Source organism: Monodelphis domestica, chromosome 1 (genome assembly GCF_027887165.1).
Source record: "Monodelphis domestica isolate mMonDom1 chromosome 1, mMonDom1.pri, whole genome shotgun sequence".
Classification (NCBI taxonomy): Eukaryota; Metazoa; Chordata; class Mammalia; order Didelphimorphia; family Didelphidae; genus Monodelphis; species Monodelphis domestica.
Window position 1 is genome coordinate 36,810,982 of NC_077227.1, and position 72,089 is coordinate 36,883,070.

The 72,089-nt window shown below is 37.1% G+C and overlaps 1 protein-coding gene across 1 annotated transcript; it reads right to left on the minus strand.

Annotated features, from left to right (window-relative positions):
* Positions 1-11,882: 11,882 nt before the first annotated feature.
* On the minus strand, positions 11,883-43,753 carry LOC100026637 (cytochrome P450 2C19-like). Its single transcript, XM_001377142.4, has 9 exons — positions 43,534-43,753; positions 34,166-34,328; positions 33,741-33,890; positions 33,231-33,391; positions 29,986-30,162; positions 15,855-15,996; positions 14,206-14,393; positions 12,805-12,946; positions 11,883-12,375 (listed from the first exon to the last, which is right to left on the minus strand). The coding sequence occupies exons 1-9, from the start codon at positions 43,711-43,713 to the stop codon at positions 12,188-12,190; spliced, it is 1,491 nt and encodes a 496-aa protein (XP_001377179.2). The 5' UTR covers positions 43,714-43,753; the 3' UTR covers positions 11,883-12,187.
* Between the last annotated feature and the right edge of the window lie 28,336 nt (positions 43,754-72,089).

Here is a 72,089-nt window from a genome sequence, read left to right on the forward strand (position 1 = left end):
TTGAGCACACAGTAGATACTTAAGAAATCATCTTTTAATCTATTGTTTCAACAGCCTCCACGTTCAACCCCTAGCCTCCAGTATTTATCCTCTGCTGTGAATAATTTACAGAATTGTAAACATTATAAGTGAACTTAATCCTGGAGTTACTTAAAGGCTTGTTAATGATGGGCAAGGGGAGCTTGGAGGAGGAAGGGCATTGAAAGGTAGTAGCCTAGATAAGATGACCCTTACTCTCCCTCACTCACTCCTGGATAACACTATCAAGGGGTACTTCTTGGGAAATTGGGGTTCCCCTGTTGTGTGAGAGTGATGGGAAGATGGAGGAAGGTCTCCCCTTTCAGATGAGAGTAGAGGTACCCCAGATTTCCCTGGAACGATGATGTTACAGAGTCTTTGATAGCAGGAGAGAGGTCTTTGTTAGCACTCTGTTGTGGCAGATCTGGCCAAGTCCTGGACATTGTCCTAAAAGTTTTCTCAATGAATCCTCACACAAACCCAGGTAAGTAGGTGATATGGTTATACTCAGGTTCCAGATGAGGAAATGGAGAAAAATGGAGGTTAAATGATATGAAGATAATAGCAAAAAGATCCTTCTGCCTCTTACACCTGCTACCACTCTGAATCTGGTCAAGTCACTTCCTTATTCTTCATTTTCTTCTCTGAATACAAATAGTGTTGGACTAGAACACCTGGTTATCCAACAGTGACCTTGTGATTCCTCCCACCCCCCACCAAATCATCCCCACCCAGTTTAAGAATGGAGGCTTGTCAAATCCAACCAATTATTCTAGTCACTATTCCTTTCATTTTCTCAATCCCAGTGCAGATCCTCATCACTTCTCACATGGACAATGATGATTCTATCTTAGCTGCTCTCCATGTACCTAGGCTCTCAATTCATTCTTCAGAAACCTGACATTAATTAACATGCATAAAATGCAAGACTTACCAGGTTATTCACTTTTTAAAGAAGCTTCAGTGGCTACACAGTCCTAAAAAACAAAATTCAAATTCCTGTAGCATTTTTATTTATTTTATCAGCCAACATCCTTTTATTTTTTTAACATTATTTTATTTGGTCATTTCCAAACATTATTCATTGGAGACAAAGATCATTTTCTTCCCCCTCCCTCCCACTTCTCCCATAGCTGACACGTGATTCCACTGGGTATCACATGTGTTCTTGATTTGAACCCATTTCCATGCTGTTGGTATTTGCACCAGAGTGTTCATTTAGAGTCTCTCCTCAGACATATCCCCTCAACCCCTGTAGTCAAGCAATTGCTTTTCCTCGGTGTTTTTACTCCCACAGTTTGTCCTCTGCTTATGGATAGTGTTTGTTCTCATAGATCCCTGCAGATTGTTCAGGGACATTGTATTGACACTAATGGAGAAGCCCATTACGTTCGATTGTACCACAATGTATCAGTCTCTGTGTATAATGTTTTCCTGGTTCTGCTCCTCTCACTCTGCATCACTTCCTGGAGGTTGTTCCAGTCCCCATGGAATTCCTCCACCTTATTATTCCTTTGAGCACAATAGTATTCCACCAACAACATATACTACAAATTGTTCAGCCATTCTCCAATTGAAGGGCATCCCCACATTTTCCAGTTTTTGGCCACCACAAAGAGCACAGAGACTGGCCCACCCAAGACTGGCCCAGGTTGCTTTCAAGGTGCACCCTTCAGAATAGCACCTTTGCCATCCCTGAGGTTCCTGCTGCTGCTGTGGGCTCAGCGCTCTGGGTTGGGGGGGAGGGGTCCTTGGACCTTCCTTCTGCCTTCCCCTTAGACCCGAGTGTTCTAGGATTCTGGCTTTTCGGGGGCGTACCTTTTGATTTGAGTCCAGAAGGAGGGTTCCCCTGCTCTGTCCTGTTGTTAAGTTTGAATTTCAGTCACCTAGGAGCATTCAGTTTGTGATCAGTAAGGAAGAGTTTTCAGAGGTCTGAACTTTTGCTGCTTCTAAGCACAGGGAACACTTTGACCGGAAGGCCCCTGTAGCATTTTTAAACCCTTTACATTCTGCTCCATCCTCTCCTCCTAGGCTAGTTACACATCCTCCTTCACATTTCCATGCTCCAGACAAATTGAGTTATTTGTTGTTTACTGTACACAATGCTCCATCTTTTGCCTCTTTGCTTTTATATATACTCTATCCCCCATGTCTAGACTGATCTCCTTGCCCTTCCACATTTACCTGCTACTTTCTTCAAGGAGCCTTTTCTGAATCCCCCAGTTGTCACTGTACTGACAAAATGTCACTTTTTCTGCTACAGTATTCTCCTGGTTCTGCTCACTTTACTTTACACCAGTTCATATAAGTCTTCCCAGGTTTTTCTGAACTCATCCTGTTCATTTCTTATTGCACAATAGTATTCCATCACAAACATATACCAGAGCTTATTAAATCATTCCCCAATTGATGGACAACTCCTCAGTTTCCAATTCTTTAACACTAGAAAAACAGCTGCTAAACATATTTTTGTTCTGATGGATTGTTTTCCCTAATCTCTGGTCTCTTTGAGATATAGACCCAGTAATGGTATTATATAGTTTTATGGCACTTTGGGCATGGTTCCATATTGCCCTTTGGAATAATTGTATCAGTTCACAGTTCCAAATAATATTAATTAATATTCCAATTTTCCTACATCCTCTCCAACATTTATAAATTTTCTTTATGTTTATATTAGCCAATATATGAGGTAGAGTTATTTTAATTTGCATTTCTCTAATCCATAATGATTCACTTAGTGAAGTGTATTATTTTTTCATATGACCCTTGATAATTTTTCTATCTTTTGGCCGTTTATCAATTGGAGAATGCATTGTATTTTTATAAATTTTGTTTGGTTTTCCATATATTTGATAAATGAAGCCTTTATCAGACATACTTGGTATACAATTTTTAAATAATTTTGTTTCCTTTGTGGGAAGAAAATTTCCCTCCCCATTTTGTTGCTTTCTTTGACATCATCAATCGGTGACCGAGAGGTTGTTTACTATCAAGATGTGCAGGTATAGACAAGCCCTCAGAGAAAGGAAGTTAAAACCAATGGGATGGGAAACTGATTCCATAGGCACTGCCCCTCCCCCACCTGCACAGTACCAGGCAAATTAAGGAACTATGATTGGTTCCTGAGATGTGATGTGGGATAACTAGTGGGTGGAGAAAACTGCTTATAGGGTGAGACTAGGAGTCTGTTTGCTCTCTTTTGGCTGGAGCTTGGAACCTGAAGGAACCCCTGTCAGTTGTGAATTTTATTCCATCGAACAGCAAATAGGGTAGTAAGCTGAGCTACTTTCTACCTCTTTCCCACATTTCCCTCTCTTTACTATCACTACTTTGATATAATAAAGCTACTAAAGCTCCTAGTAGCCTCGTGATTAGATTTTAATTCTTATACCTTCTAATTGTGGTTGCATTGGTTTTCTTTGAATAGAAATTTTTAAATTTAATATAATCAAAATTATCCATTTAATTTTATTCTGTTTAGTCATAAATTCTTTCCTTTTACATTAGTCTGACTAGTAAACTTTTCCATGTTCCCTTATTTTGTTTATGGTATTGCCTGGTATTCTTATGGTATTGTCTGGTTTATGGTATTGCCTGATTTATGGTATTGCCTAGAATATGGTATTCTAGATCAAATATCCATGTTGACATTATCTTGGTGTATGGTGTAAGATATTACTCTATGCCTAGTTTCTACAATATTGTTTTCTAATATTCCCAGCAGTTTTTCTAGATACATTCATTTCTTCTCCCAATGGCTTGGATCTTTATTTTTTTGAACCATAAGTTATTATAGTCATTATCTATTATGCATTGATTAATTAGTCTATTCCACTGAATCACTATTCTCCTTCTTAGTCAGTACCCAATGACTTTGATAATCCCCATGTTAGAGTACAGTTTGAAATTAGGTTTTGAAATTCCATCATATTTTTCCCATTGATTCCCTTGATATTCTTGACATTTTGTTTTTCCAGAAGCCTTCTAATATTATTTCTAGTTCTAGGAAGTAGTGATTTGGCTAGTTTGATTGGTATGTCACTGAAAAAGTAAATTTATTTAGGTATGTCAATGTGGAATCTAAGAGAACCCCACTTTGTAGTAGCATTATATCTGAAAACTCCAAGTTTTAGGGTTGTAAACTGGAGACCCCAAGTTTGTCTCTATTCCTATACACATCAAGGAAGTTTCAGACTTAGGTATTTCAGATTAAATAATACATCTTAAGGTATTTAATGGTCCTAGTTAGGTGGAGTTAGAAGATCTAAATCAAATGCTAAATATCCTTTTTTCTTAGAAGTTTTTCCTATTGTATCAAAGTACTATCCCAGGTGGCCCAGGCCTTGTCCAGATTTTTCCCTTCATTATCCATTGTAAAGTAGATGCTGTGTTAATTAAAATGTTTGGGAGCAAAGGAATATATATATATATATATCAATTATGACCTCTGAAATATGTTTTCTACTGTGTCTTGGTTTTATATAAATATAAGATGGTCCCCAGGGAATATATTCCCAATTTATGAATATGCCCAAGCCAACTGGGTTTTATAGAGAAATTTAATTTATAATACACTGATTAATCAATAGAAAAAGAGAGAAGTAAGATAGGAATAAGAATGAATAAATCAGTGAGTTGGTTTTATCACTCACCCAAGATCTCTCTAGGTAAGGCTTCTCATGCCAACCTCAGGCTCCACCTTCAAGAGAGCCTCCTTTCAAGAAATGTTTCCAGAGAATTCTCCTCCTTCAGAGCCAGCCTTCTCTCCTGGTCCTCCCACAGAGCAACCTCCTCAGTCCTCCTTCAGAGCCACCTCGCTCAGAGCAAAACCTCCTCCTCTCCTCCTCTGTCCTCAGACCCTGCTATCTTTAAGGAAACCATCTAAGTCCCCTCCCCTCAGTTCTCACATCTACCAATGTCCATGTCTCCCCTGTGCCAATGGTGGCTCTAGCTTAACCCAGGACCGCCCAGAGGTCTGCCCCCCTTTGCACATGTCTGTTGAAGGTCATATTCTCAAATAATTAAATTTTGATCTATGCTGCAGCCCTTCCTAAATCCTGTTAGGCTGAGTAGGGTGGAGATTGTAAGTTCCAAGACCTGGTTCTGTCATTCCAAGTATCTCTATTGTATCAATTCTAAAATCAATCATGACTCAAAGAACTTCCTGTTCTATGCTTAAGCATAGGTCAAAGCCCTTTCCATTGTTCAGCAAAAGGTTTCTGTCCTAAAGCAGTCCCAAGTAGGGAGGAGAAGGATCCTCCCATGCCAAGGGGGTTCACATTCCAATAGAGTTCTTACTATCAGTAGGAAATTTTTTCCAAGTATGAAACTTTCCAATGGTGAAATTTCCAACATTCACAAGTCTAAGAAATTTCAAGGTTTACAATGCCCTAGCCTCTGGCTATGGTTCCTTTCCCAACCCTTTCAGTGTAGTTTGAACACCCCCATTTCTCTGTATCCATGGTAATATAAATCAATCATATTTCCCTGTCCCTGGTTCCCCAAAGGGTATATAAGCTCCCCAATGTCTTTTGTTCCTTGGAGCTGCCATACAGTGCAATGTCACTCCCAGGGATCCTGTTCCCATAGTCCCAGGGTGTAGACCCTGTAAAATCTTTTGTCACTGTGCCCTGGATGCAGCCAAACATTGGACCTATCCCTTTCCTGATTAAAGACCTTGTTTTTCTGACTACTTTAGTAGTTCTGTGTTAATTCCAAGTTAACAAGTAGGATTATCATTTTTATTATATTGGCTTGGCCTGCTTTAAGCATTTCCATTTGACTTTGTTGTTTTTGTTTCTTAATTTGTTTGTTATTTAATATATTATTAAATCATCAATAATTTATATTATTAGAATAGAATAGAAAACAATAATATAATAAACAATGATGCAATAATACAATATAATAATTATTATTAATAATAAAATGAATTCTTAAATATTAATTATTTAAAATTTAATAACCATCACCACCACCAAAAAACATTTAAATAAGCAAATGTATAAAAAATGTTATATACCACAGAATCCACATGGTTCAATATTTGTTTAAAATATGCAAATGACATAGCTGTGATAATATAAACAACCTCTCTTTTTGAGTTCCCTTTGATATTGTTTTAATTTCAAACTTTTTCCTTTTAATTTTGTGACTGTGGAAGGGAACTAGGCCAAGGAACCCGGGGCAGATAAGCACCCTTCCTAGGCCCTGTGTAGATAAGCGCCCCCTCTAAACCAACGTGATAACCACATTGATAACCACCTTGACCCCTCCACCCTGTGTGATAACCACCTTGACCCCTCCACCCTGTGTGATAACCACCTTGACCCCTCCACCCTGTGTGATAACCATATTGACCCCTGGTAAGCTCCATGGGTATATAAGCCTGCCTTAAAATTGCTTCGGGGAGGACCTGCCTTGGGCTCCTCCCCACGCGTGTGAAGTGAGTTACAATAAACCACCTCTCTGTGCCGATTGCAGCGTCTGTTCTGTTCCTTGGCCCCTAAACGGACCCTAACATATGGGGGCTCCTCCCGAGGGAGTCCAGGAACCACAGACGGAGAGCAGGAGACCTACGCCGAGCAGGTAAGCCTCTGGGACCCCTATTGGCTTTTTTGAAACCGAAACTGTGGGGTTATGGTTGAGTGTGTGAGTGAATGAGAGAGCGTGGCATACTTTATGGCAGGAGGGAAACCCCGTGAAACGATACAGGCAAAGGGTGGCACATTGTGCTCCAGGTCGGGGTTTATACGGCACACCTGTCCTAAGCGTCACGGGTCCATCCCGTTCCGGGGTGAGGGCTTGCCCGCGACTCGGTTGAACTCCATACCTGTTTCTGAGTGTGGACTTGGCGGTACCGCGGTTCTGTCTCCCCAGCAGGGGCCCAGCCGGGAAACCGAGGAAGCGAATGCCATCCCATTCACCCCTCCCCGCCACCCCTCTCCCAACCCTACCCACTAGTTTCGGTTTCTACCAAATCTAGGTTCGAGTCCTTTCGCAGTGTCCTGAGTTCGAGTCTCAGCTCGACACTACGATAAACGGGGTGTTGGACACGGGAAGAGGCGCCCTTCCCTCCCCAACGCATACCCCACAAAATCCTGCAGGTACTGGCCCCAGGTTCGAGTCCTGAGGCCACAGTCTTTCAGTGGGTTACAGTCCCGCTACGGGCCCCAGGTTCGAGTCCTGAGGCCACAGCCTTTCAGTGGGTTAAAAGTCCCACTTGCTATTAGGTGGGCTAGGGTCCCACTTGCTGTTAGGTGGGTTTTAGTCCCACCCGTGGGTTTGAGTCCCGCGCCGGCGCATCGACTGAGGGACACCTCACTCGGCCGCCGGCACATGGGAAGGCCCAAATTTAACCTTAATTTGTTTGGGCTATCCCCCCCCCCCCCCCCCCCCCCCCCCCCCCCCCCGTCGCAGGCACACCAACTCGGCTGACGGTCCCCTTGAATTCCTTTTCACCACGCGTGGCCTTATATCTCTTACCTTATCTGTCTTCTCATCTTTCTTACTACTTTCACTAAACAAGAATAGGACCTGGTCCTCCTGCATTTTGGGGATTTTAAAAAGAGGGCGGCAGGCATGGGATTAGAAGTCACTCACCCTAGACCAACGAGCCCCCGCCACCGCTGGGGGCAAACAGCCGGACCCCTCGGCACCCCTCCCCCCATCCTCCCACACCTCCGCTGCTAGTACAATGCTGGTCCCCGCCCTGGATCTCCGGAGGTTAAGAAACACCTGAGGAGTGGTCTGAGGGGGAGGGGAAGAAAAAAAGAAAATTTGACCTAGCAAAACCCTCACTAGGGGCGATTGAGAACTTGAGAACTCTCAGTCTGAAACAGACAGTTGCTAGAGCATAGTGGATTTCGAAAGGAGCAAGCTAATCTTCACAGGCAGATTCCTGGGATGCATTTGAAAGGCTTATCAGGAAGTAATTGCTTTGACTTAAAGCTGGGCACTTAAAGGGAAAAAAACTTTTTCTAATAAAACTGCAGGTCTCAGCAAAATTAATGAATCAAGGTAATAATCCTGAATTAGGTTAAATTCGGAACAGCCTAGGTTGGAAAAAGATATTGCCCTTCTGTAACCAAAGGCAGAAGATTAAAAACAAACAAACAAAAGGCAAGCCTCTGCACTCATTTAGCATTTGAAAAAGGTCCTAGGAACTCTTTTGTTTGAGGTCCAGCCAGGTAAAGGCAGGCTTTACCTGGGTGATTGCAAATGATAAGAAGCACAGTGAGATGAGATCTGGGAATTTGAATCGTTTTAATTTAGGTTGGATACAGGCAAAAATATAAAGGAATGTCTGCTTATATTTTTGATAAAGGAAGTAAAAAAAAAGGAGAATTAAAAATCTTTCTCTGACTTTTGTTATATGCCACAGAATATCAGGACTAGAAATGTTTTATCTGTAGAGAAATATTGGTATAAAGCACGAGGTAATTAAAGTGCTAACAGAAAAATTTAAGGTTTGGGCTTAAATCTGAAGCAGCTTGAATTTTTTTCTCTACCGGCCATGTGGCTTGAGTCACGTGGAAGATAGCATCAGAGCAACTGCGGTTGCAAGTTTTATCACTAATGCTGTAATTGGCTAGAAGAAAAATTTAATACTGAGATATAATAAGCATGAATTGGAATATGATTTAAAGGAATTTATAAGGCTTTCTAATTTTAACTATGGAGGAATTATTAACAATTTTCTAAGCAGGTGATATTGCTTATCAATGCAACCTGTTGTGGGTTAATTTCACCTCTGATGCAGACAGGCAGATAGAAAGATCAGTTTGGGATTTTTAAGATTGATCACTGAATCAGTTTATGCTGAGGTTCACTCTTGATTGGTATATCTAAGTTATACAATCAGGGTGGGTTTTTCATCTCTGTATCAGAATATGATTATGCACCAGAGTATTTGTATTTGTTAATGCTGTGATGTTGCTACACTATTCATTTGTGTGTCAAACAAACAGGGGGAGATGTAGCAGCCCACGCCTAGCTATGGGCGAGGGGAACAGTTGGTATGTGCAGATTGCCTTGGTATTGCTCATGGCTGCGAAGGCCTCTGACCTTTGACCCCAGCCATGATAATCACCCAACAACCACCGACCCCAGGGACTCCAAGCCGCTGGAAAAAAAAAAAGTGTGGAATGAAAGGGAACTAGGCCAAGGAACCCGGGGCAGATAAGCACCCTTCCTAGGCCCTGTGTAGATAAGCGCCCCCTCTAAACCAACGTGATAACCACATTGATAACCACCTTGACCCCTCCACCCTGTGTGATAACCACCTTGACCCCTCCACCCTGTGTGATAACCACCTTGACCCCTCCACCTTGTGTGATAACCACCTTGACCCCTCCACCCTGTGTGATAACCATATTGACCCCTGGTAAGCTCCATGGGTATATAAGCCTGCCTTAAAATTGCTTCGGGGAGGACCTGCCTTGGGCTCCTCCCTACGCGTGTGAAGTGAGTTACAATAAACCACCTCTCTGTGCCAATTGCAGCGTCTGTTCTGTTCCTTGGCCCCTAAACGGACCCTAACAACTGTTATTTGTGTTTGTGTGTGTGTCTGTGTGTGTGTGTGTGTGTGTGTGTGTGTGTGTAAATATAGTACATTTTACTCTTATTCTCTTTTCTTCTCATTCTGACTTTATTTGTGTGGAAAATGTTTTTTAATGGTGTTCTCATTGTTGCTGGGTATGTTTCGATAAATATATGCAGAGGTATTTTATGATATCTATTATTTTCAACTGAATTTCCTTTTTTGTCTCTTCCTGTTGGATGTGTTGATAGTAAATAGTAATGCTGATGAATTATGTGGGTTATATTGTATTCTGCAACTTTGCTAAAGGTGTTCATTGTTTCTTTTAGTTTTTTTGGTTGATTCTCTAGGTTCTCTGATCACATCATCATTTCATCTGCAAAGATTGATAGTTTCATTTCCTCATTGCCTAGTCTAATTTCTTTTTCTGATCTTATTGCTATAGCTATCATTTCTAAAACAATATTAAATTGTAGAGGCAATAATAGACATCTTTGATTCACCACTGATCTGATTGGGAAAGGTTCTCCTTTCCTCCCTATTACATATAACTCTTACTAGTGGTTTTAGATAGATGCCATTTATCATTTTAAGGAAAGTTCAATTTCTTCCATTGTTTTCTAACTTTCTTTTAAAGGAATGGGTATTGTATTTTGTAGATAGCTTTTTCTGCATCTATTGAGATTATCCTATGGTCCCTGTTGCTTTTGTTATTGATATAGTCAATTATGCTGGGAGTTTTCCTAATATTGAACCATTCTGCATTCCTGGAATAAAAATCACCTTATCATTGTTCATGTTTATTGTCATATCATTCTGTAATTATGTTTATCCTTGTCATATAGTGCTGTAATTTCCTTACTAGTGTTTTATTTTAAAATTTTACATTCATATTCATTAAAAAGATTAGTCTGTATTCTTCTTTCTCTGTTTCAACTCTTCCTGGTTTAAGTACCAGCACCATATTTGTGTCATAAATGGAATTTGGAAGGATTTCTTCTTCCCCTGTTTTTCCAAATGCTATTGGTAATAGTACAGTTAATTATTCTTTAAGCATTTGGTAGTCCTTCTGACCCCAGGACCTTTTCGTTAGGGAATTCTGTGATGATTTGTTCAATTTCTTTTTCTGTGATGAGGTTGTTCAAGTATTCTATTGGTAAGATGGGCAGATTATTTTTATAAATATTCATCTTTTTTCACTTAGAGTCTCAGATTTATTGCCATATATTTGGACAAAATAATTCCCAATATTTGCTTTAATTTCTTCTTCATTGGTTATGATTTTACCTTTTCCATTTTTGGTTCTCTTCCCTTTCTTTTTTAAAATCAAGTTTACAAATGATTTATCTATTTAATTAAATTTTCTTTAAACCACCTTCTTATGTTATTTATTGGTTCAATGTTCTTACTTTCAATTATTTTTTTAGGAAGCCTAATTTGGTGTTTGTTTAACTGAGGATTTATACTTCGATAGTTTTCTGTTTATTTTTTTTTAATTTGCATGCCACATTCATCTATTTACTCTCCCTCTATTTTGAGGTATGCATTTAGAGATATAAATTTCCTCCTAAGTACTGCTTTAGCTATATTCAATAAATTTTGGCATGTTGTCTCCTCATTGTCAGTCTCTTTAATGAAATTATGGATTATTTCTTTGTTTTGACCTTTGACCCATTCTTTCTTTAGGTTAAGATTCTTAAGTTTCCATATAATTTTAGTCTTTTTGCCACCCTTTCTTGAATGAAATTTTTATTGCATTATGGTCTGAAAAGGGTGCAGTTGATATTTCTGCTTATAACTGAAAAAGTGAATAAAAAAGAATTTTTAAAGAAAATTTCAAGAAAATAAATGAAAATAATGGGGAGAGGAGGTCAGCCATATCAAATCTCAAACTATATTATAAAATAGTAATTATTAAAACAATCTGATACTGGGTAGGATACAGAGTAGTGGATCAATGGAATAGACTAGGTAATCAATTCACAGTAGTTAATAACCATAGTAATCTAGTATTCAATAAGCCCAAAGATCCAAGATATTAGGGACGGAACTTACTATTTGGCAAAAAGTTATGATCATTAAAGGCATTACTTAGTTTCTGGGATTCCAAAGTCAGAACTCCTTCCCTTTATCATGCTTCCTTGGAAGTGATGAATCTTGGGAAGATGATATATGTAATCACAGCCATATACTTGCACACCAGAACTTACTAGCAACATAGTCATGTTTATTGTTTCCCACATTTAAAAGAGAGGTGACACAATGCAAAGTAATATCTTCCTTGAGGGTATTTGAAGAAAAAAGTACAAAATAACACAGATTTGGGGTGGGAGAGAATATTTAATCTTTCTCAGCACTCTAACACTGGGATTGGGAGGTATGAATTAGAGGGTGAATACAAACATAGGCATGAGGGAAGGGTTACAAATGAATTTCCATAATGCTGATCTTATTGAATGGCACATCAGGTACTCTATTAGGCTACATGGTCTCTGGAAACCAAGACTCAATTTAATCCATAGACTGGAGTTTTTCTTTCCCTTAAAAGGATCCCAGTCAAAAAACATGAGAGTATCATGTCCAGAGGAGGACATCAGTTGGCTAAATTACCAAATAAAGTTTGTCTTATGCTTTGTGAGGAAGAAAGCATAGTTGGTAATATGGTGGAACACTGGTGAAACCAACATGATTGTTCTTCATGCTAATTTCATTTGGATCTCCAACTGGTTTGAGTGTAAAGTTCTGCAGAATGGTGGTCAAGAACAAAAACAACTCCATCCTTGCTAATCCCTCTCCAAGACAAGCCCGTTTTCCTGAAAAGAAATAATATTGTGCTTAGAAATCTTTGTGGAATATCCAGTGTTAATGAAAGTAAAACAGATTTATTGGACCAAAATACTGGTGGGGAAAGGAGTAAAAGAGAAACACATAGATGAGCAGAAATGAATTCCTTCTTTACACCATGCTTCCTGTGAGCCTTTGAGCAGAAGATCTTGCAATGGAACCATAGTTCCATTAAAATGGGAGGACAGGTGAATCAAGTAAGTATTTCCGATGATCTTTTGGGGGGATCTGAGAAGTCATGATGTAGGAATACTAATAAGGAATGTGTCATGTGCTGCACTGGGTTAGTGCAGCATCAGAAAAACTTCCATGAGGAGGCTTTGCCAGAGGAAGGTGGGAAAGGGGAAAGGAATCTCCCTTTAGAGTGGAGACAGAGGTCAGGAGGACTTCTTTTTTACCAGCAGAAAAGGGCATGAAGCAGTCACTTTTCTTGAAACTTCCATTTTTATCCAGGAAATGCTGAGGGTCAAATTTGTCAGGGTTGGAGAATTCTTTACTGTCACACAAGACTGGCGAAAGTAATGGGAAGATGTTTGTGCCCTAGAGGGAAGACATTCCAGGGGAGAGTCAGTCAATAACATTATACTAATTGTAAGAATCCTCAGTGGTACCCTATTGTCTCTAGTACAAAATACACACTCCCTTGTGTGTGATATATATTGACATGCCTAGCCCTTAAGAGTCTGGTTAAATTCTAGTTTAGTTTGCCTGATTGAAGTCTCCATTATTGGATCCCATCAATCAACTAGCCAAGTGTTGTTCCCCATTCATGAATTTCCCTCTAGAGTCTCCATGCCTAGAAAGCACCCCTTACTCGAATTAGTTTTTTAGAATCTTGAGCTTCCTTCCTCTTCTTGACTAAGTTTCCAAGCTCTTTCAGCTCTCTCTCCATTCAATTCGTTGGTCTATCTTTCATGTCTACTCCTGTTGCCTGGGTGACACTGGGCAGAATATAAGACTTATAAGTGCCACAAGCAATGCTCAAAGCCTCTAAGTACAGACCATTATTCTGAAATAGTTTCCTCAATTGAAAGCCACTCTGATAGTCAACTCACAACCCAAGTTTTAAGGAAAGAAACAATTCTTTTGGGTAGACTTTTCTAGATGTAAGTTGTGCTCCCTCCAGAAGAATCCAAAGTCTTTGGTGGTCATACATCGTCCTGTTCTTGCCTTGTGTGAACAACTCTTGGCCCATCAATTTTCATCTAGGAGATTCTTAATGATTTGAATTGAACAATAGACTACATGTTATATACTCAATGTGAATCACTAGGTTGGATGCTCCCTTCCCCTCCTTTCTTTGGGGGAGAGCAGCTCTTCTGAGACTTCAATTCAGTTAAAAAGAATTCAATCAACATTTATTAAGTGACCCTGAAAAGAAGTATTTCAGAATCTACACCCTCAGCTTATTATCTCAGCCTCAACAGTTTTAGTTAAAGGACCTTGGACAAGTCATTTGACCTGAAATTCAGTGTCTCCATCTGCACAATGGGTCAGATAATAGTATTTAGAGGATCCAATCCAGGAAGAGGAAATTATATAAACAAAAAAATTGCTTCTGTAATCTCACTCTATTAGTTTTTCTGTACATTTTCTTTCCAAGTGCTGCTGTGATGAATGAGAAGTGGGGAAAAAAAGATAAGTGTACATTTTCTTCTCATTCTTTATTCATCCATCACACCCAAGTTAGCCATATATAACAAAAGACTACTTCAAGGGAAACTTCCAGTGAGATCTAAAATGAGATCACTGGACCAAGTGATAGCTAAGATCCCTTCCCAAACCAGATGACAGCTGACCTTGGGGATGGTATATTGTTGCAATTGGATGTCCTGGTTCACTGCATGGGGCAGGTTGAGAGGTACGAGGTCAATGAATCTTTGCACTTCATGCACAACAGCATCCATATAGGGCATATCTTGCCTGTCCTTTATGGAAGGAATTCGGTTGTGTCCAATCACACGATTAATTTCTTCATGAATTTTTGCTGCAGGAACAAAGATAGGGATGGCCACTTAGGTTCCTCATCTTTTGGGAATACCCAACAGAATGTATATGTAGTATCTGTCTGATGATACACCCTAAGACTGTTTTCAGGTTGGTTCATTGTCCTCCTTCTACTCAGTCAAGGATGTAAAGATTTTTGCAGAAGAAATAGTTTAATTTTCCCAAGACAGTGAATGAGTCAGTAAGACTTGTGTTTACTTTTCTTTTATAAACACTATGTAAAATTTAATCAAATCATTTAGTCTGTTTTAGCCTCAGTTTCCTCATCTGAAAAAATGAGGAACATTAGACACTAGGTAAGGTCCCGTATACTTCTAAATCTATTATATGATTTGTAAAATGGAGGGAATAACTGACCCCCGACCCCCACCAACCTTAAATGAAATGACATATGCCCAGTGAATGACTGTCCTTACATTCTTTATATTGATGGCCACTCATTACCAAAGAGACTAGACAGTTTCATTTGAATGTAAATGTGCTGCTGCTGAAATCTGTACTTTGATTCAAATTATTTAACAGGTAACTTTCTCATCTCCCCTCTCTAAATCCCAATTGGCTGAGGCAAATACTTCAGCATTAGAAATGACCCATTTTCATTGAGATCCATCCATATCTGAATGAGAGTCCTATTCCCCATGTACTTAAAGAAGGTACTGAAGGATGACAAAGATCATCCAGCCTTTGCTTGAAAACCTCCAGTAAGGGAGAACCCAATATCTCAGGGCAAAAGCATTAGCTTTGAGACAGCTCTAATAGTCAGCAAGTCTTTCCTTACATGAAGCCTTGCTCTGTCAATTTGCTACTTCTATCCATCAATCTAGTCTACCTGTCTATCATATTCTGCCTCCTGGTAGCCATCAGAACCAGCTTTGCTCTTAGGTAAGCCCCTGGAGGTGAGAGTGTTTCACTTGGATTTTTGTACTCCGGGTGTATAGCTGAGGATACATAGTAGGAGCTTTGCATGTTCATTAAACTGAATTGAATTCCACATACAAGATCTTCACAAACTTGAATAACTATCAGGTCTTGCCCAAGTCTTTTGCTGTTGATCTGTTTGGAAGTCATATCAGTCTAGAACCATGTTGGTGAATCTATAGCAAGTATGCCAGAGGGAGCTGCTTTCCTTACATGAAGCCTTGCTTTGTCAATTTGCAACTTCTATCCGTCCATCTAGTCTACCTGTCTATCATGTTCTGCCTCCTGGTTCCTCACTCCCCCTTCCCCACTGCTCAGCAGCCCAATGGGAGGGTTTCCTCCCTCCCCTCTCTGGGGTAAGATGGCAGTTCCATGGGGCCGGAGGGTGCAGGTTGGGCACTCGTTCTCTAAAAGGTTCACTATCACTGATCTAGAAGGTAGGAATGTGGAGCCAACACTTGAGCAATGTATGGGGCTAGCACAGCAAGTGTACTCTGCAAGCATGGCAATCCTTTCACTTTACCTTGGACCTCAGGATGTTTAAGAATGAGGAGGAGGCCATATCTTAGAGTGCTGCTAGTTGTCTCTGTTCCTGCAGCAAATAAGTCTACTCCAGTCATTATAAGATTCTCCACATCAAATTCAGACTGGGGATTGTTTTTCTCCTAAAGCAAGCAGAGGCATAAAATAAATAAAGCCATTAACAATAGCAGGAACAGTTATAAGTAATAGAAAGAAGTACATAAAGTTTCTCCTAGGAGCCATCTTCTTCCTTCCCTACCTCAATAAACTAGAGACTAATAGGTTCAAATCTGGCCTCAGACACTTCTCAGCTGTGTGACCCTGTGACAGTCACTTGACCCCCATTGCCTAGCCCTTACCACTCTTCTGCCTTGGAACCAACACACAGTATTGATTCTGAGACAGAAGGTAAGAGTTTAAAAGAAAAGAAAAGAAACTAGAGACTTCCCAATGCACTTAGGCTTCCATTACCCAACCACAGGCTTAGCTATCCCAGGCAGTCTTCTCTCCTTCAAGGAACATGCCATAATGGATACAGGACTGGATTTGGAATCAGGAAGATTTAGATTTAAATTTAGCCTTAGTCAAAGGGTGGTCATGCATCCCTGGGCCAGTCACTTAATCTCTCTATCTTGCTTTCTCATATATAACGAGAGAATTGGATCCTTTCAAGATTTCAATTTATTATATCTATGGGATGGATACAATATCTATGGTATGGAAGGGACCTGATCAAGTAACTTGCATAAAATCTTAACGATCTGGTGTGGAACTATGAAATCACTCCTCATGTTTTACATTTTTACCTTAAAAGAGGACAATATCTAAGTAAAAAACAGAGACACACACTCAAGAAGGAATTTCAGGTGCTCAGAATGGAGTATTGAGAGGAATGTTTTAGGCAGGAGAAAACAAAATTTCAAATTTTGTAGCGGAAATTACATTCAGTGAGCCCACCTGTGACTGATCAGAAATTCCCTTTCCAAAACCTCCCATATGAAATCATCTAGCTTCATTGTGAAGACTTCCCCAGATGGAAAACACTGCTTAATGAAGAATTCTTATTTCAGTCTTGGACATTTTCCCCTCACGTAGAAACAAAATGTGTCTTTATAATTTCAAACCACTCTTATGAGTTCTGTCTTCTGGGAATGGCAGAGCAAAGTTATTCTATCCTTTTCTGTGCATCCAGCCTCTAAAATTAGGACAGTTGAGCTACCTTTCAACTCACAAATTCTGTGACATATGAAAGCTAATAGAATAGAACTCGGAAGAACTAATTGTAGAAATCACCTGACAAAACCCACTTTCCAGCAAGAGAAATTAAAACCTAGAAAGGATGTGATTTTTTCAATATCATACAAGAGGAAATTGAAAGTGGTGGTTGGTGAAATAGCCCAAATGATAGACCTCATCCCATGTAACTTGGAATTGTTAAGAAATCTCCATTTTTATAGAATGGAAATGAAGCTACCTGTGGTTAAAAAAGCTGAGAGATAAGTGTAGGATTCCAGGCATATACATCTGGAAAATATGGTTGATGTATTGATATTGTATTATACTTGGTCAGAGCAGTTAATGAGACAGCTCAAAGGCCAGAAGAATCTCTGGGCCTGAGCCACAAAAGGCTTAGCTCTAACCTGGTCAAACAGCATTCATTTGAAAGGCGCATGGTCAGACCTCTGGAGGTCAGTGAATGTTGGGCTTCACCATGCTTCCTTTGTTCTCGGCATTCTTAACATTCTGGGGAGAATCCAGGCTTCTTTGTCTTTCTCAGGCTAAAGTCATCCATGCCTAGAACTTGTAGTAATTTACATTTAAACCAATGGCAATTCAATGTGTGTTGTTACATATGCATTACCTACCTCCCACTCATTACCTTAATAAAAGACAGGAACAGCACGGCTCCTCCCCCTCTCTCCCTCTGACTCTGGCTTTCTGCCATCTGGATAGCTCCTTCTCTGGAGCCCCACTATATTCTCTAAAGACCTTACCCTTTGTTTCCTCCCTCTTGGAAGCTTCCCACCTGTAACTCTGATACCTATTCTCATGCTTGCATTCTATTCCTATATAGAATTCTCCATTCCACGCATTCTTGGTTATTCATATCTTCCTTCACTGAATACCCTACAAGGGAAGATATTAAAGGAACAAGCCCGTTCCTTCCATTACAATTAATCTGTGTTTCTCAATTTATTAACCCTTTCTCCTGACTTCTTTCTCTTCCTCAAGTTACCACCCAGTAGAAATTCCTCTTTGTAAGAGTTGCTGGTTGGCCATTGCAATAAGAGTTAAGTAGAAGCTCATCTACTCAAATCAACTGTCAATAAAACTCATAAAGAAAATGAGTAAATAATCTAGACCAGAATATAATACAATGAATACAGACTCTCTCATTAAGAACAGCCATTCTAATGTCTGTAATAAAAGAAAAAACAAAGCAGTAAGATTGTAGGACTCCCAGAAACAAAAATAGAATGTCCAAGTCAGCTGTGTGGTTCAATGATAGAGTTCTGGACTTGGAGTCAGGAAGACATGCATTAACATCTAGATTCAAATATTTTATTGCTCTGGGATCTTGTGCAAATCACTTCACTTCTGTCTGTCTGAGTTTTCTCAACTTTAAAATGGAGATAATAAAGTGCCTATTTACTAGGGTTGTTGAAAAGTAGAAGAGAGATAATATTCATGAAGTCCTTTGAAAACTTTGAAGCATGATATAAAAAGCTAGCTATTATTATTAAAGTATTTCACAAAGAAAAATAAAAGTATTAATAAAAGAAATAAGGATGAAAATGCACTGAAATTATAGGTCTCAAAAATGAAGAGTAAATATGCAATTAAAACACATATTGAATAATGTATCAAAGTTGTAGATGTTCTTTTAAGATGAAACTAATAGATTAAGTATTAGAAAATAGTGGAATTTTGCCTCAAATTGTAGTGATAGCCATATTGGAAGAACACACGAGTTCTCTACAAGCCAAAATCATCTTGAAGATAGGACATAAAGTACCAATTTGAGGATTTATGTAAGTTAGAAATATAGAGTTAATTTTAATACCTGCATACAATACCTTAATAAATAAAAGAAAAATGTATGTTTTAAAAACCATGGAAAAATACAAACTCATGAAATTCACAGGCCCTCAACTAGAAAGAAGTATCAAGTTAATCACATCATGAATTGTTCTGGTCCAACATCAGACTTTCAATACTTGGCAAATATTTTGGGAAATGAAAGCAAAGCCCCTGCCCTATCAAGCGCAAGAATTCAAATAGATCAGGATTTGAACTCTATGAGAAATCTTACAAATGGCAGGAGCTAAGCATGGAAGAGTATTAGAACTGTTAAGAGAATTGAGGAAAGAGAACATTCAAGATCAAGGGACTAAACTGTATAAAGGCAAAGAGGCAAAAGATGGAATGCTGTGTCCAGGAAACAAGAAGTAGGCTAATTTGGTCAGAGTGATGGAAGACGGAATTGTGTAACCAACCCAGAAAGAAAGGCTGAAGCCAGATTGTAAAGGACCTTAAAGCCCAAACAGATGAATGTTTGTTTGTTTTATAAGCAGTGTGAAGCCCTCAAGCTTCCTGATCATGGGAGTGGTCTTGGGAGTTTGCATATTAAGTGTGCTAATTTTGCATATTTGTAATGAATGGATTGAGAGTCTTGATGCTTGGAGGGATGTGAAGAGAGAAATTTCATTGTCCAGGAGAGAGATGATGATGACCAGAGCAAGGGTGACGGTTGAGTAAATTGAGAGAAGAAGGAAGTAAGGATTACTGTACTGATGGAGTTGAGGAAAAAATTTTTTTTGCTCTTTCTTCCCCATAAACACCATTTGGATGGTAGAGGTACAATTATTCTCATTGTGCCAATTAATTACTAATCATTTTTGGTCAATTCAACAAATACTAAATGACGTACCTTATCAGTGTAGGATAATATATTAGATGTTCAGAGAGATACAAATTTCCAAAAAGATACAATTCCTACCCATGTGGAGTTTATATTCTAGAAGAATGGGGCAACCAGAGATACATCACTCTCAAGTAAATGATACATGACTAGTGTATCAGGAGGATACATATAATATCCTATGGGAGATCCCAAAGAATAAAATCATTGATCATTGTTTGTGGCTGTTATTTGTGTGTGTGTGTGTGTGTGTGTGTGTGTGTGTGTGTGTGTGTGTGTAAATATAGTACATTTTATTCTTATTCTCTTTTCTTCTCATTCTGTGTAAAAAGTGTTTTTGTTTTTTTTTTTTACTGGTGTTCATATTGTTGCTGGGTATGTTTTGGTAAATATGTCCATAGACATTTTATATTTTTCTATTATTATTTTCAACTGAATTCCTTTTTTGTTCTCACTGTTGGTTTCTTTGGTAGTAAATGGTAATGCTGATGATTCATGTGGATTATTTTGTATTCTGCAACTTTGTTAAAGTTGTTCATTGTTTCTTTTAGTTTTTTGGTTGATTCTCATATCATCATCTCATCTGTAAAGAATGATAGTTTCATTTCCTCATTTCCTCATTGTCTAATTTCTTTTTCTGCCCTTATTGCTATAGCTATCATTTCTTTACAATATTAAATTGTAGTGGTAATAATAGACATCTTTGATTCACCACTGATCTGATTGGGAAAGGTTCTCCTTTCCTCCCCATTACATATAACTCTTACTGGTGGTTTAGATTGATGAAATTGCTCAGTACTCCTAAAATTTTTTCCTTCTGAGAAAAGTTTTTTTCCATTGGGTTAGACTGTAAAGGAAAAAAGGAAGGAAACATCTACAATGCACTAAGCCCTGAGCTAAACACCTTCCAAATATTAACTCATTTAATCTTTACAATGACCCTAGGAGGTGGCTGCTTTACAGTTGATGAAATGGAGGCAGACGGCATTTAAGTGACTTCCTTTGGGTTATCCCATTATAAAGTGACAGATTCCAGAATTGAATGCACATCTTTCAGACCTTAGTCTCAACACTCTACCAACTCCCTCACCATGAAGCCTCTATCAGTCTGAGTGGAACTATGTAGGACTGGAAGAAAGTCACAGAATAATTTGCAAGTTGAACTGATGTCCATTTTCACAAATTTGTTCATTTTAATTATCGGGGGCATACAAATGATATTATAAGGGCTTTATTTATTTTCCAAATTGGTTTGTGGATTTCTGTAAGTCTTGAATATCTTTTATATTTCTATGGTACAAAATAAAGTTGTTTTCTAGAATTAATTTATTTTCAGTGCTTTCATGGGAAGTAGCTAGTATTTATAAAAATAGATACAATTTATATTTATATTTATGTTTAGCAAAAAGGCTTTACATACTTATTTTCTCCTTGACAGAATTGTGGGACATAAATATAATTATCCCCATTTTACATATGAGGAAATTGAGGCAGATGGTGGTGATAGGTCTTGCCCAGTATTGCACAGCTAGGAAGTATCTTAAGTTGACTTTCAACCAAATCTTCCTGACTCCAAGTTCTGCTCTGCATCATGTTTCTATATTTTGCTTTGCATGTTATCTATCACTCCCATTAGATTTTAAGCTCCTTCACATGTGTAAACCTCACAATTTCTTAGACTTATAAATGTTGGAAATTTCACCATTGGGAAATTTCATACTTGGAAAATTTCCTATTGATAGTGGGTCTTGGCTATTGGAATGTGAACCCCATTGGCATGAGAGTTTCCCCCTCCTACCTTATTAAGATTACTTTAGGACAGAAACCTTTTGCTGAACAATGGAAAGGACTTTGACCTATGCTTAAGCATAGAACAGGAATTTCTTTGAGTCATGATTGATTTTAGAATTGATACAATGGAGATACTTGGAATCAATCTCCACCCTACTCAGTCCTAACAGGATTGAGGAAGGGCTGCAGCATAGATCAAGATTTAATTATTTGAAAATATGACCTTCAACAGACATGTGCAAAGCCAGAGACCTCTGGGCGGTCCTGGGTTAAGCTAGAGCCTCCATTGGCACAGGGAAATTGATGGACAGGTGATTGGTAGATGTGAGAACTGAGGGGAGGGAACTTGGATGGTTTCCTTAAGGATAGGGGGGTCTGAAGACGGGGGTTGGGTGGTTTTAGGAGTTGGTCGGAGTGGTGGCAGTGTGCTCTGAGAAGCTTGCTCTGAAGGAAGCTGAAGGTGGGGGCTCTGAGACTGTTTCTCCATTTTGGTCACGTGAGTAATAGGGACTGATCTCCTTTCTTTGCCCCAGCTATCTAAGGGCTTGGGCCTTTTGACCCAGCCTAAACAGAAGGGGTATTTAAGCCCTATTCCCTTCTCTCCCCTTTCTCTCTACCTCTATCTCTCTATCTCTAATTCCTTTTTTTCCTCCTGTTTGTAATTAAAACTCCATAAAAGGTTGACGGCTGACTTGAGTTTTCATTAAGGAATTACATAGCTGAATTCCTTGGCGACCTTCAATTAATATATATCAGTCTTTTAAAAGTTATTTCCTTGTCACATTGTGGCTGACCACACGGGAGTCTAAAGAATACTCTCCATAAACTTCTGAAATTCCTTGCCTTTTTACTATACGTCTCACCACTTAGTCCCTTTTCAAAAAAAAAAAAAAAACTTGGCTTAAAGACACAGCTGCTAGAACACGTGAGTATAAAAAACTTTTTTTCTCTTCTCTTTTCTCCTTAAGTTAAATTGGAATCAGCAGTTTTTTCTTTTTCTTCCCTTTAATCTTAAGGGACAGCTGGGTAGCTCAGCGGATTGAGAGCCAGGCCTAGAGACAGAAGGTCCTGGGTTCAAATCGGACCTCAGATACTTAGTATCTGTTTTAAATCTCAGCAACAGGACTCTAAAGTCCTGGCTGGAGGAGCTGTTTCTAAATATCCTTTTCCTTAAGGAACAACTTCCTGGATTAGAAAAAAAAAACAACCTTGTGGAAAGTTTGTGACTTTGCCCTGCTCCCCACGTGTTTTGTGAAATTACAAAATATATATTAAAAAAATGAGTACTACATTCTTTGACAATTATATGGCAGCTGAAGAAGTAGGGGCATTGAGGAATGCAGGATACCTCCAAATTTTTATATTAATAGGTACTGACATTTTTGTACTCCTCAATACTATATTTAGAGATGATAAAATAAAAAAAATTGAGGATAAAATAAAAAAAATGAGGATAAAATAAAACAAAATGAGGATAAAATAGAAAATATTGAGGATAAAATAGAAAATGTTGAGGATAAAATAGAAAAAATGAGGATAAAATAGAAAATATTGAGGATAAAATAGAAAATATTGAGGATAAAATAGAAAATATTGAGGATAAAATAGAAAATATTGAGGATAAAATAGAAAAAATTGAGGATAAAATAGGAAATATTGAGAATAAAATAGGAAATATTGAGGATAAAATGGGAAATATGGAGGATAAAATAGGAAAAATTGAGGATAAAATGCAAGCCTAATTACAAGATCTAAAAAGTTTCTTACAGGATCAATTGGCAAACAACCACTCTACCAGAAACAGACCTGTTTCTGAACCTTTGAATGAGGAAATTTCCTTCCCTGAAATAGAGATGGAAAACAGCTTCCCTATAGCCCAGTTAACAGACTGCTTCTCTCGTGAAGTGCAAATCTTGACTGAATTTAATCCCCAAAACCCTTCCCCTGCAATCCCAGTTTCTCATGTTCCCTCTCTTTCAGAAAACCAAATTCCAACGCAAAGGAGATCTTGTCCTCCTAGAGAAACCTGTCCTTGTCAAACTGACCCACAGGCACAAAATTCAACTAGAGACCTGTTTCCTCTAAGAGAAGTACCTGAAATAGGATGGAATGGGGATGTGGTGACTTTAAGATATAGGATACCGTTTACTCCCCAAGAAATAAATGAATTTACACGAAATATCCCCACATATGAACAAGATCCTTTTCTAGTAACAAAAAAGATGGGAGACATATTTTTTCAGTATAATCCGTCTTACAAGGACGTTGAGAACTTACTACAGGCTTTTTTAAGTGAATATGAAAAAAATAAAAGAATTGCTCATGTCAACAAAACCCGGGGGCGTAATGCAGTACATTGGCCATCTCAGGATCCCGAATGGGACTATAACAATCCTGAGGATTATCTACAACTATACCGTTGTAGAGAGGCCATCCTCACGGCAATGAAGGAATGTGCAGACAGTACAGATAAGTGGATGGAACTGGAAAAAATTAAGCAAAAGGATGAAGAAACACCCTCCAGATTTATGGATAGAATTATCGAGTTTGGGGACAGATACTTAGATTGGGACTTAACTAAAGAGAGTAGTTTAAGACAAGTTAGAAGAATCTTTGTAAATAATTCTTGCAAAGCAATTAAGAATTATTTTAGAACACAATGCCCAAGATGGTCAGATATGGACCTTGAAGAATTGCGAAAAACAGCTATATATGTTTTAAAGGGAAACAAGGAAAAGGAGGAAGAAAATAATGATGACATGGAGGAAATGAAGAAAAAAATGAGATATTTAATAGATAGGATGACTAAATTAGAAAGTGGGCATGATAATGAACCAACGACAATTGCCCCTCTCCAGAAATCCAATTATCAATCCATTACTTGCCACTTCTGTGAGAAGAAGGGCCACAAAATGATGGAATGTAGAACCTTTCTTAAGATGTTTGGAAGGAATACACAGTTTAATAATAGTTTTAGAAATAATAACTATAGAAATGATGATAATGGTTATAGAAACCAGAATTCTAGAAATTATAATAATGACTATGGAAATAACTATAATGAATATAGAAATAAGAACTTTAGAAACCAGAATTATAGAAATAGGAATTGGGAAATTAATGACAATGCTCAAATTGAAGAAAATTATAATGATAATGACCAACAATAATATATGAGAAATGGCGCTCGTCCAAAAAATACTCGAGGTACTAATGACCCTCAGAGAGGTGCCCTTCAGGGGGGTGCCCAAGGAATATCCCAAACACAATGATGGTGCCCGGGGGGGGGGGGCTGGGGCACAGGAATCAGAGGATACAACCTTTGATTTCCCGGACCCTGATGTCCTACTACCCACTGTCTCTATCCACTGCCCTCCCCATACTAATGAACTCCATGTTACCTTAAAGGTGGGTAACACCTATTATGATTGTCTATTAGACACCGGAGCTTCCTGGTCTGTATTAAAGAGAAAACCTGATTTACAATGTTATTCTATTGGCTCAGAGAATGTAATGGGAGTATCAGGAATAACCCAAAGAGTTAAAAGACTTCCTCCTAGAATGGTGTCTGTAGGACCCCTAGAGGTACAACACTCCTTCCTTTTGATGCCTGACTCCCCTTTAAATTTGCTGGGGAGGGACCTTCTATGCAAACTCAGAGCCACAATAACCTGCTCCCCAGGTGGCTCATTATCATTAGAAGTACCAGAGGATTCTTTAAATTTACTCCCTGTACTTCTCTCGGAAAACCAGGAGGCAAAAGAGCCTTCCATTTTTGAAATACCTAAAGATATACCGGAGACTCTTTGGGCCACATCTTCTTCTGATGTAGGCTTACTTAAATCTGCTGTTCCTGTGCAGATAAAAACTAAATCTAGCCCACCTCCTTCTATCCCTCAGTATCCCCTCTCAAAGGAGGCAATTGAGGGTATTACACCAGTTATTAACTCATTAATAGAACAGGGAATAATAATCCCTTGCAAATCTGAATACAACACGCCCATCCTGCCAATTAAAAAACCAAAAAAAGGGCCCGATGGCAAGCACATCTATAGATTCGTACAGGATCTAAGGGTAGTGAATAATCACGTTATAAAGAGACACTCCGTAGTTTCTAACATACATACTATTATTTCATCTATTCCTAGCACAGCTACATACTTTACAGTAGTAGACTTGTGTTCAGCTTTCTTTTCCATACCAATACATGAAAACTCCAGGCATATTTTTGCTTTCACCTGGAAGGGATCACAATATATCTGGTGTCGGCTGCCACAGGATTATGTCGAAAGTCCGAGCTTATTTGAGCAAATTTTGAGCCAAGACACAGACAATATAACATTTAAAAATAGCAAATTAATCAAATATGTAGATGATCTACTCTTGGCTTCAACAGATGCAAAAACATGTCAAGAAGATAGCAAACACCTTCTTTTGGAATTGCACAAAAGAGGACATAAAATCTCTAAGGATAAAGTTCAATGGTGTCTCCAAAAAGTAGAATATTTGGGATTCATCTTGACTGTGGGTGCTCGTTATATTTCTCCAAAACGAATTGAGAACATTAAAAAATTGAGTGCTCCTACCACTAAGAAACAGCTGAGAGCAATTTTAGGAGCAACAGGGTTTTGTAGACAATGGATTCCTTGCTATGGGGAAATCACTAAACCCCTTATAGCATTAACAAAGGATTCGGTTCCTGAACCCCTCAAATTAGAGCCTGAACACTTGTCAGCTCTATCAGATCTAAAAAAGGCTATAATGTCTGCCCCTGCTCTAGGCATCCCAGATTACAACAAGCCATTTACTTTATATGGATAGCCCCTGGTATAACTACTGTAGCCTCTAAAGTATGTTCAGCCTGCCCTATTTGCCAGGCATATAACCAACATGCATATCGTGGAAAAGCCTTTGGGGGACATCCTCTGGCTTACACACCTTTTGAACATCTACAGATAGATTTCATAACAATGCCAAAGGCTGGACGTTATAAATTTTGTCTAGTAATTGTAGATCAACTAACCAGATGGCCGGAAGCATTTCCTACGACCCGAGCCACAGCAGATTTTGTTGCAAAGATACTTTTAAAAGAAATTATTCCTCGTTTTGGCCTACCAGCACATATTGACTCCGATAGAGGGAGTCATTTTACCGATTCTGTCTTAAATCAAATATATTCTTGCTTGGGGATAACTCCAAAATTCCATGTTCCATATCACCCCCAGAGCTCAGGCCAAGTGGAGAGGATGAATAAAGAACTTAAGACTATGATTGGCAAATTATGCACTGAGACCCATTTAAAATGGCCTGAAATTCTCCCTGTGGCCCTATTTTATCTTAGAAGCAGGCCTAGAGGAGACTTACATATTTCACCATTTGAGATGCTTTTTGGACATCCGCCTATACAGGCTAAGCCTTTCTCCTCGGCTTATACATCGCTATTAGGGGGAGATATTACTATTGCTTCCTATATACAGGAGTTACAGCACAAACTACGTGAACTTCATGAATCCGGAGCTGCAGTACAAGCTGGATCACTAGACTTTTCTCTGCATGACCTGAACCCAGGATTTAAAGTTTATATCAAGAATTTCAAGCGAACTGGAGCAACTCAACCTTCATGGGAAGGACCATTCCAAATATTATTAACTACTCCAACATCTATAAAGATTGGAGAAAGAGACTCTTGGATTCACTGCTCACATGTGAAGAAAGCATCTTCTGCTGAGACTGATTGACTCTATCCTATCATATGAATTGTGACTCTATCTTATCATAAGAATTGGAGATAATAATCCATAGACAAATGGATGCTGTTTTTTTTCAAGAATATATTGAATTACTGATTTTTTTCTTATTTCTTTTCTTTTTTTATCAGAATATTTGATTTTTTTCTCATTTTTTGTACTGAAGGTACACATAATTAATATTAATATTATTTTTCCCTGCAGTAATACAAGTTAATATATATACTCTTGCTATAATATCAATATATGCCTAAAAGCTTTAAACTATGGGAACCTGCCATTTATTGATAAAATATTATAGGACTGTGATTAATGTTTGTGTCTGATTCCAGGAAAAGGGATAAAAACAAGGAGCACAGACTAAACCTGAATAGTGCCAATAGAGCACACAAGAAATATTAAAGTGAGACTCAAGGTTGCGATGCTTAACTTATGTTTAAGTCGTAGGACTTCCTTGTATCTACACTCTTTTCGAAGTACTCAAACAAGTACAAAGCTTGACTATCATGCTGGCTCCCTATATCCCTGAGGAAAAAATCGGACAAGGGAATGACATTTCCCCATCAAAATAGAATTCTAATTCTTTTCTTCTTATATTATGGCAACTTCCTGTAGTCTTGGCTACAAATGGCTAAGTGAAATATTACTGCATTCTGTCCTACATACTTGTGGGATAGAAATTACTTTAAACTGGACCTATACAAGGTATATTTTGAATTTTTCTTATGTTTTTGATTATTTTTCTATTCTTTTGATAATCGACACATACACCCCCATAACTGAACATTGCATTCTGAGCTAAACTTGATATTTTTTTTAAATACTTACTTCAGGGGGGATTGTATTTTAATTTAAAATTTAAGAATTTTTTCATTTTTGAATTTTTTTTGTTTGAGATTTTATTTTTATAAAAATCCAAGACTTTTGTTTAAGATTTTACTGTTATAAAAAATTCAAAGATTTTGATTTTGTTCGAGAAAAGATCTTCAAGAAAGAAGCTTGAAACTTTTATATCCAGAGAATGAACTGTTGTAGAAAGATGCCGAAAACCTACACTTCATCAAGAAGATCAAGAATAAACTTTGGATGTGATTGATTGGGCTGAACTTTTGATTGAACATTTATTGTAACTGTACATATTTATACCAAAAGGGACTGCCCCTAATTTGGCTTTCTGTCAATGCGCCTAGCAAAACATTGGTTTTGCTTTCTTTTCTTTTCTATTTCCTCTCTCACTATTCTAATTTCTCTTAGAAAATTGAATATTGTGTATATCTTTAGTTAGAAGTGAATTTAGAACTACAAATTGATTATGTTAAATGATCAATGGGGAGACTAGTCTCCCAATGATCATCAGGGGGGATTGTAAACCTCACAATTTCTTAGACTTATAAATGTTGGAAATTTCACCATTGGGAAATTTCATACTTGGAAAATTTCCTATTGATAGTGGGTCTTGGCTATTGGAATGTGAACCCCATTGGCATGAGAGTTTCCCCCTCCTACCTTATTAAGATTACTTTAGGACAGAAACCTTTTGCTGAACAATGGAAAGGACTTTGACCTATGCTTAAGCATAGAACAGGAATTTCTTTGAGTCATGATTGATTTTAGAATTGATACAATGGAGATACTTGGAATCAATCTCCACCCTACTCAGTCCTAACAGGATTGAGGAAGGGCTGCAGCATAGATCAAGATTTAATTATTTGAAAATATGACCTTCAACAGACATGTGCAAAGCCAGAGACCTCTGGGCGGTCCTGGGTTAAGCTAGAGCCTCCATTGGCACAGGGAAATTGATGGACAGGTGATTGGTAGATGTGAGAACTGAGGGGAGGGAACTTGGATGGTTTCCTTAAGGATAGGGGGGTCTGAAGACGGGGGTTGGGTGGTTTTAGGAGTTGGTCGGAGTGGTGGCAGTGTGCTCTGAGAAGCTTGCTCTGAAGGAAGCTGAAGGTGGGGGCTCTGAGACTGTTTCTCCATTTTGGTCACGTGAGTAATAGGGACTGATCTCCTTTCTTTGCCCCAGCTATCTAAGGGCTTGGGCCTTTTGACCCAGCCTAAACAGAAGGGGTATTTAAGCCCTATTCCCTTCTCTCCCCTTTCTCTCTACCTCTATCTCTCTATCTCTAATTCCTTTTTTCCTCCTGTTTGTAATTAAAACTCCATAAAAGGTTGACGGCTGACTTGAGTTTTCATTTAGGAATTACATAGCTGAATTCCTTGGCGACCTTCAATTAATATATATCAGTCTTTTAAAAGTTATTTCCTTGTCACACATGGGACTAGCCTTTCATCTCTTTTTTGTATCTCAAGCACTTAGCAAAAGCACTTGGGCCTTGGTAGGCACTTGGTAAATGTTATTAATTGATTCTGATGCTCATTTTCAAATACCGCATTCTCCTGCAAAGAGGAAAGTCTAGATCAGCAGCTGATCACACTGAGCCACAGAATTCTTCTGAATTCATTTCTAATACAGGGTTCAGTTAAGGAGCAGTGGGAGGTCAAACATGGCTCAGTTTTTAGAGAGATGTTGGCATCCTTGGGGGATAGGGATGTCTTGAGGTTTCCTCTGGTGTCCCTTCTTGTGGTTTGAAGAGACAGGGCTGAAAAACCTTTGGAATATCAGCCTGGCTTCACTGGCAACATGCTTCCCCCATGTATCCTACCTTCTGCATTTTGGAGAGGTAGCAGTCAATGTAGTCTTGAGGGTTGTTAGGGTCCAGTATCTCTTGATGCTCCTTCACTCTTTCCAAAATGAAGCGTTTTAGTTCCCGAATATTTTTAAAAAATTGGTTATGCTTTCCAGGGAGATGCACTCTGAATGCTGGTAAAAAGTTGTAGAGCTAACTCCCCGAGAAAAAGAAAACACAAAGACACGCGAGTTAGTGCCACAGAGAGACAATTTGTAATCTCTACTTTATGAACTATTCTGTTCTATTCAAAGTCATTGTATTTTTAATATTCATTTAAATTTTTCATTAATAAAAATATTTTCTCTCATCTTCACTCCATACTGGGAAAAAAGAAAAACAAAAGCATGAAATAAATCTGTATAGTCAAGGGAAACAAAATGGCACCTTGCTAATAGCCAGAAATATATGTATTATATATCTTGAGCCCATCTCTTCTGTGCCAGGAGATGGACATCAGAATTTGTTATGTTACCTCAGGAGTTCTTTAGCCTTCCATGGTGTTTATCTTTCTGGTGTCTTTATTATTATACAAATTATTTCTGCTCACTGTACTTGACATCTATTTTTAAAATCTCGTAGATCTGAAAATGTCCTTTTCATCATTTCTCACAATATAGTAGAAATTCCATAAACTTTATATACCATAATTTGTTCAACTATGATCCAGATAATTAGTATTCCATAATTTTTAGTGCTCTGAAGTCACAAAAAGTTGCTTTCCACTTTTTCAGATATAACTTTCAACTTTTTATAAAAATTTTGGAGCATAGAAGAAATAGTTGTACTTCTGGTTCAAAGCATATACAAGGGGCAGCTGTGTGACTCAGTGGATTGAGAGTCCGACCCATAGATGGGAGGTCTTGGGTTCAAATCTGGTCTCAGATACTTCCCAGTAACGTGACCCTGGGCAAGTCACTTAACCCCCATTGCCTAGCCCTTACCACTCTTTTGCCTTGGATCCAATATACAATATTGTCTCCAAGATGAATGGTAAGGGTTTAAATAAAACCATATACATAATTTACTAAATTAGAGAGATCCAAATTATTTTCTAGGGTGCCTAGGTGAATTCACAGCTACACTAAGAGTGTCTGAATGTTCTAGTTTTCCCACAGTTCCTCCAACCTGTGATATTTTGAAAAATAAAAATCAAGGCTTATCCACATTTTAAAGAAAGTCTTTGGGGTGACAATTTTTATGACAACATCTATAGTGCCAATAAATTGGTGGAATGTTTTTAAGGCATCCATTCAGGGAAGACAATGATGATTATGAAAGATGGGTATTTTCCTAAAGTAATTAGCAGACAAAACAATCAGTAATAATTAGAGAAAGGAAGCTTCATTGAAATTCAGGGAACAAGAATTCTATTCCTCTGACCAAAATGAGCTTGTAGCAGAGAGAAACCTGGCTAGAAGGCAATGCTTCTTTCTTCTCCAGACATGAGACTTTGGGAGAGCATGGTGCTGACACGTTCTAAAGGGGTGGCAATTAGGTTAAGTTGAAGGTAATTAATTAGAAACTTCTGGGGAAAAAATCACTGAAAATCAAGGAAGGTCAACTCTTGAAGTGAGAGGAAGAGAAAGGTTCTTTAGAGCAGCAAGGGTAAAAAAACTAGAAACTTCTCCAACTTGTTCTTTCTAACTTAATTTTCTTTTGTTTTTTAATGAACAACATTGTCTCTCCTTTCTCCTTGGGTTGAATTTTTTAAAACTCTTGTAAAAAAAGGAATATTCCAGCAAAAAGTCCCATGTTGCTTATTTCCATAAATAGCAGTATATGTCAAATATACTTACCAGATCAAATTGCTTACCATATCTAGGAGGAGGGAGGCAAAGGGGGAAGGAGATAATTTGGATTATATAATTTCAGAAAACTTATATGGAAAATTTTTATTATATGTAATTGGTAAAATAAAATATCTTTATTAAAATGGATGTGGAAAGGCTTCTATGGGAGACTAAAGTAAGTATTTTGTGTGTGTTTGAGGAGAGAATATTCTAAAAGCATACCAGATAATGAGCTTTCTTATTATGCTAATTAATTACTATTTCTCAAGTATTTCTCATTATATTTGAATTATTTTCATTGTGCTAATCAATTCAACAAATACTAAATAAGTACCTTATCGATGTACAATAATATATTAGATGTTCAGAGATACAACTTTCCTAAAAGATACAATTTCTACCCATGTGGATTTTATATTGTAGAAGAAGAATGGGGCAACCAGAGATACATAATTCTCAAGTAAATAATACATGACTGGTGCATCAGGAGGAAGCATATAATAATCTATGGGAGATCCAAAGAATAAAAACATTGTTAATCACAGGGAACAAGGGAGGCTTCATGAAGTAGGTGGCATTAGAGTGGGATTTTAAAGGGTGGGCAGAAATTCAACAGCTGAAGAGGGAACCTGATGGACATTCAAGGAATATTGGACAGGAGAAACAAATCCCTTAAATGAAAGAAGCACAGGAGTAGACTGTAGGACTGAGAATGATCCAGTGTGGCTCTGACATGAAGTACATGAAGTATGTAGACCAAACAGATAAGAATCAAGAGTTAAGGTGATGCCATAATTGGAGAGTCAAGAATAATAGATAAATTGGAAACTCTTTGCTCCATCTTGAGAAAGCCTACATTATGCCCCTCTGAAGGCAAAGTACTTAATTTCTCCAGGTGGCATTGATAGTAATCAGATGAAATTGAGGGAGTGTTGAGTGGAGAACAGGATTCTCTGACCAATTCAAAACTCAATAGGGAAACTAAGGCCATCATTTCATGAATTTACCACCACATACTCTCCTTACCAACAAGCGGAGGCTTTGGCTAACCATGCTGTGAAATACACCAAATTGGTCAAAGAACTGAAAGAGTTCCAAGATACCTATATGTTTTTAAGATTACTTTATAGCTCTGCTGTGGAAATAAGTTTATCTGTTCTTCTTCAGATAATGATTAAGTGAAAAGATCATTGGATTTGAAGTCAGAACAGCTGGATCAGCATGCATGCCCTGTTACCTACTTGGTAAACTCCAGCAAATCATGCCAGCTCTCTTTATCTTAGTTTCCTCCTCTAAGCAGTAATAATAATAGTAGTTGCATTCATAATAGCTAGTATTTATATAACATTATATGAGTGTATGATATACTGATCCTGTTGCTGAAATTCATCAAACAGTCACAAAAGAAGAAGACATCTCTGATCTTACCTGTATCCATGGTTTGGTAAACAGTTGAAAGTTTTCATTTAATAAGCTCATCAGATATAAAAATTTCTCATCTTTGTACTTGAATCGTTCACGGAAAAGTATAGAGCAGATCACATTGCATGGAGCACAGCCAAGGATGAAGGTGGGATCATTAGGCTGACCTAATGTTGAAAAAAATTGCCAAAAGTAGAAAAAAACAGCCTTATCAGCAATGTTTCCAATCATGTAGAAACTGGTGCCTCTTCCATTCATACCTGGATTTGGTGTTTAATTCCTCTCAGATTATTTTCCTGGATAGTTTCTTTTATGTAGTAGAGGGAGGCTAGATAGATAAGATGTAATATCTGAATAAGAAAAGCAAGAAGGGAGCTCTATAGCTAAACAGAATGGTTAACTAGTCAATGGACTAAGGCAGAGACTTTGAATGACCCCAAAGCAATTAGTATGTAGGACTAGAATGTGTGAGTAGTGAGAACCCACAGACTCAGAAGACAAGAACTGAAAGCCAACCTTTTGTCTTCCTGAGTTCCTCCACCAGGCATTGGGCTTCCTCCTGAACTCTCTCTTCAATGCTTCTCTTCCCCATCCCAAAGTTCCTTAATGTCATCAAAGAAAATCTCCTGAGTTGTTTCCACCTTTCTCCACGACTGAAAATAACTCCTAGACAATGGAGAAGATGTGGGTCATTCTAAAAATCAAGGCAAGAGGTGGACACTGTGCATGGTAGCTAAGGAGTTTCTAGTTTAACTCATTTCAGACAAAATTCAATGCAACATGGTAGGTATCAGATCTCTACCACTTGAAGACCTTGTGCTATGTTTTGAAATAGAATATTAAAAATAAAAGCCATTAACTGCTCTATGGATGTAGACTTGATGTGATATATTCTACCATACCTTTTTTGTTTTTCAGTGACTTGAATAAACTAAGCTTACCTTGTCCTTTGATTGCATCTTCAAATATCGGTACATTTCCTCTCTCCATAAAAATATCTCCTTTATCAATTAGAGCTTCCTTCACAATGTTATATCCATGTAGCACCACAACACGCTGCATTCCAAAATAAATAGTATATATGGAGCCGTATTTTTTAGCCAGCTATGTAAAGAATGCCAAGAAACAGAGAGGTTAGTGTGAAACTTCAAAAGGTGGAAATCTATCCCAACAACTATATCACAGTATGCCATATGTCTGTGTATATGTATGTAGCTATTCACACATAAAATCAAATGTTAATGAATTCACCAAATACAAAATAATGAGGTATGAGATAAGGTAGTAGTATTTTCATTCTCTTTAGTTTTACTCCTTTGAAATCCTTATCATTGCATTTTTCTAATGTAGAATTTCCTTGTGTGTTCCATTGGTAACTATTTAAGAACTAGAGATGTTGGGTATATGACCTATGGGAGATTTATAGGAAGACATGGGGGGAAAAACCACCTGGGGTATAGATGTGATTATGATCTCCTTTCAAAAGTCCACTCTTGTTGCCTCTCCTTCTCAAATTTCTTAAATTTTTGCAGTGGTTCTGTCATCAATATTAAACTCAAACTGATCTCTCCAAATTTACTAATGGTCTCTAAATTGCCAAAGTGGATGGCCATTTCCCAATCCACATTCTCCTAGACCTTTTCACTGTTGACTACCCTCTTCTATCTGGGTTCTCTAATCCTTCTCTCTCTGTCTTTGTCTATTTTCTTCCTACTTGTCTAATTAGTCTATGTCCTTTACTAGATCATAATACAAAATAAACGACAAATTCATGGATATTCCCTGGTTCTGTCATGGACCATTTTCTCTTCTCTCTCTACATTCTTGCTCTTGATAACTACATCATCACTATGAAGATAAATCCTAGATGTAGACATCTTGACCTATTATCTCTCTTGAATATCCTTAGACTTCCCATACATCATAAGTATAAAGTGGAATTCAGTATCTTTTCTCTAAATTCAATATTTTTTTCAAATTTTCTAGTTCCTGGCTAAGGTGCCACTATAGAAGCAAAGATCATACCATTTACTACACTGATCAACAGATTTTAGTGGCTTTCTATTACCTCTGAGATAAAATATAAACTTATCTCACATTTCAAATCCTTCACAACTCACTTGGGATGAATAATTTCAGAATCCTTATTGCTCTTGACTTATTCCATGACTCAGAAGAATTAGTCTTCTTACTCCTTTTCAAAAACACTAATTTCCATTGCCTTGCTTTTGCAATACCTATGCCCAAGATGTACTCCTTCCTCGCAGCTTTCTAGTAGAAATCTTAAATTTCACAAAGCTTAATTCATGTGCCACTTTCTATATGATATCTTTTCTGACACTTTCACCAGCTACTAGTACCTTCCTCTCTAAATAGATTATTTATTTTGAACATATTTTTATGACAAACTCTCTCATTTCCCCAGGAGCTTATTTCACCACGGTATACCCAAAAAGAAAGAGAGAAGGGTAATAGCTCCTAGGGGAATTCAAAAAGGTCTCCTGCTAAATCTGGGCTTTGAGCTGAGTCTTGAACAAAATTAGGAAAAATAAAAATTAGAGATGAAGGAATAAAGCATTTTAGGCATGGGGGGGGGGGGAATTCTAGTGCAAAGATTCAGAGATAGGAGATTGAGTTTCATAGACACAAGTCTTGTGAGGTTCAAATGAGTTAATGATATACAGCAATTTGTAAATTTTAGAGCCCTATGTGAATGCCAGCTATTATTATTATTATTACTACTAGTCTTCAGGTACCAAATCTACACTATGTTGATAAATAACATCATTCTCTGAGCTTTGTACAATACTCCTGCTTGAACTCAAACAATTCTTATAGAGTAATAGAGAGGTTCAGGCAAATGTTGAACACTGGGCCTTTTGGGGGGAAAGTATATTGTAAAAATGTTTATGTTTTAGTTTCATTTTTAACAATTTATCTTTTGTTTTCTTAGCCTAAACAGTCAATAAAATAATAAACCCCATCTCAGTTGGTAGCATTTACTGATTTCTAAGGTGTACATTGTCCTTTTGAAAAACCTAACAATCAGCTTCAGGAAGAAGTTAGAGCTCCCTATAGCAAATCTATCCAAATGTGATATTGATGGAAATATATAACAAAACTGGATTAGTAGGGGACTTCAAATTTCCCTTCTCAGAAGTAGATGAATCTAACCATAAAATAAAAAATAAAGACTTGAAGGAGATAAATAAAATATTAGATAAGCCAGATAGAATAGATATCTGCAGAGAACTGAGTGGGAAAAAAAGGAATACACCCTTTTTCTAGTGCTGCATTCTATCTTTATGAAAATTGACCATATATTAAAACAAAAATTTTTATAATTAAATAGAGAAAAGCTTAAATATTAAATACTTCTTTTCCACACTATAATGCAATAAAACATATTTAATAAGGGACCATGGAAATGTAGAATCAAAATTAACTGGGTACTAAATAACTTAATGTTTAAGAATTTGTTTTCTGAAAAAGATAATTTATAGTGACAATAAGTAATTTTATTAAAGAAAATTCTAATAATGAGACAACATATCAAAATCTATGAGATACAGCAAAAGCAATAACTACAGGAAATTTATATCTCTAAATGCATATAAAATAAATAATGAACAGATTAATGAATTGGGTGTGGTATTAAAAAACAGAAAAAACAAATTAAATATCCCAATTAGATACTAAATTATGAATCCTAAAAATTAAAGGTGTGGTTAACAAAATTGAATATAGGAAAAGCACTGAATTAATAAATAAAAGTAAGAGCTGTTTTTATGGAAAAAAAGGAAATATAGATAAACCATTGGTTAATATGATGTTTAAAACAGAGAATAAAACCAAATAATTAGCATCAAAAATAAAATGGTATAGTTGCCACTATTGAAGATAAAATCAAAACAGTGATTAGGAGTTATTTTTGCATAATTTTAGGTAAAATTTTTAATAATTTAAGTGAAATGGAAGAGTAGTTACAAAAATATAAATTGCCTAGATTAATAGATGTGAAGATTGTATTTAGCCATCGCCAGATTGTAACAATGAAGATACTTAACTCTTTCTTTATTGTGAAGATAAAATTGTAATCTCCAGATTGTAACAATGAAGGTAATTAGCTCTTCCTTTATAGTGAAACTAGAATTGTAAGATACAATTTATTTTTAGATTTTAACTACAAAAAGGTGTTAAGTAACTATAAAAGGTGAATTAACCACAGAAAGGTGTTAAGTAACTACAAAAGATGAACTTACCAAAAGAGGTGTTAAGTAACCCAAAAAGATATAATCTTACCAGAGAAGGTGAGAACTCAAGAGTGGGCAGTCCTAGAAAAAATCTAACCAAAGAAGGTGGGAACTAAAGAATTGGAAATCCTGGAGAAAAGCATCTGCTATGATTGGTAGATGTGAAATTTAGGGGAGGCGATACAAGAGAAAAAGATCTTTAAAAAGAGGGCCAAAAGGCAGAAGGAAAGCATTCAGACATTGTGATCATTTGGATTCATTTGGATTCAAATTTGGATCATTCATTCAGATTCAGACATTTGGACATTCAGTCATTCGGGCACTGACTTGGGGGAGTGACTGGAAGACAGACCCTTGAGGAGCAATCTGAACACAGACACTCAGACTTCTTTTAGACTGTCACCATTGGTGAGTGAAAAGCTGACTTAGTGATCCCACCTTTCTGGAAGTCTGAAGTTAAGGCCAATCTTCTTGAGACTCTCTTCCACTGGCTGGGGCTTAGAGATTCTAACTGTTATCAGAAGAAGCCAGAGTCTCTCTCTCTCTCTCTCTCTCTCTCTCTCTCTCTCTCTCTCTCTCTCTCTCTCTCTCTCTCTCTCTCTCTCTCTCTCTCTCCCTGTTTCTCTCTGTCATTCTTTAATATCTTCCTTCTATTATAGATATTATAAATAAAATTACCATAAATCCCATTTACTTTAGTAATTTCTTTTTGGGATTTAGAAATTAAATCCCTGGTGACCACCTAATAACATATTTGAGTCCAACCATAATTAACTTTAACACAGAGGAAGAAAAAGAATACATATATAAACTGATTTTGGTAAAAAGAAATTGAACAGGCCATAAGTTAGCCTCCTAAGAAATAAATATTAGGACCAAATGGATTTTCAAGCAAATTTTAACCAAACATGTAAAAATCCAATATTAAATAATTTCTTTAGAAGAATTTGTAAAGAATGAGTCTTATCAAATATTTTTTATGAAACAAATATGCTTCTGATGCCTAAACTAGGATGAGCAACAATAGAAAAAGAAAATTAAAGAACCATTTCACTAATGAATAGAGGTGAAAATTTTAAAATAAAATATTAGCCTGGAGACTATAGCAATGTATCACAAATATTATACATTAAGACCAAACAGGAATTATAGCAAATATGGCAGAATGGTTTTATATAAGGAAAATAACATAATAGATTAAATTGACAACAAAAGTAACAAACATTATATAATTACATTAACATATGCAGAAAAAACTTGTGACAAAATGTAATTCATTCTTGTTTAAAGACTTGAAAACATAAGGATAAAAGGATTTCCTAAGTATAAAAGTATATATTTTAAGCCATCAGCAAACATCTATAATAAGAATAAATTAGGGGGGCAGCTGGGTAGCTCATGGGGGCACCTGGGTAGCTCAGTAGATTGAGAGCCAGGCCTAGAGATGGGAGGTCCTGGGTTCAAATCTGACCTCAGCCACTTCCCAGCTGTGTGACCCTGGGCAAGTTACTTGACCCCCATTGCCTAGCCCTTACCACTCTTCTGCCTTGGAGCCAATACACAGTATTGACTCCAAGATGGAAGGTAAGGGTTTTAAAAAAAAGAATAAATTAGTAGCCTTCCCTATAACATCAGTAGTGAAACAAGGAATCCCATCACCTCCAGTATGATTTAATATTGTGTTAGAAATTATAGCAATAGAAATAAGAGAAGAAAAAGAAATGGAAGGAATAAGAATGGGCAAAGAGATAGTAATGTATTGCTTTTCAATGATAATACGATAGTATTTATGGAAAATTATAGAGATTCAACTAGAAATTAGCTGAAAATATTTTTAAATTAATTTAAATTTAAACTTTTTAAAATTTAATGAATAAAAGGTAAAATAAATTAAATTTTAAAAAGATTTTAGCAAAGGAACAGGATATAAAATAAACCCATATAAATATTTAGTGTGTATATCTCAACAAAGTCCTGTAAGAAGAGATAATAAGATATAATCCATTTAAAATAATCATAGAATAAAATATCTAAGAATGTCTCCTAAAACAAACTCAGAAATTTCAGGAACATAATTATAAAACACTTTAAAATATAATCAACTTTAAATTTTTGGAGAAATAATAATTATTGATAAGTTGGCAGAATGAATATAATTTAAATGACAATCTATTCATACTTTGCAACTTGGTCTATATCTGAAAGAGATTAAGGAAAGAGAAAGGACAGAGACAGAGAGAGATATGTAAATATCTATAGATACAGGTATGTGCCAGGAGCCATCAAAGACACACTGTTGATCACACATGGAAACTTGGGTTTGGAAAGTGACCCCCAGGAAGGATGGAAACTTCCACTCAGCCCCACTCTGTGTGACTTCTCTCACTAACACCACTTATTATTGGAATTGTTCCCCAGGAAAAAAAAAATAGATGAAAACAACATGCCTGCAAGGTTAATACAAATGTTCCACTCTATCCTCCCAGAATATTACCAAAAGATCATACTTACAGAATTAAAGATTCCTATGTACCCATATAAGTGGGAAACCCCCCTTTCCTAGGTTTAAAACCTCTAACACAACTGCATTTTGATTCTCCACCCCCACTACAAACCAGGAATGAGAGGTATATTAATTACCTCTCAGGCAGAGACTGGTACATTATACTTCACTGGTTTATTGTGCAAACTGAAGCCTAGATACCTTAGTGAAACATTAGAAAAATGAAAGCCTGATATTAAAAAAATAACTAAAACTGGGTTATGTTTTTCCTACCCTTTGACCCAGTACTTAGCAGCAGTGTTTTGTTGATTATCTCCCAAGGAATCCTGATTGATTGTATCAGTTCATTAAAGTAATAAATAATCACTCTTAGCCTAACCACATGTCTAGCACCTCATGGTTTATGGGGAACTGACCTCTAGTTACACTGCCCATGAAGAGAAAATATTTATATTTAGTAAAGCTTCTTGTCTGTTGTCAGAATGTATAGCAACATAGTATGTAGGATAATCATAGAATGTTAATTAAACAATTTGTTTAAAGTTAATGTATGACTTATCCAGTTATCTATAAGGAAAAATGTATATAGAAAAATGAATCTTGGTGCCAAGTACCTGTGTAACCAGAGGGTATAAAAATAAACGTTCAGCCAGTAAAGGCGGAGCAGTTTTTCTGTGAAGACTGTGCTGCAGGTTGAAAACTAAAGCTGCTTCCCATTCATTATGCCCAGGCCAACATACCCAGCCAAAGGACCCCTGATGCTGGGGAGAGGGTAGGTCCCACCTGCGGCAGGTATGGGCATGTTATCTTATTAAACTGGGATCCTCTTGAGGCCAGGGATCATCATGTTTTTCTTTTTTATCCTTAAAGACCTAACAGAATGCTCGACACAGGTTGTTGTTGTTGTTCAGTTTCAGTTGTGTTGGACTCTTTGTGATCCCATTTGGTATTTTCTTGGGGAAAATATGAGTGAGAAGTGGTTTGCCATTTCCTTTCTCAACTCATATTAGAGGAGAAAATGGAGGCAAACAGAGTTAGAGATTGGCCCAGGATCATACAGCTACCAAGTATCTGAGACTGGATTTAAGCTTAGGTCTTCTTGACTCTAGGCCTCACTCTCTATTGCACCATATCACCTACCTGGCACATGCTACATGCTAAATGACATTTTATGAATTGATTAAGTAACTGACTAATTAATTGATTGGAGAAAAAGTTCTTGCATATTCTGTCTAGATGAAAAGGCCCTAATGAAATAACCTCTTCATTACAGACTATCTGCTGCTGAAGGACAAGTCTAGCCAATATCAGTATATTTGCATATTTCTAAACCATTTACATATTGAAAACTGGGCTACCATTTTTTTCCTTTCGTTTTAAAGATTATCAATAAAATTTTTGATCCCCTAACCCATTCCTCCCTTAAACTCTATAAGGTTAATTGCACTATTTTAGGTAGTGGGATGATTTTGGGGAAAACATATCATGTTATTACAGGATTGTATATAATTATGTGGGTGTAACAATGTCCTGTAAGCAATAAAGAAAAGGATGGTCTCAGAGAAATATGGGAAGACTTGTGTGAATTCTTGGAGATTGAAGTGAGTAAATAAAAAAATCCATATAATAAAAATGATATTACAAAAACCAATAGCTTTGAAAAACTTAAGCACTATAATGCCCATATTGTGAAGCCAGTATTGCTGGGAATTCAGGATGGAACATGCTACCCACATCCTGCTAGAAATACTATGGACTCAGGGATCAGATGGAGACATATTCTTAGACATGGTGTATGAATTGAGAATTTGTTTTGCTTGCTACATATCTGTAATAAGGATCTTATTTTTTATGGGACCTTAAGGCATAAGGGGAAAATAATGTATTTCTATTGTTGAAATAAAAGGATATTAAATAATTAAGTAAAACTAGCTCTTCTCATACTACTTACTTACTTCTCCTGAACATAACCTCTCTATTAGTCTCCTTTTTCGCAGCAATTCCCAGGATATATCATTCTTCTTGGTAGGGAAAACAATAATAAAATAATAAATGAACAGCTCTCCCTCCTATCTGTTGTGGACATTATTGCCCAAACATCTAAACAAAAAAAAATATCCTTTCCCTTAGTCAATTTTGCTTTCCCTTCAATAGAACTTTCAAAAACAACTCTGTTGTTCTCATCTTCACTAAATTAAACCTCAGATCATTCTGTGGTTAGCACTTAACATGTCTGCAAGACAACTCATTTGTTTCTGCACACACCAAAACTACATCTAAACTTGTCCATTTCTCTTCCCCAAGAAGTGGGCTACTTTTGAAGAACTTCCATTCATCCTGATTTAAACCACAGATTCATTCTTGACTTTTCATTCTTGTTTATTACAAATATTCAGTAAGCCATTGGCAAGTCTGTATATCTCCCACATCTATTCCCTCTGCACCCTTCTCATGTTCACTGACCCAGTTAAGACTCTCATGCTCCCTGACTTTGACTATTTTTATGGGTCAGTGAGACAGGCACATAAACTGACTAATTCTGTGAGTTATCCTAAAGGAAGGAGAAAGTGAAATGCAAGAGGCATGTCAAACCACTGCAAAACCACTTGGAAACTGGTAGAGACAGCCCAGAACTGTTACTCAAGAGTGTTTGGGAATAGCCCATTTATATCAATGGCTCCTGCATCCAGCACAAACCAATCATCATTTAAATGAGGTGAGATCACTGCTGAGAAGCATCCTACCTTTTTCACCACTTACTAATACCAATTACTAAACACCTGAGCCTGTCAGACAGGTAAGCCCAAGATTCCTAGGAGAGACAAAGATCTGTAGACCACCGTTTCTTCTTCCATAAGAGCCACCCTCAAAATTAGCCCTGGAAGCAATCACCTGGCAGTTGCTTCTATCCATCCTGCAGTCACAGACAAAGAAGATTAGAAAAGAAAAGTCCCACCACCAAAGTCCCGGGCACTCCCCAGTGATTCAGTGTCAGAAAAAGATATGATTTTTTTTTTTAGAGTCAGAAAATAACATTAAATGTGTTGTATTATATTTTGATTTGTTAATGTGTCTCAATGAGCACAAGGTCTTTCCCACTGGCATGCATCTGAAAACTCTTACTCTGTTATCCCCAAAATATTGAGCACATAGTAGGCACATAGTAAGTTATTTTTAATCTATTTTTCAATAATCTCCAGGTTCTAATATTTCTCCTCTGCTGTGAATAATCCATACCACTAACAATTTAATATTCCTATAAAACAGTTCTGACAATGCCATTCTTCTTCTCAAAAGCCTGCAGGAGCTCCCTAGTGCCTCCTTAACTTGGTAATTAAATGCCTCCATAGATGGCTGCCACCCAAAGGTCTTTGACAAGATATTCAGTGTAAGTTTGACATTGCTAATGCTAATCAAATATAAAGCCACACCATCCATTATGTAGGAATCTAAATCAACATGAGACCTGATTTAATTATTCATGTGAAGTCTTTGTGTTTCAACCCCATAATACAAGCAGCTTGGATCCAAACTTCAAATCCATCCCCTTTACCTTGGACATTGTTGCAGCCATGTTCTTGAAATCAAATTGCAGGAGGTTTCCAAAAATGGGAAGAGGAGTGGGACCTGGTGGGAGCTTCCCCTTTTTGGTCCCATGGTTCCATAAAGATAAGAAGATCAGAAAAAGGACACAAGTCAGGAGGACAGTTGTGGTGAGTCCCCAAGGCTCCATTGCCAGAGAGATGGTCCTACAACTTTCAGAGGTAATGGGCAGCTCAGTCTCTTATATTCAGTCATAGAGAACATGGGGTGGGATTTCTCAGCCAATAAGAGGATAGTCCTTGTAGATAAACAAGATTTCTTTTATATTAACCCAGATTCGTTTAGTAATCAAAAGGTTATTAAGGGAATGTCCATGTATTTGTTACTTTGGAATCTGTCCCAGACTACCTTGACACCAAAATGGGACTGTAAAAGTATGTTGTCCAGCTTATCTTGTTGGGGAGGAGGGGTCATAGGCTGATGACAATCAAATTTCTGTTGGCTTTTAGATGTATGTTGAACTACGAAGAGAAAAAAAAGGTCCAAATTCATCCTGAGAGAAGGGGGTTATTGTGTTCACTTTGTCAGATCCTGCAGGTTTAACTTTTTAGTAAACAGATTAGGTGTGATCTCCTTGCCCCCTGAGCTACACTGGGCTTAACTGACTTCTTTAACATCGTTCTTCTTTCTCCAGCTTGAAGAAGATTCTTCTTGTGAGAGAAGGTGGCCACATAATATGCACTGATATGATCTGACTTCTTATTCTTCTCTTTGAGTAATGACCCCATCTGACCTTGGGGCGATGCCCACCATCTATGCCTTCTTTGTTCTTCTTGCTTTCCTCATTTTGGGTATCAAAATTTTTGTATCCCTTTGCATCTTCTGAGCTTTAGTCTTCTTAACCTTTCATGTTGGTGCCTTTTCTTATACCAGACCTTGGTTAAACACATCTTCCAATGAGGTGTTGATATTTCCTTTGATATGGTCCAATGCTATGATACAATATGATTCCATGGATATATTTCCTCCTCTACTATAAGTCACTACTGACTCCATGGCAAAGCATGAACCCATCTCTCTCACAGACCTCCATGGATTACCTGCCCCATTGTAGCCTGGAGGACAACCATAAATCTCAGATTGAGACTATGACCAAAGGCACTTTTATTCTTCCTGGTTTTCTCCCTTGGACAGAGATGGAACCCATTTCTTTGATTTATACTGACCTCTGCTTTCATGTTAGGTGCAAGACTCTGAGCATCCTTTCAGAATATATGCTTTGTCCCATGTTTGACTTGCCCACAGACCCTTAAAGTTTCAAAAGTAACATAATGTACTCTCAACTATCAACACAAAGAGAGAATTTCAAGAATTGTTGATCCTGACAAAGATACTTGAGCACGATGTCATCTAGTCACCATTCTCTCATTGTCAACTCTTGTATTCAGAATTCCACTCCTTGGTAAAGTTTGTTTAAAGATGCTATTCTACCAAAGTCTATTGCTCTTTTGGAACAAAGGAGATTCTGAGAGTTTCAGAAACAAAGTTAAAAGATAAGGAAATAAAATTGTTGCCCAGGGGTGTGTTAGAACCAACTCAATACAGATCAAAAGAGCTAATTGTTAAATTTCTAAGTGTGTTCCATTTACAGTTTAAATACCCAACATATTGCAAATCAAGTTTGATTTATTCTTCTATTTCTAGACTTAAGTGATGATGGTGAAAATATTAATAATGCAGATCCAACTGAAACCTGTGACAGGTTTAGTCAGCCACTAAATAGTTACCAGAACCTCATGCTATTTTGGCCCTGTGGAGGAGTCTTAGAAGCACTCAACAAGAGCTTTGCAGCTTGCAAATGTATGAATGTCTCCATTGATATTGTCACTGAAACCATGATGTATATAATAATAATAATAGGGAAGGAAGAAGAAGGTGGAGGAGGAGGAGAAAGAAGAAGAAGAAGAAGAAGAAGAAGAAGAAGAAGAAGAAGAAGAAGAAGAAGAAGAAGAAGAAGAAGAAGAAGAAGAAGAAGAAGAAGTAAGAAGAAGAAGAAGAAGAAGAAGAAGAAGAAGAAGAAGAAGAAGAAGAAGAAGTAAGAAGAAGAAGAAGAAGAAGAAGAAGAAGAAGAAGAAGAAGAAAGAAGAAGAAGAAGAAGAAGAAGAAGAAGAAGAAGAAGAAGAAGAAGAAGAAGAAGAAGAAGAAGAAGAAGAAGAAGAAGAAGAAGAAGAAGAAGAAGAAGAAGAAGAAGAAGAAGAAGAAGAAGAAGAAGAAGAAGAAGAAGAAGAAGAAGAAGAAGAAGAAGAAAAGGAAGGAAGGAATAGATAACATTTATAAAGCATGTTCTATGTCCCAGGAATTGTGCTAGAAACTTTGTAATTATTTTCTCACTTAATTCTTACAATAACATAAGTATGTAGGTGATATTGTTATTCCCATTTTACAGATGAGAAAACTGAGACAAATGGATGTTAAATAGTCTGATAATAATAGCAGAAATATCATCCTGCCTCTACCACCAGCTACCATTCTGAATTTGGTCAAGCTGCTTCCTAATCTTCAGTTTCCTTCCCTCAGTACTGACAATGTTGGACCAGAACCCTAGTTATCAAAAAGTTATCCTGTGACCCCCTCCCACCTAATCATCCCCACCCAGTTTAAAGGTCATCAGATTTGAGCACAGATATCTGAAGAGATTTACACCAGGCTTTACACTCAATGAGTGTCAGGCAGAACCTGCCTGAACCTGCACTCTCCCAAACTGAGATGAACTTTGTTTATGAGACACATGAACCTTGGTGACTACCTGTGGACTCTATTGAACTTCCATTGAACTTCTGAACAGGTTAAATTTTCTTATATGCATTTCAGCAGCAACTTTGTCAAAGATCATGACAATGACCTTTGCCTCTTGGGATTAGCTGAGACCCAGTATATTCGGCTCCAGCCCTTCAACTTCACTCTATTTGTGCCACTCATTTTAAGTGTGTTTTTTTGTAAAGAGCACATTTTCAGGTAATGTTTTTTTTTAAAAACCATTTTGCTCTCCATTTTCTTCCTATGTGTGAATGTATCCCTTTTACTCTTATTATCCTAGTAATAGCTGTGCATGTCCATCAACTCTGTTCCTCCTCACTTTGTTCCCCTCTTCCTTTCTTTTCTCTGTATTCCTCCTCAGATGTCCAATTGCCTTCAACTTCTCCAATTCACCTCCCTTCCCCAAAATCCTCCCTTATGCTTTCTCCTTGCCATCCTAATTCAAAATTAGCCCATCTTTGCAAAAGCTTTTCCCTTGTCCCTTCACTCTTTCCTTTTACTTCTTATTCTATACACCTTAACAAAAATTTCTTCCTTGTCCTTCTAACCATGCCCCCCCCACTTCTTCTTATTTTCTTCTTCTTCTTCTTCTTCAACCCTTACCTTCCATCTTGGAATCAATACTGTGCATTAGTTCCAAGGCAGAAGAGTGGTAAGGGCTAGGCAATGCAGGTCAAGTAACTTCCCCAGGGTCACATAGCTGGGAAGTGTCTGAGGCCAGATTTGAACCTGGGACCTCTCGTCTCTAGGTCTGGTTGTCAATCCACTGAGCTACCCAGCTGCCCCTATCTTCCTACTTCTTGATATGAGTTTAATTCTAAAAATTCATCTCTATATTGTTGTAAGAATCTCTCCCTTATCCACTTATTTTACCTTATCTATAGATATGTACTTTCCTCTTGGTATACCTCCCTTCCCTCTCTTTTCTTATCCCCTTACCCTCCTTTATCTTAACCCACCTTTCCTTCTTTTATTCCCTCAGTTACCCAAGGGGACTCTTCATCCCTCCTTTATTTCATCTCCCTTCCCTCCTATTTCTTAGGAAAAAATTTCCCAATTGTGTATGTTGCTCTCTCTTTATCCCAGGTCTGATAAGAGTAGGGTTCTATTACCACAAACCCTCCATGTTCTCCTTTTTTCTCTGTGGCAGTTTCTCTATTCAGTCCTCCCCTATATGAGATAGCCATTCCATTCCATCTACTCCTGGTCTACTCCTCTACTGTTTCAGCTCATTCCATTCCATTCACATTGACTTCAATTCTTCCATCCACCCATGATCCTTCAAAATACCCAGAGATTGAGGTCATTCCCAGGGACCACAGATAATATCTTTCCATATAGGAATCAAACAATTGACCTTTGGAGTGGATTGTAATTAGTCTTCCATTACTTTTATATGTTCCTTTTTCCTTTTTTTTTTACCAAATACATGCAATAAAAAATTTCTAAACAATTTTCTGAAGTTATACGATCAAACATATCCCCCTCCCACTCTATCCTCTCCCATCCCAGAGCTGGAAAGCAATTCAATCTGAGTTATATAGGTATTATCATGCAAAACATTTCCACATTATTCAATTTTGTAAGTGAATAATTATATAAAATAAAACATCAAACCCAAATAAAAAAGTGAAAAATCATATGCTTTCATCTACATTCTGCCTCCAACAGTTCTTTCTCTGGAGGGGATATTTGTCACAACTCTTTCAGATTTGTCTTGGATGATTTTATTGCTGAGAGTAGCAAAGTCTTTCACAGTTGATCATTGCACATGATAATGCTGTTACTGAGTACAATACTCCCCAACCCAAAAGAAAGAGAGAAAAATAACTGGCAAACACACATGCAATATAGCCCTCTTACCCAAACCTTCTCCTTGATGGATTTGACTTCTCAGGACCCCTGAACTCATTAAAAATAATTTCTGCTATCCATATTAGTCACTCTTTTGTGACAAGGAGAAAGTCAGAAAAAAAGCAAGAGAAATTCAGAATCCTGGGTAGGTGCCAAATTGTTATAATTAAAATTCTCTGGAGATTGCAAATTACTTTATAATTATTTATTAGTCAAAGTCAAAGAGAGATAGTCTCAAAACCATTTGGCTCTGCCTAACTAATTTGAGTTTACTACTAATCAAAAGTGACCACCAGGAAGAATCAATCTCCAGTCCAAGAGAGCCCAGAATCAGACAGCCAAAAAGAGGTTTTCTCACTTCTCTCTTAAAAAGCCATTGGCATCACTCCTGGGTTTCTCTGGTTGGATATATTTGATCTCAGTCTGGGTCACACCTCAGTCTTCTGGATGACAGGAGTCACTTGGGATAAGGAGGCAGTCTATCTGGAGCACCAGGAAGTCATGAGGTCTCTGGATTCTTCTCATAGTATGTATGCACCCTGAGAAAGGATGAGGCTGATAGCAACCAAAATGTGTTTTCAAAGAGAATAGGAGGTATAATTCATACTAAATTTATACAATTTCCTCCATAAATTTTTCCATTACAATCATATACCTTGTTTAGCTATTCCTCAATTAGTGGACTTCTTTTCACTTCCCAGTTCTTTACCACAACAAAAAGAGCCGCTATAAATATTTAGAAATATAGATTGGAAAAAAAGGGGGGAGGGAACTTAGCAGACCCTAAAAAAAAAGAAAGGAATAAAAAGGGAGGGGTCAGAAAGGGAAGCATATTAAGGGAGGGGATTAGGGCAATTGATTAAAAGTAAACCACTGGTTTAAAAGGATATAGCAACAGAAGAAAGGACAGAACTAGGAGAGGATATCAAAATGCTTGGGGATACACAAGTGATAATCATAACTTTGAACGTGAATGGGATGAACTCACCCATAAAACAAAAACAAATAGGAGAGTGGATTAGAATCCAAAATCCTACCATATGTTGTCTACAAGAAACACACCTGAGGTGGGTAGGTACTCACAAGGTTAGAATTAAAGGTTGGAGCAAAACCTATTTGGCCTCAACTGATAGAAAGAAGGCAGGAGTTGTAATCATGATATCTGACAAAGCCAAAGTAAAAATAGATCTGATTAAAAGGGATAAGGAAGGTAAATACATCCTGATAAAAGGGAGTATAGACAATGAGGAAATATCAGTAATCAACATGTTTGCACCACATGGTATAGCATCTAGATTTCTAAAGGAGAAACTAGTGGAATTGAAAGAGGAAATAGATAGTAAAACTATACTAGTGGCAGACCTGAACCTACCACTATCAAATTTAGATAAATGAAATAAAAAATAAATAAAAAAGAGGTAAAAGAGGTGAATGAAATCTTAGAAAAAAATAGAATTACTAGATATATGGAGAATAATTAATAGGGACAAAAAGAAATACACCTTCTTTTCAGCAGCATGTCGTATATTCACAAAGATTGACTATGCACTAGGTCATAAAAACATGGAAAACAAATGCATAAAAGCAGAAATAATAAATGCAACCTTTTCAGATCATAACGCAATAAAAATAATGATCAATCAGTAAGTGTACATAGAGAACCAAATCAAAAATTAATTGGAAATTGAATAATATGATTCTCCAAAACTGGCTAGTTAGATAATGAATCATAGAAACAATAATTTCATTGAAGAAAATAACAATGATGAGACATCCTTTTAAAATCAATAGGATGCAGCCAAAGCAGTACTCAGGGGAAAATTTATATTCTTCAGATCACATATTAACAAATTAGGGAATTGGACAATGAATTGGACATGCAAATCAAAAAACTTGAAAGCTAACAAATTAAAAATCCTCAGAAGAAAACTAAATTAGGGATCCTAAAATTAAGGGAGAAATTAATAAAATTGAAAGTGAAAGAACTATTGAACTAATAAATGATACTAGAAACTGGTTTTTTGAAAAAACAAACAAAATAGACAAAGTACTCATCAATCTAATAATAAAAAAGGAAAGAAACCAAATTAACAGTATCATAGATGAAAAGGTAGACCTCACCTCCAATGAAGAAGAAATTAATTCAATCATTAAAAACAATTTTGCCCAATTATATGGCAATAAATATGCCAATCTAGGTGGTCTGGATGAATATTTACAAAAAAATATAAATTGCCTAGATTAACAGAAGAAGAAATAGAATTCTTAAATAACCCCATATCAGAAAAAGAAAATGAACAAGTCATCAAAGAACTCCCTAAGAAAAAATCTCTAGGGCCTGATGAATTCACAAGTGAATTTTACCAAACATTCAAAGAACACCTAATCCCAATACTATACAAACTCAAAAAGAAAGTTCTACCAAATTCCTTTTATGACACAAATATGATACTGATTCCCCAACTAGGCAGGTCAAGAACAGAAATAAAACTATAGACCAATGTCCTTAATCAACATAGGTGCAAAAATCTATAGACCAATCTCTTTAATGAACATAGTTGCAAAAATCTTAAATAGGATACTAGCAAAAAGACTCCAGCAAGTCATCATGAGGGTTATTCACTATGATCAGGTGGGATTTATACCAGGAATGAAAGGATGGTTCAGTATTAGGAAAACCATCCACATAATTGGTCATATCAACAAGCAAATCAACACAAATCACATGATTATCTCAATAGATGCAGAAAAAGCCATTGACAAAATGCAACACTCATTCCTATTGAACACACTATAAAATATAGGAATAGAGGGGTCTTTCCTAAAAAAATAAATAGTATTTATCTAAAACCATCAGCCAATATCATCTTCAATGGGGATAAGCTAGATACATTCCCAATAAGATCAGGAGTGAAACAAGGATGCCCATTATCACCTCTATTATTTAATATTGTACTAGAAAAACTAGCAACAGCAATTAGAGAAGAAAAAGAAATTGAAAGTATTAAAATTGGCAATGAGGAGACTAAGCTATCACTCTTTGCAGATGATATGATGGTCTACTTAACGAATCCTAGAGAATCAACTAAAAAGCTAGTGGAAATAATCAACAACTTTAGCAAAGTTGCAGGATACAAAATAAACCCACATAAGTCATCAGCATTTCTATATATCTCAATGACATCTCAGCAGCAAGAATTAGAAAGAGAAATTCCATTTAAAATCACCCTAGACAATATAAAATACTTAGGAATCTATCTGCCAAGACAAACAGAGGAACTATATGAACACAATTACAAAACACTTTCCACAATTAAACCTAGACTTAAACAATTGGAAAAACATTAACTGCTCATGGATAGTACTAGCTAACATAATAAAAATGACCATCCTACCCAAACTTTTTTACTTATTTAGTGTCATACCCATCAAACTACCAAAAAACTTTTTTACTGAATTAAAAAAAAAAAAACATAACAAAGTTCATTTGGAAGAACAAAAGATCGAGGATATCCAGGGAAATAATGAAAAAAAATGTGAAGGAAGGTGGCCTTGCATTACCAGATCTCAAACTATACTATAAAGCAGTGGTCATCAAAACAATTTGGTACTGGCTAAGAGACAGAAAGGAGGATCAGTGGAATAGACTTGGGGTAAGTGACCTCAGCAAGACAGTCTATGACAAGCCCAAAGACCCCAGCTTTTGGGACAGAGATCCAGTATTTGATAAAAACTTCTGGGAAAATTGGAAGACAATATGGAAGAGATTAGGTTTGGATCAACACCTCACACCCTACACCAAGGTAAACTCAGAATGGGTGAATGACTTGAACATAAAGAAGGAAACTATACTTAAATTATGTGAACACAGAATAGTATACACATCAGAACTTTGGGAAAGGAAAGATTTTAAAACCAAGCAAGACTTAGAAAAAGTCACAAAATGAAAAAATAAATAATTTTGATTGCATCAAATTAAAAAGGTTTTGTACAAACAAAACCAATGTAACCAAAATTAGAAGGAAAGTAACAAATAGGGAAACAATCTTCATAACAAAAACCTCTGACAAAGGTCTAATTACTCAAATTTACAAAGAGCTAAATCAATTGTACAAAAAATCAAGCCATTCTCCAATTGATAAATGGGCAAGGGAGGCAATTTTCAGTCAAAGAAATCAAAACTATTAATAAGCACATGAAAGTGTTCTAAATCTCATTATCATAGAGATGAAAATCAAAACAACTCTGAGGTATCACCTCACACCTAGCAGATTGGCTAACATGACAGCAACAGAAAGTAATGAATGCTGGAGGGAATGTGGCAAAGTTGGGACATTAATGCATTGCTGGTGGAGCTGTGAATTGATCCAACCATTCTGGAGGGCAATTTGGAACTATTCCCAAAGGGCACTAAAAGACTATCTGCCCTTTGACCCAACCATACCACCACTGGGTTTGCACCACAAAGAGAAAATAAGGGAAAATACATGTACAAGAATATTCATAGCTGCACTCTTTGTGGTGGCAAAAAATTGGAAAATGAGGGGATGCCCATCAATTGGGGAATGGCTGAACAAATTATGGTATATGTTGGTGATGGAATACTATTGTGCTCAAAGGAATAATAAAGTGGAGGAGTTCCATGGAGACTGGAATTGCCTCTAGGAACTGATGCAGAGCTAAAGGAGCAGAACCAGGAGAACATTGTACACAGAGATGGATACACTATGGCACAATCAAATGTAATGGACTTCTCCATTAGTGGCAATGCAGTGATCCTGAACAATCTGCAGGGATCTATGACAAAAACCACTATCCACATTCAGAGGAAACACTGTGGGAGTAAAAACACTGAAGAAAAACAAATGCTTGATTACATGGGTCGAAGGGATATGGTTGGGGATGTAGATTCTAAATGAACTTCCTAGTGCAAACATCAACAGCATGGAAATAGGTTCTGATCAAGGACACATGTAATAGTAGAATTGCATGTTGGCTACAGGAAGGGCGGAGGACGGGAGGGAGGAACAAAATGTGATTTTTGTAACCATGGAATAATGTTTAAAATTGACCAAATAAAATAAAAAAAATTTTAAAAAGAAATATGGGTTGGAAGCATAAAATATCAAGAATATCAAAAGAATTAATGGAAATAATATTAATGAAGGATGTCTAGCAGTGTCAGAGTTTAAGCCGTATTATAAAGCAGTAAATATCAAAATTGTCTGCAATAGTTAAGAAATAGAAAGGTAGATCAGTAGAACAGGATAGCAACACAACAAACCACATTAAAAGATTATAGTAACCTTGTACTGGACAAAAGCATAGCTATTGAGATTAAAAAAATCACTATTGTGTAAAAATTGTTGGGACAACTGGGAAGCAATTTGGCAGGAATTAGGTATAGATCAATATCTTACCCTCTACTAAGATAAGTTCAAAATGGATACATGATCTAGACCTAAAATGAGGTAGCGTAAGCAAATTAGGAGAACAGAGAACATGTTATATATCAAATTTATGGATAGGAGAGGCATTTATTAGTCAATAAGAGATGGAGAACATAGTGAAATATAAAATGGATAATTTTGAGTATATTTAACTGAAAAGTTTTATATAAATAAAACCAATGTTGCCAGGATTAGAAGGAAAGTTGAAAACTGGGGTGGAGATGAATTTATAGACAGTCTACCAAAATACTCATATCTAAAATAGAGACCTTTGTCAAATTTATAAGACTGTAGGCCATTTCCAAACTGATAAATAGGCAAAAGATATGAACAATTTTCAGATGAAGAAATCAAAGCCATAAATAGGTATATGAAAAAAATACTCTAAATTACCCATGATTAGAGAAATGCAAACCAAAACAATTCTGAGATATCATCATACACTCATCAGATTGGTTAAGATAACAAAAAAATCAAAATGGCTAATGTTGGAGAGGATGTGGGAAAATTGGGGCACTGAGACACTGTTGACAGAGCTGTGGATTGATACAGCCATTTTGGAGATGTCGAGAGAAATGGTCAGAAAGCAGAGAAAATATGAAAGGTAATGAAAATGGACCCAAGAGAAGCAGATGTAACTGTCATGAAACAGCAGGGGAAGAATTCCATTGAATTCCAAAGAAGATTCAAAAAGAGAAAAAAACAAACTGTTGGCCAGGTCTAGGTCTGGTCACTCTTTTCACTTCTCTCACTGACTCTCTCACCAGAGACTCTGACCAGAGCTAGGGAGCAGAGTTGGTTTTCTATATACCTTTTTCTACCTGGCTGTTGCTGAAGAAAGCTTTCTGCTTTGTTGTTGAAGATCATCCTGAATCAATCATTTTACTTTTGAAAGGCAGTTTGATCTCCCATCAAATATAGCTATAGAAAAGATAGGGGTAGGGTCTCCCCAGTCCTTCTATTCCACCTTTTCTCCTTTTATCTTTCTTTCCCCAGAAATAAATTAGTTATTTAGTATTTCAAAGACTGTCTCTGAAGTTTGTAATAGGAAGGAAGATTCAAAGTTCAAACAGAAGAAAGTTGGGAGGGGTTTGACTCACTCTTGGTCAGGTCCAGACTCCTTTAAGTCTAGTAAGGAAAGAGGAAGTGGCTACACTTTAATCAGCCCCCTCCAAGTAGCTGATTTCCTGTTCCTAGCATTTTGAGGCCCCCTCTCTCAATCCCATCATTACAGAGAGCAATTTGGATTTGCACCCAAAGAGTTATACAACTGTGTATACCTGTAGACCCAACAATATTATTGCTGAGTCTGTTTCCCAAGGAGATCAGAGAAAAAAAGGAAAGAGCCTATATGTTCCAAAAGATTTATAGGAGTTCTTTTTGTCGTAGCAAAATATTGGAAATTGGAAGGATGCTCAATAATTGGGGGATAACTAATCAAATAATGGTGTATATATATATATATATATATATATATATATTTGTGATTGTGATGGAATCGTATTGTGCCATAAGAAGAAATGAGCAGGTTAATTTTTAAAAACTTGGAATGAAGTATGTGGGATGATGAACAGTGAAATGGGTTAGAACCAAGAGAATATCATACACAGCTACAGAATTAATAGAATATATTATTAATATAATATAAATATTCAGGGAACTGAAATATGGAAACCTGAAAGATTTAATTTATATGGACATCTTTCCCCCCCCAGATGATGCCTTCTGTGATGCAGGGAGGGTAGGGATGGGTTGGGACACTTAAAAATAAATTTTATTAATAATTTTAAAAAAGAATATTTTGGTTATTTTCTGTTCTCTCTGTTCTCCTTAAGAGTTAAACCCAATAGTAGTATTGTTGGATCAAAATGTATACACAGTTTTGTAAGTCTTTGGGTATAATTTCAAACACTCTCCAAAATGTTTGGGTCAGTTTATAGTTCCACCAACAATGTATTAGTTTTACCATTTTTCCACATCCCCTCCAATACTTGTCATTTTCATCTTTTATATTATATTTTAGCCAGTATGATGAGTGTGAAATGATACATCAGAGTAGTTTTGCTTTGCACCTCTCTAATCAGACTTTAGTCTTCTTTTCATATATATATATATATATACATATATATATGCATATATATATGTATATATATATTATATATAAAACTTTGATTTCTTTATCCAAAAAACTGTCCATATCTTTTGGCCATTCATCAATTGAGGAATGGCTTGTGTTCTTGCATCTTTGACAGAGTTCTCTTTATATTTTAGATATGGGACTTCTATCCAAGAAACTATTAAAACATTTCCCCAGCTTATTGCTTTCCTTCCAATCTTAATTACATTCATTTTATTTATACAAAATCTTTTTAATATAGTGTATTTGAAATTATCCAGTGTGGTTTCACAATGCTTTCTATCTCTTCTTTATTCATAAAATCTATTATCTATAATTCTTATAGGTAATATGTAGACTGTTCTAATATGATTATATCCCCCTTTATAAATAGGTCATATATCCATTTTGACCGTATCTTAGTAAACAATGTAAAAATTAGTCTATACCTAGGTTCTGTCAAGCTGCTTTCTAGTTTTCCCAACAATTTTTGTCAAATCCTGAATTCTTATCCCCCAAACTTGGATCTTAATCTTTGTCAAACACAAGATTATTATAAATCTTTACCAACTGCTTGTTGTATCTGTTCCACTGATTTACTTTTCTATTTCTTAGCCAGTACCAGATAGTTTTGATAATTACTGCTTTATAATATAATTTGAAACCTGATACTGATAGACCTCCTTTAACATTTCCCCCATTATTTTCTTTTATATTGTCAACCTTTCTTTTTCTAGATGAATTTTATTATTTTTTCTAGTTCAGTAAAATAATTTTTTTTAATTCAACACTGTCCTGTTTTAAGGTTAAAATACCAATATAAGGAATAGTTCTATAGTATATTAACAGGTCATTAAGATCTTAATGTGAATTACTTTATCAGATTTTCTCAGATTACAGACACCTTAGGGAAGGTCATAGGGTAATAGAACAACAGTTGAATGGCATTTTAGAGGCAATCTATTCCAAAAACCTCATGTTAGTTATGAAGAAAATGAATCAGAGAGATGTGACCTGCCCAGGGACACATAAGTACACCTTAGTGGAAGGCAAATTTAAATCCAGGTCTTTCTGATTCTAAGTTCGGTGCTCCAACCACTATGTAATGTTACTTGATGGGGAGAAGGATGCCTGAGATGGCGAAGCCTATGATTGTGCAGTGGAAGTCTGAAGGCATTAGGAAGATTTAAAAAAAAAATATTTAGAATATTTGTTCATGGTTACATGATTCATGATTCTTCCCTCTTCCCCCCACCCCCAGAGATGACAAGCAATTCCACTGGGTTATACATGGATCATTGTTCAAAACCTATTTCCACGTTATTCATATTTACAGCAGAGTCATCTTTTAACAGCAAAACCTCAATTATATCCTTATCAAACTCTGTGACCACTCCTGTTTTTTCCTCTGTGTTTCTACTCACACAGTTCTTTCTCTGAATGTGGATAGTGTTCTTTCTCCCAAGTCCCTCAGAATTTTCCTGGATCACTGCATTGTTGCTATTAGCAAAGCCAGTTACATTTGATTGTACAACAGTGTATCAGTGTCTCTATATACAATGTTCTCCTGGTTCTTCTCCTCTCACTCTGCATCAATTCCTGGAGGTCTTTCCAGTTCACATGGAATCCCTCCAGTTCATTGTTCCTTTGAACACAATAGTATTCCATCACCAACATATACTACAATGTGTTCAGCCATTCCCCAATCGAGAGACATCCCCTCATTTTCAAGTTTTTTACCACTGCAAAGAGCACAACTATGAATATTCTTGTACAAGTCTTTTTCCTTATTATCTCTTTGGGGGTACAAACCCAGCAGTGGTATGACTCGATCAAAGGGTAAGCCTTCTTTTAAAGCCCTTTGGGCATAGTTCCAAATTGCTTTCCAGAATGGTTGGATCAATTCACAACTCTACCAGCGGTGTATTAGTGTCCCAATTTTGCCACATCCCCTCCAACATTCATTACTTTCCTTTGCTGCCATAGTAGCCAATCTGCTAGGTGTGAGGTGGTACCTCAGAATTGTTTTGATTGCCATTCTTCTAATTATGAGAGATTTAGAACACTTTTTCATGTGTTTTTATTTATTTATCTAAAAACAGCCTATTCATGTCCCTTGCCCATTTATCAATTGGGGAATGGTTTGATTTTTTGTGTGTGTGTGTGCAATTGACCTTGTTCCTTATACATTTGGGAGGTTCAACCTTTGTCTAAGAGTTTTGTTATGAAAATGTTCTCCAAGTTTTTTGCTTTCCTTTTAATTTTGGTTGTGCTGTTTTTTTTTGTTTTTTTGTACAAAACCTTTTTAATTTTATAAAATCAAAGTCATTCATTTTACATTTTGTACTGTTTTTCTATCACTTAATTGATCTCAAATTCCTTCCTTTCCCACAAATCAGACAGGCATATTCTTCTGTGTTCACCTAATTTATTTATGATTTCACACTTTATGTTTAAGTCATTTACCCATTTTGAATTTAACTTTGTATAGGGTGTAAGATATTGATCTAAACCTAATTTTCCCCATACTATTTTCCAATTTTCCCAGCCGTTTTTTCAAATAGTGTCCAAAAAGCTGGGATCTTTGGGTTTATTGAACACTAGCTTGCTGCAGTCATTTACCTCTAGTCCATTCCATTTATCTACACTTCTGTCTCCTAGCCAGTACCATATTGTTTTGATGACCACGGCTTTATAGTGAAGTCTAAGATCTGGTAGTGCTAGGCCCCCATCCTTCACATTTTTTTCATTGATATTCTTTGTCTTTTGTTCTTTCAGATGAACTTTGTTATAATTTTTCTAATTCTATAAAAATTTTTTGATGGTTTGATTGATATGGCCCTGGATAAGTAGATTAATTTGGGTAGGATTATGATTTTTGTTATGTTAACTCATCCTCCCCAATAGCAACTAATGTTTTTCCAGTTATTTAAGTGTGGTTTCAATTGTGTGGAGAGTGTTTTGTAGTTGTGTTCATATAATTCCTGTATTTGTCTTGGTAGATGAATTCCTAAGTATTTTATATTGTCTAGGGTGATTTTAAATGGAATTTCTCTTTCTAATTCTTTCTATTGAGATATATTGGAAATATATAGAAATGCTGATGATTTAAGTGGGTTTATTTTGTATCCTGCAACTTTGCTAAAGTTGTTGATTATTTTCACTAGTCTTATAGTTGTTTTTCTAGGATTCTTTAAGTAGACCATGATATTATGTGCAAAGAGTGACAGCTTGGTCTCCTCATTGCCAATTTTAATGCCTTCAATTTCTTTTTCTTCTCTAATTGCTACTGCTAGTGTTTCTAGTACAATGTCAAATAATAGAGGTGATACTGGGCATCCTTGCTTCACTCTTGATCTTTTTGGGAAATCTATCCAATTTGGTTAGGAAAGTTAAGGTAAGGGAGGGCTCATTGAAAAATTTAAGTCCTTTATACTGTTATTTATGGCTGTCCCTGATGCATCTCATTGTTTCATTTATTTCTGATTCTACTTCCTTCCGGAGAAAGAAAATCCCCAGTCTCATTTTGACTTGAAGACTCTCACAATGACTGGGGTAAACTTATTTGGTGCAGGAACAAAGACAAATGAGCAGTACTCTGAGATACGACCTGTTGTTCATTTTGAAAAGACCTGAAGTTTGAGATAAAATACAAGAATTGCCGTGCTTACAGCACAGGTCCACTGTCTAGCCCTTATATCTTGCTTAGGAGCTGTACCCATATTCCTAGCAATCATGTGCACCTCTCCCTCATCCTTAAAACAGAACAAAAACTCATTCCATTCCCAGAGATTCCCTGGCTGTTTCCTGCAGTCCATGAATTACTCAGCATTCTTGCACCTTCAAAATGTCAAAGCATGAGACTTCCGGTTAAGATGGCGGCTTAGAGAAAGCTGAAGTTCAGATCTCCGGAAAACCCTTCCCAACCGATCTCAAACTAGAAGCTCCTAAGGCGCCGAAATTCAAAACGATCAACAGCACAGACCCTGGGAACCCTCCTCCTGGACCTGGACCCGGTTCAAAAGGTACGGCTCCCCTTAAAAGCCAGAACCCGAGATCCCTCGGACCTCAGGGGTAGGAGCGCAGAGTCCAAGGCTCCCGGAAGCGGCAGCCGTGCTGGGCTCAGAGAGCAGGGTCTGAGGAACAACAACCCTCAGGGTCTTCTACCCAAGTCCCAGTCCGGGTGAAAGTTACTGCCTGGGGCTTCCGCTGCAAAGAGCCAGTCGGTCAAAGAGCCGGTCGGTCCGGGTGAAAGTTACTGCCTGGGGCCTCCGCTGCAGAGAGCTGGTCAAAACAACAGCAACCCTCAGGGCGGGCAAGACAGCCTCACGGGCTGGATCCTGCTATCCAAGTCTCAGTGAAAGTCTGTGCTCTCGGAGCTTGAGGAAGCGGCAGCCCATCCCCCCGCAGGCCGAGGAAACAGCCTCACGGCCAGGGATTCTGAAGGCAACTTCCGGAAATCGAGCCAGGGGGAGAGTGTGGCCTCGTGGTCCGACCCTTCCATTCCAGTTCCAGTGAGGCATATTCAGTTTAACCCAGGGAACGCTCATAGAACCAACATCTGCCCAGGACTAAAGCCTCTGATCACCAGACAAAGACAAGAAAAGCCAATCCTCCACGTTCAGAGATGACAAACTCCACAGAAGCACAGAAGCCCCAAAATACCAAGAAAAATAAGAAGAAAGGGGCGACTCTGGACACATTCTATGGAGCCAAAATACAAAATACAGAGCAGATAGAAGAAGATATACAAGAAAATTCTCCAAAATCTTCCAAAGGAAATAGAAACTCTCCACAAACCCATGAAGAATTTGCAGAAAGGACCAAAAAGATGGAAGCCCTCTGGGAGGAAAAGTGGGAAATGATGCAAAAGAAATTCACGCATCTACAAAACCAGTTTGACCAAACTGTAAAAGAAAACCAGGCTTTAAAGCAAGAACTAATAAAGCAAAGCCAAAACACCAAGAAATTAGAAGAGAACATAAAATATCTCACCGACAAGGTGATAGATCTGGAAAACAGGGGGAGAAGAGAAAATTTAAGAATAATTGGACTCCCAGAAAAGCCAGAAATAAACACCAAACTGGACATGGTGATACAAGATATAATCAAAGAAAATTGCCCAGAGATTCTAGAACAAGGGGGCAATACATCCACTGACAGAGCTCACAGAACACCTTCTACACTAAACCCCCAAAAGACAACTCCCAGGAATGTAATTGCCAAATTCCAAAGCTATCAAACAAAAGAAAAAATCCTACAGGAAGCCAGAAAAAGACAATTTAGATATAAAGGAATGCCAATCAGGGTCACACAAGACCTTGCAAGTTCTACGCTGACTGATCGTAAGGCATGGAACATGATCTTCAGAAAGGCAAGAGAGCTGGGTCTCCAACCAAGAATCAGCTACCCAGCAAAACTGACTATATACTTCCAAGGGAAAGTATGGGCATTCAACAAAATAGAAGACTTCCAACTTTTTGCAAAGAAAAGACCAGAGCTCTGTGGAAAGTTTGATATCGAAAATCAAAGAGCAAGGAATACCTGAAAAGGTAAATATTAAGGAAAGGGGAAAAATGTTATCTTCTTTTACTCAAACTCTCTTCTATAAGGACTACATTTATATCAACCTATGTATACTAATATGTGGGGAAAATGTAATGTATAAATAGGGGGTAAAGAAAGACCAAATAGAATAATGGTTCTCACACAAAGATTCACAGGGGAAGGGGAGGGGAAGAAAACTCCTATAAGAAGGAGAGGAAGAGGGGGGGGTTTACTTAAACCTCAATCTCAGGGAAATCAACTCTGAGAGGGAAAAACATCCAGATCCATTGGGATCTTGAATTCTATCTTACCCAACAAGGGTAAGGAGAAGGGAAAACCAAGGGGGGGAGGGGGAGAGGGAGAACAAAAAGGGAGGGAAAGAGAGGGGGGAGGGGGAGGGAACAAAAAGGGAGGGACTAAAAAGGGAAACATCAAGGGAGGGGACAAGGGGGACTGATTCAAAGTAAATCACTGGACTAAAAGGTAGAGCCGAAGAAGAAAAGGTTAGAATTAGGGAAGGCAATCAAAATGCCAGGGAGTCCACAAATGACAATCATAACTTTGAACGTGAATGGGATGAACTCACCCATAAAACGTAGACGAATAGCTGAATGGATTAGAATCCAAAACCCTACCATATGTTGTCTTCAAGAAACACACATGAGGCGGGTTGACACCCACAAGGTCAGAATTAAAGGATGGAGTAAGACCTTCTGGGCCTCAACTGATAGAAAGAAGGCAGGAGTGGTAATCATGATATCTGATAAAGCCAATGCAAAAATAGACCTGATCAAAAGGGATAGGGAAGGTAATTATATTTTGTTAAAAGGGACTCTAGACAATGAGGAAATATCATTAATCAACATGTATGCACCAAATAATATAGCACCCAAATTTCTAATGGAGAAACTAGGAGAATTGAAGGAAGAAATAGACAATAAAACCATACTAGTGGGAGACTTAAACCAACCATTATCAAATTTAGATAAATCAAATCAAAAAATAAATAAGAAAGAGGTAAAAGAAGTGAATGAAATCTTAGAAAAATTAGAATTAATAGACATATGGAGAAAAATAAATAGGGATAAAAAGGAATACACCTTCTTCTCAGCACCACATGGCACATTCACAAAAATTGACCATACATTAGGTCACAGAAACATAGCACACAAATGCAAAAAAGCAGAAATAATGAATGCAGCCTTCTCAGATCACAAGGCAATAAAAATAATGATTAGTAATGGTACATGGAAAACCAAATCTAAAACCAATTGGAAATTAAACAATATGATACTCCAAAACCGTTTAGCTAAAGAAGAAATCATAGAAACAATTAATAATTTCATCAAGGAAAATGACAATGGCGAAACATCCTTTCAAACCTTTTGGGATGCAGCCAAAGCGGTAATCAGAGGCAAATTCATATCCCTGAAAGCTCATATTAACAAACAAGGGAGAGCAGAGATCAATCAATTGGAAATGCAATTGAAAAAACTCGAAAGCGATCAAATTAAAAACCCCCAGCAGAAAACCAAATTAGAAATCCTAAAAATTAAGGGAGAAATTAATAAAATCGAAAGTGATAGAACTATTGATTTAATAAATAAGACAAGAAGCTGGTACTTTGAAAAAACAAACAAAATAGACAAAGTACTGGTCAATCTAATTAAAAAAAGGAAGGAAGAAAAGCAAATTCACAGCATTAAAGATGAAAAGGGGGACAGCACCTCCAATGAGGAGGAAATTAAGGCAATCATTAGAAATTACTTTGCCCAATTATATGGCAATAAATACACCAATTTAGGAGAAATGGATGAATATATACAAAAATACAAACTGCCTAGACTAACAGAAGAGGAAATAGAATTCTTAAATAATCCCATATCAGAAATTGAAATCCATCAAGCCATCAAAGAACTTCCTAAGAAAAAATCCCCAGGGCCTGATGGATTCACCTGTGAATTCTATCAAACATTCAGAGAACAGTTAACCCCAATACTATACAAACTATTTGACATAATAAGCAAAGAGGGAGTTCTACCAAACTCCTTTTACGACACAAACATGGTACTGATTCCAAAACCAGGCAGGTCAAAAACAGAGAAAGAAAACTATAGGCCAATCTCCCTAATGAATATAGATGCAAAAATTTTAAATAGGATACTAGCAAAAAGACTCCAGCAAGTGATCAGAAGGATCATTCACCATGATCAAGTAGGATTCATACCAGGGATGCAGGGCTGGTTCAATATTAGGAAAACCATCCACATAATTGACCACATCAATAAGCAAACTAGCAAGAACCACATGATTATTTCAATAGATGCAGAAAAAGCCTTTGATAAAATACAACACCCATTCCTATTAAAAACACTAGAAAGCATAGGAATAGAAGGGTCATTCCTAAAAATAATAAACAGTATATATCTAAAACCAACAGCTAATATCATCTGCAATGGGGATAAACTAGATGCATTCCCAATAAGATCAGGAGTGAAACAAGGATGCCCATTATCACCTCTACTATTTGACATTGTACTAGAAACACTAGCAGTAGCAATTAGAGAAGATAAAGAAATTGAAGGCATCAGAATAGGCAAGGAGGAGACCAATTTATCACTCTTTGCGGATGACATGATGGTCTACTTAAAGAATCCTAGAGATTCAACCAAAAAGCTAATTGAAATAATCAACAACTTTAGCAAAGTTGCAGGATACAAAATAAACCCACATAAATCATCAGCTTTTCTATATATCTCCAACACAGCTCAGCAGCAAGAACTAGAAAGAGAAATCCCATTCAAAATCACCTTAGACAAAATAAAATACCTAGGAATCTATCTCCCAAGACAAACACAGGAACTATATGAACACAACTACAAAACACTCGCCACACAACTAAAACTAGACTTGAACAATTGGAAAAACATTAACTGCTCATGGATAGGACGAGCCAATATAATAAAAATGACCATCCTACCCAAACTTATTTATCTATTTAGTGCCATACCCATTGAACTACCAAAATACTTCTTCACTGATTTAGAAAAAACCATAACAAAGTTCATTTGGAAGAACAAAAGATCAAGGATATCCAGGGAAATAATGAAAAAAAACACATATGATGGGGGCCTTGCAGTCCCAGACCTCAAACTATATTACAAAGCAGCAGTCATCAAAACAATTTGGTACTGGCTAAGAAACAGAAAGGAAGATCAGTGGAATAGACAGGGGGAAAACGACCTCAGCAAGACAGTATACGATAAACCCAAAGATCCCAGCTTTTGGGACAAAAATCCACTATTCGATAAAAACTGCTGGGAAAATTGGAAGACAGTGTGGGAGAGACTAGGAATAGATCAACACCTCACACCCTACACCAAGATAAATTCAAAATGGGTGAGTGACTTAAACATAAAGAAGGAAACCATAAGTAAATTGGGTAAACACAGAATAGTATACATGTCAGACCTTTGGGAGGGGAAAGGCTTTAAAACCAAGCAAGATATAGAAAGAATCACAAAATGTAAAATAAATAATTTTGACTACATCAAACTAAAAAGCTTTTGTACAAACAAAACCAATATAACTAAAATCAGAAGGGAAACAACAAATTGGGAAAAAATCTTCATAGAAACCTCTGACAAAGGTTTAATTACTCATATTTATAATGAGCTAAATCAATTGTACAAAAAATCAAGCCATTCTCCAATTGATAAATGGGCAAGGGAAATGGATAGGCAGTTCTCAGATAAAGAAATCAAAACTATTAACAAGCACATGAAGAAGTGTTCTACATCTCTTATAATCAGAGAGATGCAAATCAAAACAACTCTGAGGTATCACCTCACACCTAGCAGATTGGCTAACATAACAGCAAAGGAAAGTAATGAATGCTGGAGGGGATGTGGCAAAGTAGGGACATTAATTCATTGCTGGTGGAGTTGTGAACTGATCCAACCATTCTGGAGGGCAATTTGGAACTATGCCCAAAGGGCGACAAAAGAATATCTACCCTTTGACCCAGCCATAGCACTGCTGGGTCTGTACCCCAAAGAGATAATGGACACAAAGACTTGTACAAAAATATTCATAGCTGCACTCTTTGTGGTGGCCCAAAACTGGAAAACGAGGGGATGCCCATCAATTGGGGAATGGCTGAACAAACTGTGGTATATGTTGGTGATGGAATACTATTGTGCTCAAAGGAATAATAAAGTGGAGAAGTTCCATGGAGACTGGAACAACCTCCAGGAAGTGATGCAGAGCGAGAGGAGCAGAACCAGGAGAACATTGTACACAGAGACTAATACACTGTGGTATAATCGAACGTAATGGACTTCTACATTAGGGGCGGTGTAATGTCCCTGAACAACTTTCAGGGATCCAGGAGAAAAAAAACACCATTCATAAGCAAAGGATAAACTATGGGAGTGGAAACACCGAGAAAAAGCAACTGCCTGAAGACAGAGGTTGAGGGGACATGACAGAGGATAGACTTTAAATGAACACTCTAATGCAAATACTATCAACAAAGCAATGGGTTCAAATCAAGAAAACATCTAATGCCCAGTGGATTTACGCGTCGGCTATGGGGGGTGGGGGGGAGGAAAAGAAAATGATCTATGTCTTTAACGAATAATGCTTGGAAATGATCAAATAAAATATATTAAAAAAAAATAAAATAAAAAAAAATAAAATCATTTTTGAACCCAAAAAAAAAAACAAAAAAAATGTCAAAGCATGCCTTTTTAACTGTCTACTGAGTTAACAACAGCCCTGTTGGCTCAGTGAAAAAAAGTGTATACTTTAGCTTTCTGCAGGCAATGGACATCTGAGCCCTGCATGCCTACTAAAGCTATCAGCACACTGAGTCCCACATAGGGCCAGCAGGAAAGTCATATGAAAATCTCTCTACAGGCTCTACCTGTACTACCATTCTCTCTCTCCCTCCCTCCCTCCCTCTCTCTCTCTCTCTCTCTCTCTCTCTCTCTCTCTCTCTCTCTCTCTCTCTCTCTCTCTCTCTCTCTCTCTCTCTTTCTCTGTCTGTCTGTCTGTCTGTCTCTGTCTCTTTCTCTCTCTCTCTTTCTCTGTCTGTCTGTCTGTCTCTGTCTCTTTCTCTCTCTCTCTCTCTCTCTGTCTGTTTGTCTCTCTCTCTCTCTCTCTGTCTCTCTGTCTCTGTCTCTCTCTGTGTCTCTCTCCTTTATTGGTCATTCTCCTAGAAGAGCTATCTACCTACTGGTATCTGCTTCCTCCATTCCTGCTCACTTCTCTCCCCTGAATCTCTCTATAATCTACTTTTACTCTTTACTTAAAGAAAACTGCTCTCTTTGAAATGAAAGTATCTGTTCATTGTAAAATCTCATTGCCTTTTATCAGACTTCATTTTTTTCACTTCTCTGAAGTTTTTTCTACATTATTGACCACACTTTCTTCATACCCCAGTTGTTCTCTTCCTCCCTAAATTTTCCTGACCCTGTAGTTCTCTCCTTGCTCTCTCCCTCCTACTATTTATGGCTAAACTTTGGCCAAGTTCACTTCAGTCTTGAGGCAGAGACTTTGCTCTGTGAATGAGTTTGGAATTTTATTACCAGTAAGGGTAGGAGATGCATGGGGGCAGTAGCCATGGCCAGTAATCCTTTAACTATGCTAGTTGTCTCTTAGAAACAGTCAAAACAATAACTGGCATTTCTGGCTACAGGGACAGAAGACCCAAGTGACTTCAAAGGCACTTTGACTCAAAGAGGACAGTGCATTGTATTGAGGAGACAAATACTGTGGGAAACTGCAAAGGGCGCCACTTGGATAGGCAGTAGTTCTAAGCCAAACCAGGGAAGAACTCTAATGGGATAGAGTAATTATATCAGGGAATCAAAGAGGAGCAAGGGGTCAGCTGCTGGCTGCCCATTTGTTCTTAGGAATTGTTCTAGGATCCATTGTCTCCCCTTGATGAAAGAATATAAATATTGCCCTCACACTCTTTTCATTTTGGGACCTTGCAACAAAGCCCTCCCTGCCTGACTCACTCTAGCTATGGCACAACTACTCTAATCAATAACTACCTCAACCAAGCTATTACAGGCAGTAGACTCTAAAAACAAAAACTCTTGCATTTATCAGATCTTCTCTCCCAATACTCCTAAGAAACAATCCATTTCCACAACTGTGATAGTCCTCGAGTTAAGATGAATGGCTTTTTGGCCTCAGACACTTCCCAGCTGTGTGACCCTGGGCAAGTCACTTGACCCCCATTACCTACCCTTACCACTCTTCTGCCTTGGAGCCAATACACAGTATTGACTCCAAGACGGAAGGTAAGGGTTTTAAAAAATAAAAATAAAAAAAAATAATAATAAAAAGATGAATGGCTTTTTGGAACTCAAGATATTTTTCCAAATTATGTCTTGCCTATTTTTCATTTCAGCAACCTTTTTAAAAGTCCCAAGTTCCCCACCTACCAACTTTGAAATATTGCCACAAGCCACATTCTGGAATGAAAGGACCAACAAAAGGATATAGTGAAAAAATTTTCCAGACCAATACAACTAAGATTGTTTGCAGGAAAGTCTGTCTTAATGGAGCGAGAGTGGAGTGCAATCCAGTACAGGCTGTGTCCTGACAAGGCCACAGTTGGCCTGGGGGCAACTGGGGTCCATAGCTTCTGAATCTCTCAACTCATAGATCAGACAACTGGTCAAAAGAAAATTACAAAAGATCCTTTGGTGGCCCTTGGTACAGGACAATAATGCATTGTCCATAATCAATTTTGAGATTCAGTACCTGAATAAGGAGGAGCACTTACAGGAAAAGGGACTTGGTCACAGTTCTAAGGCAGAAAAAAAATCTCTTGTTTTCACTCACAGGCCAGTAGAGCAATTTCTCCAATTCTCCTTATATCATACCACTTTGGAAAAATCGAAAACTTATAGACTCCCAGAACTAGCTCTGCAAACCATAGCACATAAAATATGAAGCTAGTGGCTATGCCTCTTCCAATTCAGGAGCAGAGTCCAACTTAACATTAAATTACAAGTCAATAAATAGACTGGGAAAAGGAGAAAATAACCCCCCCAAAACCCTTACTATTGAATATTACAGTGATAACAGGGAAGATCAATACAAATGTAGAAGACAGCATTCAAAACAGCTACATCTCAAGTCATAAAGAAAAAATGTGAAATGATCTCAAGTCCCAAAAAATAGTTTGAGCATCTAAAAAAAGGTTTTTAAAAAAACAAATAAGAAATAAGATAGGTAAAGGAAAAAAAAATTGGGGGGGGGTGAGGTTTCAAGAAAATCATGAAAAAAGAGCCAACAGTAGGATAAAAGATGCACAAAAATAGTCAAGATAATAATATCTTAAAAACCAGAATTGGTCAAATGGTAAAAGAGGCACAAGATTTAACAGCTTCTGCATAGAGGACTTGAGATATAATATTCCTGAAAAAAGGAGCTAGTATTATTAATACCAAGAAAATCCTTCTCAGGAAAACTAAGTATAATGTTCCAGGGGGAAGAATAGATATTTAGTGAATGATGTCTTGCCCTTCAGGGAAGTAAGAGGGAAAAGAGATGAGAGGAGTGGGACTAATAAAAACAGGGCAAGATTGAAGGAGATGTTAGTCAGAAGCAAACCACTTTTAAAGAGTGTCAAGATAAATGGAGAGGTGGGGAGAAGGAAATAGAGGGAGAAACAAGATGAGAGAGACAGACAGAGAGAGAGAGAGAGAGAGAGAGAGAGAGAGACAGAGAGAGAGAGAGAGAGAGAGAGAGAGAGAGAGAGAGAGAGAGAGAGAGAGAGAGAGAGATATCTTGTAGAAACAGTCAGAACCATAACTAGAATTTCTGATGTCAGGGACAGAAGCCCAAGGGACATAGATTATTTTTAAAATGAAAAAAAGGCTGGAATCTAAAGAACCTGAAAAAAAAAAAACAGAACCAAATAGCAATTTGTTCCTCTTCCTCAATGTAAGCAATTCTGAATGTTACATCAGACACTACAAGTCCCAGTGGAGTGATAACCTAAATACTCTGTCACATGAAATAAGATAAGAATGAAGCATGAGCTCTTTCAAAATAGAGGGATAAGGAGGGCGGGGGGAAAAGAGAGAAACACAGACAAATAGACAGACAGACAGAGAGACATACAGAGACTAAGAAAGACAGTAAGAGAGAGGGATAAATAGGGGGAAATATGATTGAGTGAAATATACTGTTAGCAATCATAACTGTGAATGTGAATGGTGTGGAATCACCCATAAAATGGAAATGAATAGCAGAGTGGATTAAAAATCAGAATCTTACAATATGTTATTTATAAGAGACACAGTTGAACTAGAGAGGCACAAAAATAAAATCAAGGGACTGGAACAGAAGATATTATGCTTCAACCAGGATGAAAAATAAAACATGACTAGCAATCATGATCTCAAAGAAAGCAAAAGGGAAAATAGATCAAATTAAAAGGGATAAACAGGGAAAATACATCTTGCTAAAAGGTGTCATTGACAATGAAGTAATATAAACATTAAATACCATCTCCAAAGTACCCACATTCTTAAAGGAGAAGTTAAATGAGCTATATATAGGAGGAAGTAGGCAGTAAAACTGCCCTATTAATCAAGGGTACCACAATCCTTCTAGTTTTCCAGGCTTGCAATCTCAAGTGTTAGACTCAACTCTTCTCTCATTCTTATTCACCATATCTAATCTTTTGCTAAATTATATGATTTTTACCTTCACATCTATTATTCCTCTCTACTCACACACTCTGGTCCAAGCCTTCATCACCTCATGTCTCACATACTACCTTCTAATTAGCTTTCCTGACTCACCTCTCTACTCTATTCAATCCATGTCACCAAGCTCAACTGCCAAATAGATCCCCTAAATTATATCTCCCTGTAGAATATAGAAAAATAATGTATTTTTGGTATAGTTGTGAACTGGCTAACCTTTATGGAGAACAATTTGTAACTATGCCCAAAAGGCTTTTAAAACTGTACATACACTTTGACCCAGCAATGCCACTACTAAGTCTTTATCTAAAAGAGATCAAATAATAAGGAAAGGATCTATATGAACAAAAATATTTATAGAAGCCCTTTTTGTGGTAGGGAAGAATTAGAAACTGAATGAATACCCATCAGTTATGGAAAGGCTGAACAAATTGTGGCATATGATTGCTATGGAAAACTTGTACTGTGAGAAATGAAGAGTTGTATGGGTTCAGAAAAACTTAGGAATATTTACATGAATTGATGCAAAGTGCTGTGAGAAGATTTATCTTCCTGGACCATTGTACATGGTAACAACAATATTGTAATAATGGCTATTATTAAATTTTATGGTTGGACTGAATATTTAATTGGTCACCAGGGATTTAATTTCTAAATCCCAAAATGAATTACTAAAGTAAAATGGAAGTTATGATAGTTTATTTTACAATAGAGGGAAGATATTAAGAAAGAGAGAAAAGGGGAGAGAGAAAGAGAGAGAGCTCTGACTTCCTCTGAGTCCAGTAACAGTTCTAAGGCCCCAGCCAGGGGAAAGCAATCAGTGAGATTCTTTATCAGCCATCAACTCCAGCAGGCTCCACTCCGAGTGTGTCTCTTTCAAACTTCAAGTGTCCCTCTCCACTCCAAGTCTCTCTTCATTCCAAGTGATCCTCTTCACTCCAAGTGTCTCTCTTCAGTCCAAGTGTGTCTCTTTTCACTCCAAGTGTGTCTCTGTTTCCACTTTTAAAGACCTTTTTCTCTTGTGTCACTTCCCCTAAATTTTCATGTCTACCAATCACAGCCAACATTCCACTCCAGTACTGCCCACTCTTTCACACATGGGTCACAGACCTCCCACTCAATGTATGAAGTGGGTATTCACACCTTTTTGTGGTTAAAATCCAAAATGTGTAGATCTCCATATTTAACTTTTTAAGTACTGTGCTTACATTTGGGGGGGTTAAAATCTAAAAATAGATAGAGGATTACAATTTAATCTTCACAATCAAGAAAGAGCTAAGTACCTTCATTGTTACAATCAGGGGAGAGCCAAATCCAGTCTTCACATTATGAATGACTGCTACCATGATCAAAACTTTCTAAAGGACACGATAAAAATGCTGTCTCCCAAAATAAAACTGATGAACTCTGAGCACAGAATGTAGTTTGCTTTTTTTTTACTTTAATTTTCTTGCTTTATTCTTGTCAGTAACATGATTGATATGAAAATGTTTTGCATGACTTCATATGTATTACTGATATATTGTTTGCTTTCTCAATAGTAGGGGAGGGGTAGGAAGAAGGGAAAGAATCTATAACAAAAAGTTTAAATAACATTAAAAATAAAATTTAAAAATACATACATAGATTCTAATTAAAAGTAGAAACAGTGATTTGACAATCACAGAGGATATCTAACCATACTTAGAATTTGGGACCCTGTCAGTCAAGAAATTTGTATTGTCAATTGTAAAAAGTGTTTTGCTTCTGGTTGCCACCTCCCATAATCCTACATTCTTTTACCCTCTTTTTCTCTTAACCCCTTCCCCTCCTACTTTCAAAAAAGATGATTTCTCTTTTTAAAAAACCCTTGTCTTCTATCTTAGAATCAATATTAAGTATTGATCCCAAGGCAGAAAAACTATAAGGATTAGGCCACTAGGGTTAAGTGACTTGCCTAGAGACATACAGCTAGGAAGTGTCTGATCCAGATTTGAACCCAGGCCCTCCTAACTCTAGGTGTGGCACTCTATTCACTGTTATCTAGCTGCCCCCAAGTCTAATA

Bases quoted from the DNA above. Each gene is read 5' to 3' on its own strand.
- LOC100026637 (XM_001377142.4), bottom strand. From the start codon at position 43,713: ATGGAGCCTTGGGGACTCACCACAACTGTCCTCCTGACTTGTGTCCTT. The intron at 33,392-33,740 runs GTTGGCTTTCAG...TTTCAACATTAG, and splicing joins GGAACTCAGGAAGACAAAAG to GTCAGCCTAATGATCCCACC. The intron at 12,376-12,804 runs GTAAAAAAGAAG...ATTTCTTTTCAG, and splicing joins CTTCATGCCCTTTTCTGCTG to GAAAACGGGCTTGTCTTGGA.